At 50.1% G+C, this 69,772-nt stretch overlaps 2 protein-coding genes and 2 long non-coding RNA genes across 14 annotated transcripts in view; 2 read left to right on the top strand and 2 right to left on the bottom strand.

Moving 5' to 3' along the window:
• The window catches only part of FMNL2 (formin like 2), a 124,535-nt gene extending 106,482 nt beyond the window's left edge, over positions 1–18,053 (bottom strand). For all 6 annotated transcript variants that reach the window (XM_027733979.2, XM_027733983.2, XM_027733981.2 and 3 more), the window contains exon 1: positions 17,741–18,053. In XM_027733979.2, the coding sequence (XP_027589780.1) occupies positions 17,741–17,857 (117 nt within the window). In that variant the 5' untranslated portion in view covers positions 17,858–18,053. The remainder of the gene's footprint in view (positions 1–17,740) is intronic.
• Positions 15,636–16,549, top strand: LOC113994669. Its single transcript, XR_003543174.2, has 3 exons — positions 15,636–15,697; positions 15,826–16,004; positions 16,347–16,549. It is a non-coding gene; the product is annotated as an uncharacterized LOC113994669 (long non-coding RNA).
• Positions 18,054–34,870: 16,817 nt separating the features above from the next.
• On the bottom strand, positions 34,871–37,871 carry LOC113994672. 2 transcript variants are annotated; one of them, XR_003543177.2, is made up of 3 exons: positions 37,806–37,871; positions 35,244–35,372; positions 34,871–35,172 (listed from the first exon to the last, which is right to left on the bottom strand). It is a non-coding gene; the product is annotated as an uncharacterized LOC113994672 (long non-coding RNA). The 2 variants fall into 2 exon arrangements; XR_003543178.2 differs by lacking the exon at positions 37,806–37,871 and adding an exon at positions 36,333–36,521.
• Positions 37,872–38,468: 597 nt separating this feature from the next.
• On the top strand, positions 38,469–64,068 carry STAM2 (signal transducing adaptor molecule 2). 5 transcript variants are annotated; one of them, XM_039380502.1, is made up of 16 exons: positions 38,469–38,568; positions 45,671–45,755; positions 47,583–47,658; positions 47,871–47,966; positions 49,691–49,837; positions 51,095–51,164; positions 51,482–51,668; positions 52,266–52,360; positions 52,971–53,053; positions 53,219–53,306; positions 53,744–53,798; positions 54,716–54,869; positions 55,890–56,029; positions 56,759–56,892; positions 61,704–61,787; positions 62,415–64,068. In XM_039380502.1, exons 1-16 carry the CDS (start codon positions 38,529–38,531, stop codon positions 62,435–62,437), a joined length of 1,557 nt encoding a protein of 518 aa, XP_039236436.1. In that variant the 5' UTR covers positions 38,469–38,528; the 3' UTR covers positions 62,438–64,068. The 5 variants fall into 5 exon arrangements, with proteins under 5 accessions (XP_039236436.1, XP_039236435.1, XP_027589769.1 ...); XM_039380501.1 differs by having other exon boundaries at positions 38,470–38,568; positions 52,974–53,053; positions 62,415–64,067; XM_039380503.1 differs by lacking the exon at positions 38,469–38,568 and adding an exon at positions 39,444–39,487.
• The last annotated feature ends 5,704 nt before the right edge of the window (positions 64,069–69,772 follow it).

The raw sequence follows: 69,772 nt of genomic DNA, 5'->3' as shown, positions 1-69,772 counted from the left end.
GTTTTACCCCATATTAAAAACATTTGCTGGAATTATTTTTGTAGGGACACCCACTCGATTGTGTTAATTATCCTCATTTACCATGTTCTCAACTCCTGCCATAATAAAAGTATTATTCAATCCACTCTGGATTAAATATGCTTATATTTATGCATCTATTCCTGCATCAGTCAAGGACAAAGGCCTGACTTAAAGACCTGCCTAGTCCTTAAAGGGTAGGTGAGACTCAAAAGTATCAGGGAAATGTGAGCACTGACAGAGCCTGGAAACATCCCAGATTTTAGGATTCCTAAGCTTTTCCAATCCTAAATCACTGACCAGAAAAAAATATCATTACTCCTTTTGACTGTCCTGTGTCATTAATGCTCCCTAAAGAAATTTAGGGAGATTCTTCCTAAATTCCAAGCAGGGAAATTAGGAAATCAGAAAACCGGGGAGATTTCCAAGCAGGGAAAAGCAGTGCCGGGAGTGTTTCTACTCGTTCCTGCACATTTGAATCTTCTGGAAATGCTGGAGAAGACAAGCCCTGCTCAGAACTAGCTGAAAAAACCCCACAAAGCTGTGTTTCTGTGCTGGTGATTCAGGCTCCTCCCCGTGCAGACTGTGCTGCTCTCCCAGGCAGCTGTTGGGTGCTCCAGCTCTCATCCCACTGCATCCATGGCTCCGGCTCAACTCCGAGGCAATAAAGAGCCCCGTTGGATTTTCCACAGCCCGGGATTTAACCCCAGCTGAGACAGACAGACGAGCAGCACGATTCATCCCAAACATCTGTGGGCCAGAGCTTCCCTACGTTAGGCTGGGTTTAACTTGGTTTCCAACCAGGTCTCTTGGCAAAAGGGAATGAGAGCCAGTCCCGGGAATGGCACAGGGGAGAGCAGCTTTCCCTGCTCATTCCTGTTCCCAGCTAATTCCCAACACACTGCCAGCCCACCCTGAAAATACAGGCTGAGGCTTTGCTGTAAATGGGGAAAATATATTGGATTTTGTGCCCGTTCGCCCAGATGCACTTGGAAGAAGCAAATCCCTTGGAGAGGGACTTTGGACAAGGGCATGGAGTGATAGAAGGGGGAATGGTCTGAAGCTGAAGGAGGGTTGATTTAGATGGGATACTGGGAAGGAATTCTTGGCAGGGAGGGTGGCGAGGCCCTGTCACAGGTTGCCCAGAGAAGCTGTGGCTGCCCCTGGATCCCTGGAAGTGTCCAAGGCCAGGCTGGAACAACCTGGGCTGGTGGAAGGTGTCCCTGCCCAGGGCAGGGGGTGGCACTGGATGATCCTTAATGTCCCTTCCCACTCAAACTACTCTTTAATTCAATGAATCAAGTCACAACTGTCCCTTCATTCCTGCCAGGAACGTGTGGTTGCTCCTTCCCATCCATGGAGCCAAGAGAGCTGGAGCTCTCCAGGTTCCTCCGAGACTCCACAGCTGATTGTGCTATAAATAACCCCACAGTGAATTACTGGAACAACTAAAACTTAATTGAGTAACCCAGGAAATTACTAGAAAATGATCCTCATTTTTATCCCTAAGCTACTTAAGGGACGGGCAAGTAAACCTGAGGAATATTGAACAGGGACAACCAGGGGATAATAAAAAACCTGGACTGATTTAAGCAGAGGAGGATTAAGTTATGGAAAAGTAGCTCTCCAGACAAAAGGAGGCAGCTACAGGATACAAAGCTGCTGAAGGAATCACAAAAGAGGGAGAGGAAAGGACCTCTGGAAGGCAGGTGGCCAAGGGAGGAGAATATACAGAATATACCCAAAAAAGGAGCATTTGCAGGATCCACACAGGGCTCACCAACCACCTTGGCTCCAATGGGACTGAGACTGCATGAATTCAACTCCTCAGTCTTCAGGTTCAGGTTTGAGCAAAGCCTGAAGGAAGAACAAAAGTCTGTGCTTCCCCGGCTCCCATTAATTCCCTGGATCAAGGAAACTCTCCCAGCTCCTTCCCCAGCCCTGGACCCCTTTTCCTGCATCACCTCCCAGAAAACAGATTGCAGAACTCTCCCCTAAATACCAACATTTAATATAAAGCCTTTTCATTTAATACCCATTCCAGGCATCTGTCCCTCATGAATCTTAACAACTTTGGTGGAATTCCAGCTCTAATATTCACGTGCTAAGACAAAAATAACACTCTGTTGAAAAGCTGGAAGTCAGTCTTTAAATTACACATTTCCAGGGTCAGAATCTCTTTGGTCTGGTGTGAAACACGACTGAGCTGGGGCAGTATAATTTCTGACCACCCCAAATGCCTCACGTGTTACTGTCAAACTACCCAAACCTACACAATTCCTGCATTTTTTAGCACTCCAGAGCTATATTTGAATGGGATCGTGCTTTGTTTCTCCCTGGATTTCAACTCCAGATGATTCAATTGCAGTTAGCAGAACATAAGGCTGCCTGTTCTCCATCTTTATTTGGAAAATAGCTGATCCATTAGCTGTCAATTAGCATAAATTCTCCTGTTGGAAGCACTGTCTCCATCACACTCCAGTCTCCAAACCCATTTCCTAAGAAGAAAGGGGATACAGGAACAAAGCTCTGCTTTTTCTGTTATTCAATTCATCTCATGCACAAATACTGGCAATGGAGTTTATTAAATCTCATTTGAGGTTTTCCTGCCTTCCTGGTGCACAAATGAACAGAAATGACCTGATGTTTGAAAGGGAATCTTTTGAGGATTCGAGGTATGGAACTGGATAACATCCTACCTTTGCCTGTGATGCTGCTGTAAGGAAAGGGAAGTTCTCACACAAAAGGATAAAGTGCATTTAATCACCACATTGACAGCCAAATCCAAGCTATTGCCCTGATTACAGCAAACTTGGTGCCATAGAATCATGGAATCACAGGTTTGGGAGGGAAGGGAACTTTAGGATCATCCAGTGCCACCCCCTGCCATGGGCAGGGACACCTTCCACCAGCCCAGGCTGCTCCAACCTGGCCTTGGACACTTCCAGGGATCCAGGGGCAGCCACAGCTTCAATGATGCAAAAATGAACAGAATTGACTTGATGTTTGAAAGGGAATCTTTTGAGGACTCGAGGTATGGAATTGGATAACATCCTACCTTTGCCCGTGATGTTGTAAGGAAAGGGAAGTTCTCACACAGAGGGATAAAGTGCATTTAATCACCACATTGGCAGCCAAACCCAAGTTATTGCCCTGATTACACCAAACTTGATGCCATAGAATTATGGAATCACAGGTTTGGGTGGGAAGGGAACTTAAGGATCTAAAGTAATTCCATGTAATTCCCTGCCTGCTCCCAGGGAAGCACAGGGAAGGCAGGGCCCAGCCTTGCCATGATCCACGAGCAGGAGGCAGAGCCAGTGCCAGGGGACGTGTCAGGCTGAAGCAGAGCTGCTGTATTTTCCTGTAAGATCACAATTCCCTGGCACACCAGCTGTAAAATAAAAGGCTGGGATTTTTTTATCGCCCTGCCCCCGAAACAACATCTGCTCCTACCTGTTCTCAGTTACAGTATCTGTTCAGAAAGCAAGGAAAACCTGTGCTGGGGGCTCATTCTTTGGATTGTTAGAACGTGATAGCCCTTAGAAAGGAAGCTCAGGGCAGCTGAACTCGGGCAGGGCAGTCTGAGCTCACCAGGTAAAGAGAATTTCTCATCATCTGGAAACTGGGCACGAGATTTTCAAAACTGCTTCTGACGTATCCCACGCTGGGGTGGGACATCATTCCAGGCCTGCACGCTGAGGAGAACTGCTGCTGACTCTCAGACTGGTTTTACATCAGGAAAGACACACCACGTAAAAACTTAAAATATGTTTTCCAGATGATTTAACTATTAAGTGAAAGAACAGTAAAAAACTCCATAGACCTTAAATCGTGTATGACTGAGTGAAATGGTTATTCCTGTAACACAAGCCCTGCTCAATATGGTGCTACCACAATCCAGGGGCTCTGGGAAATCTTTGGAAAAGATGTTGCCTGTTAAAAGGAAAGTTTTATATTTTCATGTAAGCTGAGGGTTTCAGCACTTAACAGAGAGAAGGGAGGAAAGAATCCAGTGTAAAACACTCCCAAAGAAGTCTAACCAGAGAGGTTTGTAAGTGCAGTTATTGTTTTATCTGAAGTAAAATAAAACCTTTTTGATCTACAGGAGCTCCTACATTGCATGGGAGCTGATTTTAACACCTGTACAGGCCTGTGGGTTACAATCCTGCACTGGGAAGAGTCCACAGTCATCCCTGGGGATGATGAATCCTGAGGGAACAGCAACGGCAGGCAAGCAGCCTAAACACAAGGGCCTTGTCTTTTCATATCTTGTTCAGCTGAAACACTTGGTGACATTTTCTAGAGATCCTAATGTGACATAGGAGTACAAAAAAAAGCATCAGAGTTGTGTAAAATTTCCAAACACACACGGTAGGAAGGCAATGTGCAAACACCACCAGGCTCTCCCGACGGAAACAGGGAGACAGTGCTCAGAAATCCCAGCTCTTGGATCAGCCACAGGCTGCTCCAGACAAAAATCAGGATGAAGAGTGTAAAAACAATCCCAACATGATAAAAAGGTGGCCTAACAGACCCCATGGCTTATCACAGGACAGGCATCCTCAGCTGACAGGCAAGTGCAGCAGTGAAGGCACCATTTCCTCAAATCCCAACATCCCCTGAAGAGGAATCACAGAATTCCAGGATGCCTTGGGTTGGAAGGGACATTAAAGCTCATCCAGTTCCAACTCTGACACCTTCCACTATCCCAGGTTGCTCTAACCTGGCCTTGGACACTCCCAGGGATGGGGCAACCTGTGCCGGGGCCTCCCCACCCTCACAGCAGGAATTTCTCCCCAATATCCCATCCCTTGTCCCTGGCATCCCTTCCCACAGCCACACCAGCCTCTTGTGCATCCCAGCACAGATCCCAGGAAGGGACAGTTGCTCCAGCAAGTCAGGGGCTGTTGTGGGACAGCAAACCCCACCTCTGGGGTTTTTTTCTTTGTTTTTTCCCCTTTTCCCTCAGCTTTCCCATTCTGATGGATTGTTGTCACACATTGTCCAACTGCTCCCCGCTGCTCAGACACACAAGATCCATCCCTCCCTCCCTCCCTCCACCACCAAGTGCACAAACACCATAGCTCAGCCTCCTACTAATGCCAAAAATGTTAAACCCTGCTCCCTAATGAAGTGTATTTGCTCCTGGCATGTTGATACTTCTCCAGCCACATTCCCTCCCACGAAGGCCGAAATGCCTCTGAGATAACCGAGGGGAGACGGAGCAGGCCGGGCTCCACTGTGCTTCCACAGCTGGATTGAAGTGCCCTGGGAATGTCCAGTCCCTGCCTGGATTGGAGTGTCCTGTTCATGTGCAATCCCTGCCTGCCATGGAGCCAGGAACGGGGCAGTGACAGGGGCACAAACACCAAATCCCACTCCTGGCTGAGCACAGCTCCTGAGAAGTCCCTGAGGGAAAAACCAGCACAGACATCTCCAGGGATGGAGTCTGGCCAGAAAAACCCATAAATCTACTGACCTGCTCCCTCCTAACCACTGCCTAAAGCCTTTATCATCACTACTGTTATCACAGTGCACTGCAAGAGCTGCTGCTTCCAGCTCCTGTCAGGAAAGGGAAAGTTTCGACACAAAAATTGCCGATCGAGGGAACAAGGAGAAAATTAAAACTAGAAAACTAAAAATCTCTGCTAATTTAAACAGGAGGAAACAGCCAGAATTCGGCACCTTGAGTAGCAGTAACTTGGACACAACCAAAATTAGGTCATTACTGAGCACTGGAGAGTCAGAGTAAGGAGCTTCCACAGAGGTGGAAGTGTCCATGGATGTGGGATCACCCAGCACAGGGTCAGCCAGGCTGGAAGCTCAGGGGGGCAAGAACAGCCCCATTCAAGGCCTCAGTCAGTGTTTTGGCTACAAAGCTTTGCTTATCACGGCTGTCTTTGGGAGAAAGGTCCTCACTGCAGAAAGTTGTGGTGCTCAGGGTCCATCAAAGCATCAAAACGCGACCGTCCCATGAGCCACCAGATATAACACACACCAGCACAGAGCTGTCCCACAAAGAAATTACTAAACACACCGTTTCTGAAGGCAGAATAAACCCCAACAGGAATTTTCCCAGTGTTAAAGAGGTGGTTCGCTCCCTTCTCACCTTTCCTGTGAAATGTTTTGGCACAGCAGCAGCTGGGAAAATGTACCCAAACAAGCCTGTAGGTTAAACCTGAAATATTACAACAGGTATTACTGTTGATGTTCCGATGTATCTACACATCCATATATTTATTTATGTGCTGTCTGGGTTGTTCTAACACAAGAGCTGTGCTTCACACTGGAAGTACAAGTAACACCCTGCTCTACACGGGTTATTGCACCTCGAGGATCACCGACCACTTCCTCCGAGCACCTACAACAATCCCAACAATTCTAACCATTTACTGAATGCCTCACAAGTGCATCTGGGCTGTTTTCACTCCACTTGCTGAACAGAAGGGATAATTCACCTTTAGCAAAGATTTGCCACCAGACAGAAAATAAACACGAGCAAAACCAAACAAACAATAGCTTTGAGCTTTCCAAGTAAAATTCCTTTTCCTTTTCAGTTGTGCAACCTTTTGTCTCTGAGCCAACCACGAATTCACTGCCAGAAAAGAATTTCATGCTTAATCAATTTTTGTTTGTAGGTATCTGAGTTCTTCCTTTTCCCTGCAAAACCAGCTCGGGACACACCGGATCTGCTTCATCCAAGGATGCAGGAGCACTATCAGCACCTGAAAACTGAGCTGGTTTTCCTGCCCTGCTCTGTGAAACAAGGAATTCATTTGCATCCCCCTCGCTGCTGCTAAACAGGGAAGGACTCAGCTCATGTAAACTCTTGCACAATTTATTTTATGTTCTAATCGAAGCACTTAAATCTGTCAAAATCCTTCCCTAGCACGGAGAAAGCCCACCTGCCTTCTGCTCCGAACAACAGCCTGGATTTGCAGGAATATGCACAGATTTATTCCTGGAAAACACCTCCTGCTCACATACCAAGAGATGGTCAACAAAGGGAGGGCTGGATGTTGTGGGAATGATACCAAAGCTTTGCCTCTCCCAGAGATGCCCCACGCTGGAGGAAAGGTCACCAGTCACATCCCTGAGCCTGTAAACCTGATCCGAAAGGTCACTTCACTTTAATCCGTGCAAAGGCTGAGACTCAGCTTCCTAAATTCCTCTTCTCCTACTCTTTTGCCACTTGATCCGAGTCAGCTGAACCTCTCCCTTCTCATGCACAAGGAAAACACTGTTGACCACCCCAGGTATTACAGGCTCTCACATAAAAGGACTTAAAACCCAAAATTTTAAAAGAAAAACACCTTCCTGCAGTGTTTTGTGCAAAACATTCATCTGCTCAGGCAAAAAATCATAGAGTCACAGAATCATGGAATTGTTTGGGTTGGAAGAGACCTTAAAGATCATCTTATTCCCTGGGGACAGGGACACCTTCCCTAGAGCAGGTTGCTCCAAGCCCATCCCACCCCTCTCCTTCCTCCACCGCACCACGAGGCTCGTAAAAAATTCATGGATAAAAAACGTAAAGCACAAAAGTTCTTGTTTTATTTACCAGAGAGAACAGCGTGCATTTGCCACGCTCAGATATTTCATTTACGTGATCAAGAGAACGGGATTTGTACCTGGAGCCGTGACAGGAGCAGAGCTGTGCTCACACACACGCACATCCCTGGGAAGACACGACAGCTCCCACACTATTTTAGGAAGCTGCAATTTTTAGACGAGACAGCTCACAATTCATTCCAGCCACCTGTAAACAGATGTTATCACCCAAGGATTAAACCCAAACACTTCCTGGCTCAATCCATGGTGCACTCTCATCATTATCACCGTGTCAAATTGACCCCTGGAGAGTCGATGGCCACCAAGCAACACTTACACCACGCGAGGAAAAAATCACCTGTGAGGCAAAGCTTTTTGGAGGGATGGCACATCCGAGCCCACAGTTCCCCAAGGTGTGACCACTCTCTGCCATCTGCTTTCCATCAGCTGCCCAGTAAAACTCCGTGTGCCCCGTTTCCAACCAACCCCATATTTCAACCTGCTGCCCCCGGGGGTGGAACGTAATTATTTAGATTTCCAGTTTCAGGCTTCTTATGTCTGAGAGAAGAGACAAATTCACCCAACGTGTGAGAGTGTACAGACGCACAGAGGCTTCCCCCCCACACACGTGAAACATCAAAGCTCTTATTTGACCAGGCTTTAAGTTAAATATTTGTGATGGTTAATTTATTTGACCGTCCGTGCTTGCAGGGCTCAGAGCTGGGCAGAAAGCCCTTTGAAGCACTCCCAAACACGCTAAATTATGGGAAATCTTTGGGAAAAGCTGCTGTACGAACTCAGCCAAGTCACCTCCATCACTCCCCAGACCTTTCCTTTCCCCTGCCTGCAGATCCAGCCCAGGTAGATCCGTGTCATTTGTGTGCCCTTTGGAAAGCAGGACAAGAGGGATCACAGAGGGACGTGCCAGAGTGTTAGAGGGACGAACAACCAGAGTTCCTGCACTGAACAATTTGCTTCTTCATTGTAATTACTGGCTTCTGAAAGACTTCAGCAACTTTGCCAACTTGTACAACCCTCTATTCTCTGCTTTTGGCCTCAACTGTACAGTCATTTTGCAGACAAACAAGTAACAGATGTACAATCTATAGTCGCCCCAAGTCCTTTTATAGTAAATGATTTCTGGCCAAATAATGTATATTTAAAAAAAAAAAAAAAAGGCAAACCACGAACGAACACAAATTCTTGTATTTTTTAAGGTATCTCCCACAACACCCCAACATACACTGAAAAACCTAAACTTTCTTCATATGCTTCTGGAATATTCTGTGTGGGAGGAACTTCTGCCCTCGACCAACACCCACGTAGGGGAGAGTGGCCAGAGGTGTCCACCAATTCTGGAGACACCAAGGGCAGCCCTGTGGGCTCCTACTGCCATCACCAACCACTTCTGCCCCTGGACCACAGGGATACAACTTCTGAGAGGGCAGGAGGCCATAGTTACAGAATCCCAGACTGGTTTGGGTGGGAAGGGACCTTAAAGCCCATCCAGTCCCACCCCTGCCATGGGCAGGGACACCTTCCACCAGCCCAGGTTGCTCCAAGCCCCGTCCAACCTGGCCTTGGACACTCCCAGGGATGCAGGGGCAGCCACAGCTTCTCTGGGAAATCCATTCCATCACCTCACCATCCTCACAGCCAAGAATCCCTTCCCAATATCCCATCTAACCCTGCCCTCCTCCAGCTCAAAGCCATTCCCCCTTGTCCCACCCCTCCATGGTTCACCCTGCTCCGTGCCAACGTGACGAGAGAAGTCACAACTTCCAGGAGTTTTCCTGTGGACCTTTCTGACCTGGGCTTTTCCCTGGGACCCAGAGCAGGCTGTCCCCAGAGCAGCCCAGCCCCTGGCAGGACCGTTCCCAGGGTGGCAGTGCCGAGGTGTCCCCACTTGCCTCTCCGACGCTGCCGTCGGGAAGCGCCGGGCACGTTTCCAGCTCATGATCCAGGACACTCCGTCGCTCTCAAGAGCAGCAGTGCAGAGTCCTGGAGGTCCTCACAGCGCCCAGCACTCATGAGAAGACCATTCATCTCCAACACAATGCCACCATTATGTTGCTTTATGAATATCCTCCCCAAATATATGTTTAACGCTGCGCAGTCACGGCACACAAACGCTTGGTTTGTTGAGAGATCCCCCACTAAATTGAAAACCAACACATGTTGAGTTTCTGCAGCATGTTATAGCACAGTATACACAAGTTATACATTCTCCAAGTCTTTAAGCAATGAAACACTTGTGAAAGGCACTATTTTAGGAAGAGACAAAGCCTGGGACAAATTAGTGCTTTTGTTTTCCAATATATCCATATATAACGTTGTGCATCTCGAGTTATTAAAGTTAAAAAGCAGAGGATCGTGGGCAAAACAATCAGTGCAAGTGAAACAACACTCAGTTAAAACAGGGGTGCAAATCATACCTGCAGATCATACAATCCTGGAATATCCTGGGTGGGAAGGGACCCACAGGGATCATCAGTCCAACCCCAGGTCCTGCACAGACACCCCAGTGATCCTCCCCTGTCCCTCAGAGCGTTGTCTAAACCCTCCTGGAGCTCTGGCAGCCTTGGGGCTGTGCCCACTGCCCTGGGGAGCCTGGTCAGTGCCCACCATCCTCTGGGGGAAGAACCTTTCCCTGAGATCCAGCCTAAACTGGAGCCCTTGGCAGGAGTAACTGGGAACACGGCATTTCCCAGTGACAGTTCTGTGTGGGCAAGAATTGTCCCTTCCACGGTCAACTGGTGTCAGGGTGTGAAGGCCAAGGGATGAAAATCTGCTTGTTTGACAACACTGATCCTTCAGAACTGCAATCAGCAGGACGTGATAAAAGGGAAATGACTCTTTTCAAGCCCCAGCAGCTGCAGGTGCTGTTACCTGACCAGCCTGAGCCCTTTGGCTCCATGATGCTGCAGCTCCTCACTGCTGGAGGCTCACACCAGAGACCTCCTTCTAACCCAATTATAAATCAAATGGAGGGAGTTGGTGTCGCTTATTTCCCACAGCAAATTCCCAAACGGGCTCTTCCAAACAGAAAACAAACAATAATTCAGCTCAGTTTGTCTCAAATGTGGCTGCTGCACGCTGCTGGCCATGGAAACCTTCCAGCAGCTGGATCAGCTGGTCCCACCACTGCCCGGGAGCACACTTCCAACTGGCCTGCTAATTCTAAGGTCCAACCTTCTGATTACCAAAGAAAAATCATATTTACATCTCCCAGCGGTAAGAAAACCCTGTGGAGCAGGGCACGTTCCACCCACAGCTCCATCCTCCTGCTGCCACCTCACCTTCCCAGGACACGGCACCCAAAGGGCACCAGGCAAACCAGCCACGTCCCTTCCGTGGCCTCCTGCACCGGGAAGTGTTTTGATCCTGATCATCCAGAGCTTAATTCAAACTCAAGAGGCAGCCCAGATGCTTAAAAATAAACTGGTGCTGAAGTGTTGCTGCATTAGCATGTTTTGCATAATTCATGTCCTCGTGCTGAGCAGAGCCCTTCGCTTCCCGCCCCACGAGGTCACGGTGGCAGCGCGGGCACCTCCACGTGCAGCTCCACAGCCTGCTCCGGGCACAGAATGGTCGGGGTTGCCTGGAGATCCCCTGGATCCCTGAGGTGTCCAAGGTCAGGTTGGACAGGGCTTGGACCAACCTGGGCTGGTGGAGGGGTAGAATGAGATGATCCTCAGTGTCCCTTCCAAACCAAACCAGCCTGGGATTCTAGGAAATCCATCCATGGGGTTTACCACTGTAAAACCTGAGTCCCAAGGGCATTCCCTGCTCTGTTCCGGTTCTAAATGTACAGCTGGAACATGGGAACCCTTCTTCCATGAGCAGGTCATGGAGCTCTGAGTGATGGCCCTAAACATGGGATCAGAATCAGTCCCTCTGGAGAGTGACTCTGGACAAGGGATGAAGGGACAGGACAGAGGGAACGGCTTCCTACTGCCAGAGGGCAGGGAGAGATGGGATATTGGGAAGGAATTCCTGGCTGGGAGGGTGGGGAGGCCCTGGTCCAGGTTGCCCAGAGAAGCTGTGGCTGCCCCTGGATCCCTGGAAGTGTCCAAGGCCAGGCTGGAGCAACCTGGGCTAGTGGAAGGTGTCCCTGCCCGTGGCAGGGGGTTGGAATGAGATGGGCTTTGAGTTCCCTTCCAAACCATTCCATGACCAGTGTAAGTGGCACCAAACTCCCCTGATGGACGTCACCAACTCCTGACAACAATCAGTGCAGCAGAACCTGCAGCAAAACCAAAGAGGTTTTACCTTCCCTGTGCTACAAATCCACACTGGGCACCAATGCCAACGTAGGATCATCCCACCTGGACACTGGTGCCACTGGAGCTCAAATCTGCCCCGGGAGACCCTTCCTTGGCCACCTCCTCACACCCACTGAGGGAGCTGCTGCCCAGAGCAAGCATCACACTGACCAGGGGCTGGGGAAAAGCAAAAGCAAAACTGCAATCAATCCCAGGGATTTTCCACTCCTGACCAGAACAGTGGGCACCATTCATCCTCACTTCCCAGTCACTGAGCTGGGAGCACAGCAACAGCCTGGAAAATGAACAGAAATGCTGAAAGCTCGAAACTAAAAACGTATTTGGGGGGAAAGGTTTGGCTCTCAGTAACCTCCCAACAAGAGATCAGAAAGGAAAATGTCAGAGCTTGGTTTCACTTTAGGAGGGATTCCAAGGCAGAAATAATGAGGCAAATAAACCCAGTTCCTCCTGCAGGGTCACTCACTCCCCTGGCTATGAAGTGCCAGACCAAGGTGACAGATTTAAACCACCTTTTCCAACAGACTGGGAAGAGAAATTCTTTTATTCAGCAGGTGCTGACCTCAAAATGAGAACAAGTTCAAACCCTGCTAAAAACAGGGGCGGTGCTGATCTCAGATGAAGCACCAGATCAGTCCCTCTGGCAGCTTTAAGGAGCTCCCAAAATTCCAACAGGGAAAAAACACTCCCCTTCTCTTAAGCAGCCCCATAAGCACAGGTTGATAATTACCCTGCACACCTTCAGAGGGATGTTTTATTTTAAAAGGGACTTGGAGTCTTTAAAAAGTTCCCTAAATAATTTATAATCTTTGTGGAATGATGCCAAAAAATATAATAAAAATAACAAGAAGTCCTTTCAAAACAAATCAAAACGACAAATCAAACATTTCAGTTTGGGTTTGTTTCTGCTGAGTTTTGCTATTTGAGGGGGAGACGTTCTTGTGGATTTTAACACCTTTTCATGCAGATTTTGTTTTTAAATTAAAGACTACAGGCTGACTCCAGTCACTCCAAGTCATTCAGTCACCAACTGAAAACTACCCAACAGCTACTGTTTTACTTCAGACCATCTTGTAAACTCTGAATTTCATTTTGCACCTCTCAAATTCTTTCCCAACATCACCAACATCCCGCGGCACAGAAGAAGAGAACATTTCACACCTCAGGGCCAAGTTTTGCGTGACCTTGCTTGTGAAGACAAAATAAAAATAATAAAAACCCCTTTTATCTTGCACACAAGGTTAAGGGAGTCGATAAAGATGTTTGATAAAGGTTCAGTGCACTGGTGGTGCAGGTTCAGGGTAAAGGCAGGGGGGGTTCCACCTCAATAAGTTGTTTGAGCTGTTGTTGTTCACCTCAGACCTCGCGTTCCAGACACTCAAATTAAAAATTAGTTTAATAAAAATAATTCTCCTGTGATGTCTGGGTGGAAAAACTCACAAATGCCACCTCCTGGCTGCCGCAGCAGCTGGGCACAAGTGTCACCACCCAGTGCTCCCTCCCTCTGAAATACATGTATTTAACAGTGGGATTTATTGGACTGTTTCCTCATTAAAAGCTGTCAATGCCCAAATCATTGCAATGAGACCTTAAGGAAGAGCCCAGTGGCTCTGTCAGAGCTGGGGCCTGAACAAGGAAACCCAACAGGGCTGAATTTTAGAAATCTCCTTTTCCTGAAGATTCCTAAACGTAGTTCAGTGTCTCTCAGTTTCCACAGTATTGCCTTCAAATTCCACCAAACCAACACAAATCACACCTGATATGGGAGTCTCAGGTATTTCAGGATCTCCACTGAAATCCATCCCAAGTTCTGCTAAATTTAGGAATCACAACAAGGAATCCAGTGCCCCACCAGCTCCACCAAAGGAAGGGAACTCATCCTACCCCACAGACATCCCCTGCAGCCACGTCCTGCTCTGTAATGATTTGCAGACCCTAAACCATCTATATTATAAAACAAAGCCTAATATACTTGATGGACCAGGAAGGGGAATGGAAAACAGCTGGGAAACATTAGAGTTTTCACACTGAGCCTTCGAATTCTTCAGCAGGAGACACTCAAACTGCCCTCACCGGTGCGGAAAACGATGCTGGGACAAAATCCACCGTGAGAAGGGAAATTCTAGTGGAAGGAGGAAGTTCTTATGGGCAAAGCCTTGAGTGTCCCGAGCAGAACCAGAGTGGCTGCCCTGCCCTCACGTTACACTGAGGATGGCAAACACCTCCCCTCAGCCTTCAGCCCCGTCCCTCCAGCCCACAGCAGCGGGCACAGAAGCCTCCTTTGTACATGAAATCCCACTTGGAGGGGGTAAGAGGATATTTCCTGTTAACCTCACCGCAGATTTGTAATCCAGCAGTCAAATTATGTCAATCACAGCTCATTAGGCACCGATTTCCCCTGCCAACTCCGGCCTGGCTGCCTCCTCCAAACCACGTGGCGTTTGCAAACGTGCAACCCCGTTATGGGATCAGGGAGAGACCACCCTGCTGCAGGAGCTGGGAGCCTGGAATTCACCCCCACGGATCCCAGCTTCCCACAGGGAACAGTGGTGCCATCATGTCTAGGGATGCTCCTGGCACACTTGGTTTGCTGAGCGATGGTTTTCTCGGCAGCAAAGCAGGGTTGGACACTAGAATCCAGGGTTTATGCCCCACGTGTCCGTAGGATAAAGCCAGGAAAACATCCCACAAGGCTGAGGAGGAAAAGGGAGCATCTTGGGGAAGGCAGGTCCCTGCAGGCACATGCCAGTGCTGGAAAGCTCAGAGTCAGCTCTGGGATCCAGATCCCAGTTTATCCATCAGCCCTCACGGGAACATCGGGACACGTGGTGGCAATGACACACTCCGGGGTAAACCTGAGACTGAGGGAATTATTTCACAAGAAAGGGGGACAATTCACATCAGCAGCTTACAGACAGAAAGCTGGATCTCTCTTGGGTTATCCTTCACGTTTCCCTCCTCCAAGTACATCCCATCAAACACAACACACACCCCTGGGCCTCACACTGGAGACTCAAGGCAGTACACAAGCCATGGAAGCACATTTACCACAGCAGTGCCAAAAACAGCACCAGGAGACCCAGATCCACAGGAAACCCCTCTCGTGTTATTTGTCCAGCAGGCCAAGAGGTGTGGCACAGCCAGGCCTGGCACCACCGTCCCTCACACAGGCTCAGCACACCCTCGGGAACGCCGTGGGAGCACAGGGAGATTTGAGAGCTTCACCCAAAAAGTGTGACCTGGGGCACTGCCCATCACCTCCTGCAGTGGATACACCTCAAAGAGCGAGGCTACCCAGAGGTGACTCTGCATGTTTGAGGTGACAAACCACCTCACCAGAGCCCTTCCTCAAGACCAGCTCCTCTAACAACGCACGCTGGCACGCTCATCCATCACCTCCAGGCACATCATCCCCTGGCTGCAGGGACCACAGAGATCCTGGAGAAGCTCAGGAGAGCATGTTCAAAGTGGGGAAAATAAAAGTTGCTATCACAGCATTCGTGGCCATGGACATGTTTTGGAGGGTGATGGCTCATTGTCCTGCATGAGGGGGGGAAGAATAAAACTTCCAAACACACTTGTGAGGCTGCACAGGAGGAACCTTTCCTGCACAACCCTGGCACACAGAACTGGAAACAAACCCCTCAGCACGATGACTCCAGACCTGCACGAGCCACTCAGCTGAGCCTCGTGTTCATCAACGTCACAATCAGTCCTGGAAATTTCGTTAGTGACACGAGAATTGCCACTGTCAGCAAAGCCCTCCAGGACCTCACCAGGGCTCCCCAGTGTGCCAGCAACGCCGGTGCCAGGCTAATTTCTTAAGACAGCCTGTAAAGAAGGTGAGATTTAGTCCTATAACCCTCAGCTTCTTCTTCATACTCACATCCCCTGACTAATCCACCATCCCCACAGAAAATATCCCTCGTCCTTTCTCCCCTCACCATTCCTTTCTCATCAATCCTTGCAGCCCTCCTGCCTGCCCCGCTCTGGGGTTTGACTGGTGGCACAGCCATCCTTCCCTCAGAGCCACAGAGAAAGCAAAACAGTAACAGCCGGAGAGTTTATTCCTTCAGGAACTGCTCAGAGATTTCCTGGAAGCTGCAACACCACCAGCCATCCCTGGCTGGCTTCCAGGATGGGATGAAGGTGATTTTTGGAGCCCCACCTTGCAGCTTCTCCCAGTGGGAGAAGGAATCAATGGGAGCAAACCATCCAACACCCCATTTGTACAGACTGTGCCTCTGCATGGCCTCTCCCTCCAGCAAGGCTATAGCACTCACCCTCTGAGCCTTTATTTAAGTCCATCTTTAGAACCAGAGGCCATCTCCTCCTTTCAAGTACCTCAGGAAATCACAGGCACGGCCCTGTTATCTCCCATATTTACATTACACATCTCTAACGCTCTCCCAGACGATGTCTCTGCCTCTGACTGATCTAATCAATCAGTCCCAACTCGAACCCACCAATTTTCTCCCCCGGACCATGCAGGCAAACCAAGCCAGACACTCTTGCGGCAGGTTAGGATGAATCCAGACCCGATTCTGAGCCCTGTGCTGCCTGCAGGAGCATCTCCCATCCGCAGAACCACCACGGCTTTCCCGACAAGAGCAACACGACATCAAGGTTTTTCCACTGTGCCTAATAATCGTAACATCTCACTCGCCATTTGGCTCGTCAGTGGGGGTTCCTGACTGAATAGGCTTATTCTTTTCTTAGACATGATAATCTAATTGGGTCTAACCAGAAATAATCCCCAGCGCACACCAGTCCGCGAATCCTCGCCCAGCGCCGGGAGCGTTTCGCGGACCGGGGGGGCTGCCCCGGGATGTGCGACGGGAATTACTCCGGCAGCAGCTCTCCCGGCCGGGCTTCCCCTGGCATTGCAGGGAGCGCGGGGCATGGCACGCACATGGGGCCGCTCGCCCTCCTCCCCCGGCTCTGCTCCGCACGGAAACGGGGCTCCGAGCAGGGAGGGCATGGCAGAGGGAGACGGGTCGCCACAACCGAGTCGCGATACCCGGGGTCGCGATACCCGGGTCGCGCTGCTCGGGCGCCTGAGAGCGAGCGGCAGGTTTGCGCGATGCGGCGCCCGGGGAGCGCCCAGGGGAGCGCCCAGGGTTGCACAGCCCTGCTGATCCCAAACACCCAGCCCGTCCCGCTGATCCCAAACACCCAGCCCGTCCCGCTGACCCCAAACACCCAGCCCGTCCCGCTGATCCCAAAAGCCCAGCCCGTCCCGCTGACACGAACCCCCAGCCCAGCACCGGCCCCGGTGCCCCGCGTACACCGGAGGGGCAGCGCCGGGGTGTCCCCAGGGGGAAACGGGACCGAGGTGTCCCCAGGGGGGACAGGACCGGGGTGTCCCCGTTGGTGGGGGGACAGGAGCGAGAGGTACCCTCGAGGGAGCAGGACAGGGGTGTCCCCGGGGAGGATGGAGGGGGGTGGGGGGACAGGACCGAGGTGTCTCCGGGGGGCAGGACAGGGGGCTCCCCGGGAGGGGGAGGGCAGGACGGCGGCGTCCTCGAGGGGTCACAGGACCGGGGTGTCCCCGGGTGGGGGAACAGGACCGGGGTGTCCCGGGGGGCTCCGCCGGGCCGGGCCGATCCCTGCCCGCAGCTCCAGCCCCGCCGGGGCCGCCCCCGCCCGCGGGCTGCGCTCCGCCGGCGCCGGGCGAACCGGCCGGGGCTCCGCCTGGGCTCGGCCAGGGGCGGCTCTCGGGGGGCTCCCGAGACAAAGAGCCGCGGCCCCGTCCCGCGGGCGGGGGGCCGAGCCCACCCCACCTGTGCCCGGCCGCCGCTCCCGCTCCAACTTTTCGGCGCTGCCTCCCCCCCCCCCGCCCCGCTCCGCGCCGCCCGCAGACAATGGGGCCGGCGCCGGCTCACCAGGACCACGGCGAAGCGCTCCTCCAGCTCGCCGGGCTCGGGCATGGGCAGCTTGAGGGGCACGGGGTGCGCCCGCAGCTCGGTGTGCTGCGCGTCCACGCTGCCCGCGTTGCCCATGGCGGCCCCTCGGCGCTGCCCCGCGGGCTCCGCGCTCGGGGCTCCCTCTTCTCTTCTCTTCTCTCTCTCTCTCTTCTCTCTTCTCTTCTCTCTCTCTCTACCACCGCCGGCGCTTCGCGGCGCCGCCGCCCGTCATGGCTCGCCGCCCTCGCCCTCCTCCCCCCGGGGCGGGCTCGCTCCGGCTCCGGCTCCGGCTGCGGCTGCGACTCCTGCTCCGGCTCCAGCCCAGGCTGCGGCTCCCCCGCATGCCGCCCGCACAAAGCCCCGCTCCGCCCCCGGCCCGCGGCGCCATGGGACTCGTAGTCCCGCCGCCCGCCGGGGGAGGGACGCGGGGAAGGAGTGGGAAAGGGATAGGGAAGGGGTGGGAAGGGGATGGGGAAGGGTGGGCAGCGGTGGGGGCGACCCCGCCGCCTCCATTTTGGCCGAGCGGCCGCGCTGGGCAGGGATGGGGGGGCAGGACGCGGGGAATGGCTTCGTGCGGCCAAGGCCCCCCCTGCCTTGGGGATTAGGAAGGAATTCCTGGCTGGGAGAGTGGGGAGGCCCTGGCACAGGTTGCCCAGAGAAGCTGTGGCTGCCCCTGGATCCCTGGGAGTGTCCAAGGCCAGGGGGCTTGGAGCAACCTGGGCTGGTGGAAGGTTGGGGTTGGAACTGGATGATCCTTGATGTCCCTTCCAACCCAAACCATCCTGGGACTCCACGATCTCTGTGCACCCACCGTGGTGCCAGCATGGGGCTGACACTGCAGCCACAGGGGCCTGTTGGCTTGCAGCAGCAGGGCCTTCTGCCCCACCGAGGGGCTTTCCAGGGTGCCCCCAGAGCCCACATCCCTTTGGCTGAGACTGGGACAATGGGGGAATCAATCTCCATAGGTTCACCACCCCAACGTATCCGTAACCAAGCCAGTGATGCTGCCTGGGTGTAATCAGGGGATCATCCTCCAAAGCATATCAAACCTGCCCACTCTTCAGGTGCTGTTCCCCATTTCTTCATCATTCCCTGCAGATCCTCTCCAACACTATGTCAGTGTCCTGGTGGCCAAACGCAGCCCCTGGGAATGGTCCCTGGGTGTGCAGGGGCCGTGCAGGAAACACGAGCCTGGCCCCCAGCACTCCCCTCCAGTTTGGAGAAAATCCCAGGAGATGGCATTGACCCGTTTGGTGATTGTGCTGTCCTGCTCTTACATCTCTGTTAGTCCCCACTCCAAGACCTAATTCCCTCCTGTCACCCTCACCAATCCGTATCCCACTGTCTTCTATTAACATTCCATTATCCTTCCAGGGAAGAACGATTTTCACTCAGCTGTCACCTTCACCACAACACTCTTACTGCTGTCTCTCCTCAACCCGAAGATTAATTTTTTGGGGGGGAAAGCAAGAAGATAAGCATCATTGTTTAGAAAATGACCATTCCTGAATTTATTTCCTCTGGGATGGCAGTCGTACCAGAGGCACAGCTCGCTGGGAATCCTGTGTGGCAGCACACGCAACCCTGCAGTGGAAATCCAGGGAAGTGACAGGAAGCTTTTCTCTGTGTGTGCTCTAAACCCACCACTAATTAAATGTGCTCATTCTAATTAGAAAAAAAAAAAGACATAATACATCCATGACTGGGGTGGGAAGTCCTGGATTAGACCCCACCTTGCCCATGGAGTATCAGGGCCCCCGAGCGATGCCAAAGGTGTGGATTCCTGCTCCACAGGCACTGGGGAAGGTGTTACCCCAGGAACAGCCCAGAATTCCATACAACTGCTCTGTCAAAAGCCTAAAATTCTTGCAATATCCTTAATAAACCAAGGTTTAAACCCCAGAGAGCCCTTGGGAGTCAATAACAACGTTATTGTCGCTAGCGAAGGGACCGGTAATAAATACTTTGCTCAGAGTCTTTAATCTAAAACTATCACAATTCTTTGAGAGATTAATTAGTTAATTAAGCTTCACAACACTGCTGTGAGATAAGGGAGCAGTGAAGTGTCACTGATAACAGAGGAGGGTCAGGATACAGTGAGCTGGAGACAGTTTCCAGCCCGGGATCCTTCTCTCTCCCAGCAGCAAATTGCCAGCTGGGAATTACCTGCGACAGAAACCTTCCTCCAAGAGGAGGAATCCCAGCATTTTCCCAGTCAGTAATTCCCACCATGGAAGCACTCAGGAGCCTCATTTTTCTGAATCAAGGGCAAATCCCCTCAGGATTTTTGCATCCCTCTGGACACAGGGACACGGTCGGGGCCCGGGAGCCGCTGCCAGCCACGAATACCTGGGACAGGTTGGGATAATTGCAGGGCAAACTGGATTCCTTGGCTTGGCTTTCGGCAGGAAGCCAAAGGCAGCTCCAAATCCTGCTATGAGGCATATTCAGGTCAAAACCAGCCTTGCAAAGTTTTTAATGAAATTAGCCATCCTTACGCACAGCAACTGTTTGACATCAATGCCAGAGTGCAAAGGGAGGAATTCTTTCAAGAGAATAAGAGGATTTTGAAGCAATTTGTTGTCTGTAACTGGGATGTCAATGTTTGCAAATGTCAGAACGAGCCTGGCAGCAGTGCTAAATAAAAAAGGGACTCAGCTGGCTCACACAAGGCTAAGAAATTATTCTGGGATAAAAATTCATGAACAAGAGCTTTGTTTTTACATTTATTTACTCAAACTAAATAAACAGCTACACAATGTGCAATTCCCAGAGCTCATCCCGGGCACCTGGACAATTCACACCAGGTGATGCCACCAGGAAAGACACCAGGATTAATGGCCATACCAGCTCTGCAAGGGCTCCGTGCCACGAGCACGTGTGGAATTTCCCTGGAGAATGAGACATCTCAGCCTTTCCTCAAGCTCATTGGTCTGTTTGTCACCAAAATCTCCACACTACAAGCTGGAAGTTTGGGGCTGAGTCATTCCTAAAATCTCCTGAACCAGTGTCTACTTATCTGCCTGTGGAAGAATCTCTGGAGGGAAAAGTTTGGTTTATGAACCCTCATTTTCCCCGATGCTCAGCACTTCCAGATGGATCCCGAGCTGCAATTCCAGGTGATATGATATAATGTTCCTAAAGCTGGAGAGGCTTCAATAAATAGCCAGCTCCTGGCTCAGCAGTGGCAGGGGAAGTTTCATTCATAATAAAGATGTAGAGCAACCATAACCCCCGTGTGAGAGCTGAGCAGGGCACTCTTAACGAGAGGTTATTGATTGCAGCACACCAGCACTGACCTTGCCTGGGAGACAGAGAGGGGGTTTGCTGTAATAAAGGGAAAAAAGAATAAAAAAACAACCCATAGGCTGCTCTCTGAGAACAGTTTTCTCAAGGAAAATAAGAAGCTGCAAGGTGATGAGACACTGGCCCAGGTTGCCCAGAGAAGCTGGGGCTGCCCCTGGATCCCTGGAAGTGTCCAAGGCCAGGTTGGACGGGGCTTGGAGCAAGCTGGGCTAGTGGAAGTTGTCCCTGCCCATGGCAGGGGGTGGAATGGGATGATCCCTAATGTCCCTTCCAACCAACCCATTCCATGATTCCATGATTGGATATTTTACAGTGCTACTTTTAATTCCTGTTAAGGAGCAAGTTCTCTATGTAACCAAATCCAGCTCTGCTGCTTTGGGGGTGAATTTTGCTGTAAGTCCTTTCCCCGATTTTCAGGGAATTCTCAGAACTTGAAGGCTGATCCCAAAGGTGGGATTTTCCGTCTTTTTTTTTTCCGAGCAACATTTCAGTTTCGTTTACAATCACTGCAGGTACCAAAGGAAAGGGAAGAACACACAAAATTAGTTGAGTACACAAAGGTTTGTAGGTCATTAAACACAGTAATAGGGATTGAAGGGACCTTAAGGATCATCCCATCCCACCCCCTGCCATGGGCAGAGACACCTTTCACCAGCCCAGGTTGCTCCAAGCCCTGTCCAGCCTGGCCTTGGACACTTCCAGGGATCCAGGGGCAGCCACAGCTTCTCTGCCCAACCTGGGCCAGGGCCTCCCCACCCTCCCAGCCAGGAATTCCTTCCCAGTATCCCATCTCTCCCTGCCCTCTGGCAGTGGGAAGCCATTCCCTGTGTCCTGTCCCTCCAGGCCCTTGTCCAAAGCCCCTCTCCAGCTCTCCTGGAGCCCCCTTAGGCACTGGTAGGGGCTTCAAGGTCTCCCAGGAGCCTTCTCTTCTCCAGGTGAACCCCCCTCCAGGTAAATTGAGTTTAAAACAAGGTGCAAAGGCTGGGATGGAGAATCCCCAGGGAGCACTGGGATGTGAAGAGGAACACCTGGAGCTGGAGGACACCCCACTTCCAGACTGGGGTGGTGACCCTCGGGGTCATCCATGGAATCTCCATGTTCCTGCTCATCTGCCTGTGATCAAACACAACCCGAGTGTTGTTTTCTGGTGGGATTCAGCCCGGCCGGGAGCTCGTCCATGATTTATTGGCAGGAAGGCAAGCAGACAAAACACAACTTCGGAATTCCCAGCAAGGCAAGGGATTGCAAATGCTAATGAAACTGAGATAATGGAGCAGAAAATAGCAGGAGGGAAGGAGTCAATATTTAATAAAGCTGCTGTGTGAGCGCCGAGCGGCGCGGTGAGATGGAGACCGAGCCTGGAGGAGATGCAATAACTGCCAGGAGATCCTTCTCTCCGCTTTTCCCGGCGATGGAGGGGCTGTAGCTCAGCCCTCAGCTGGCTCCTGGCTCCAAAGGCCACCCGTGGGACAATGCCAGCCATTGTCCCCGGGCAGGAGGACAGCTCCCTGTGCTTCCACGCAGGCTCCGCACACAAGCGCCGCACAAGTTCCCATTGTTTTCCCACCAAAGGCTCCTGACAAAGAGCTCCCGAGGATGCTTGGGCAAGAGGAATAAAACTAATTCAATTTTTTCAGCTGATAGAAGCTGTTTAGAGGCTTTAAATGGGTTTCAGAACTCCTGAGAAAAAAATATGGATTTCAATTTACGGGACTGATTAATAACATTTGTCTCCCAGCAAGGTGGGGGGGGAGGGGGGAGAATTTGCCAGAACAAGAGTTGTGCAGCCACTGGAAACACCTTTTCCAGACCTTTAAATCACGTTTTCCAGTGTCACCAGCTCCCCTCAATGATGTCTCACTGCAGCCAAAGCTCCCAGCAGTACTGAGCTCTCCTTGCCCCCTCTTCCCGTGTAGCCAGTGCCCCCGGGATGCTCCATGGACACAGGGTGGGTGGCACTGTGGCCTCTCCTGGCTGTTGTTTTAAATTTAGGGACTCCTCAGCATCTGCCAAGTGAAAGAGTTGCCGCTATCCATGTCTGCATCCCTGGCAGCTGGGGATGTGTGGAGTGGGAGCACTTCTGGCAATGCTCCCACTGCTCACTGAGCAGGCACATGGGGAGATGGGGTGGGAGGTGCTGAGTGTGAGGACCTGCTGGTCCCACAGGGTGTGCAGGGTCACTAGGGGGTACCTGGTGTCACAGGCTGATGTTCTCCAAGGTTTGGGACAGTTTGGGACTGTCCTCACCCCCCAGGGCCTGTTGTGGTGGGTCCTGGGTTGAGGGTCACCAGTCCCAGCTGACAGATTTTCAGGGGAGCAAAAGCTTTTCCATGGGAGCACAGGGACATCAGTCTGGAGTTCCTCAGCTTCCCAGGGAGCCTGCTGGGAGCTGGACACTGGGACAAGTCACTGCTTTGCTCCTGAGCTGTGCCAGGCTGGGACAGGCAGACTGGGATGGGGACAGGTCCCTTCCCTCTGGGTCCCACCATCATGGAATCCCAGAATGGTTTGGGTGGGAAGGGACCTTGAAGCTCACCCAGTCCCAACCTCTGCTATGAGCAGGGACACCTTCATCTATCCCAGATTGCTCCAAGCCCTGTCCAACCTGGCCTTGGACACTTTCAGGGATCCAAGGGCAGCCACAGCTTCTCTGGGCAAGCTCTGCCGGGGCCTCCCCAGCCTCCCAGCCAAGAACTCCTTCCCAATATCCCACCTAACCCTACTCTCTGTCAGTTTGAAGCCATTCCCCCTTGTCCTGTCCCTCCATCCCTTGTCCAAAGTCCCTCTCCATCTTCCCTGCAGGCTCCCTTCAGGCACTGCAAGGCCACAACAGGTCACCCCGGAGCCTTCCCTTCTCCAGGGGATCACCAGGCTCTGTTCCGCTGCTAAATTCAGCAAAAGGCCAGCAGTGCAGCTTTTCCCATAAAACAGAGATTTCCCCTTCCCAAACGACTCCAAACATCTCCACTCCTGTTACACGACAAGGAGAACAGAAGTTCACCCTGAATTATTTACTGCTCGTGGCGCTGGGGACCGACGGAGACCGGCTGAACCCAGACAGGAGGGGATGATGGATGCAGGGAGCGTGAAGAAGGCCTGCTGCATCTTTAATAGCTTCCTTGAGCAGCCAGCTGGGAGGGGTTGGAGATTCCGGTGGGTGAAACTTCCGAAGCTCCCGTCTCTTTCTGCCCCGCGGCACAAGGTCACGGTGGTGTGTGTGGTGGCACTGCCCGGGAAAGGCACGGCCCAGACCCTCCAAAATGCTGCAGGTGTTGGTTCGAGGAGGTTCATGGGCAGCTGCAGGGCATCCCATACCTTAGGGCACTTCTGGGGTGCAGGTGAACCTGGTGAGCTCCGAAAGGTGCGGGATGGAGCAGTGGGATGGAGTGGTGGGATAGAGCAGTGGGGATGGAGCAGTGGGATAGAGCAGTGGGGATGGAGCAGTGGGATGGAACAGTGGGGATGGAGCAGAGCTGATAGAGCAGAGCTGATGGAGCAGAGCTGATGGAGCAGTCCCATACCAGCTCACACCCAATTTGTTTCAGAATAAAGCAGGGAACAACCACTTTGGTGCCCAGTACAAGCTCTCCTTCACTTCCCAGCACCTCCTGCACAGCCAGAAGGGTTGTACCTCGTCCTTCACCGGGATCTGGGACCCCCAACATGAGAAAAATATTGACCTGCTGGAGAGAGTCCAGAGGAGGCCACGGAGGATCTCCCAGGGCTGGAGCCCCTCTGCTCTGGAGCCAGGCTGGGAGAGCTGGGGGGGTTCACCTGGACAAGAGAAGGCTCCGGGGAGAGCTGAGAGCCCCTTCCAGGGCCTAAAGGGGCTCCAGGAGAGCTGGAGAGGGACTGGGGACAAGGGATGGAGGGACAGGACACAGGGAATGGCTTCCCGCTGCCAGAGGGCAGGGTGAGATGGGATAGTGGGAAGGAATTCCTGGCTGGGAGGGTGGGGAGGCCCTGGCCCAGGTTGCCCAGAGAAGCTGTGGCTGCCCCTGGATCCCTGGAAGTGTCCAAGGCCAGGTTGGACGGGGCTTGGAGCAACCTGGGCTGGTGGAAGGTGTCCCTGCCCATGGCAGGGGGTGGGATGAGATGGGATTTAAGGTCCCTTCCCACCCAACCCATTCCAGGACTCCCTGCCTGCCTGTACCTTCCCCTAACAAGCAGAGGAACTCACAGCACCACCCTGCGACACAGAGCTCAGCTTTCCCAGTTGCTGGTGACATAATTAAAGCCCATTTCCCAGAAAACAGCACAGGGTGACAAACTGAGCCTCCTCCTTTCATGGCCCAAAACCCAGCCCAGCCTAAACCAAGAGTGTGTGTGTGTCTGTGCCTGGGGTGTGCTTTGAGCCACGTGCCCACTTTAGACCTGCCATCCTTTTAATGCTTCAAAGGAAACAGAGCTGCTGCTGGAGAAAATATTTACAGATGATTTACAGAGGGATGGCAGCCCCTGCATCCTTTGGGCCGGAGCCTGCACGCTTGCTTTGCAAATCCTATCAGCCAGCCACAAAACCAGGCCAAGCCCGTAATTATTGTTTGGGATGCGAGACAGGAATTGAGTGTGACCAGTGGCCATGCAAAGTGCTAAGATGTGCTCTCAGGGAAAATGCTTATTCAGAAGGATTTGCAGCAGTGTCCTGGAATGGACTGCCTGGCGTTTTCTGGGAGCCCTTTCACAGAGCCCTTCCCCATCCACGGAGCCCTTCCCCATCCACAGAGCCCTTTCCCATCCACGGAGCCCTTCCCCATCCACAGAGCCCTTCCCCATCCATGGAGCCCTTCCCCATCCACAGAGCCCTTCCCCATCCACAGAGCCCTTCCCCATCCACGGGACCGTCCCGCTCCTGCCGACTCAGCTCCTCTTTGTTTGGCTGCTCCTTGCTGGCTGGGCCAGAGATGCTGCAGCGCAGGGCTGGGTGGGTGACCTCAGCCCCAGAGCCCGATGGATGACTGAACTGCACACAGAGAGCACAATCCATTGTCTCCCCCCTGAAATGCCAGCTTTGTTCCACGTGGAGCCGCGGGCTTATCGCTCTAACCCCTTCCGTGCTGCACCCGCAGTTCAGCCCTGCTCTCCCTGCCTTCAGCCAGACATTTCAATAACAGTGGGGTCACAGAAAGGCTTATTTTGCACCTGGCAAATGGCAATGAACACCACATCCTCCCTGGGCAGAGTGTTCACACTTTGGTGCAAATCCACCCCGAATCGGGTGTTTTCGTCTCTGGTTGTGATTAAATCTGCAGGGGGTGGGCTGGAGAAATATTTTTGGCATGTACAAAATTATCACCTCCACAGTCTCCACGGTCAGTGGGCCTGGTCCCCTCCACAAAACAGCACCTGTGGGCTGGTTTTAAACAGAGCATGACATAGCACAGCCTGGTCCGTGCTGGGATGAGCAGCTCATCCTGGGATGATGAGCAGCTCATCCTGGGATGTCCTTGGCCAGAGCCCAGGGCAGTCACACTGTGCCTGCAGGGCAGGGAGGACCCTCAAGGGTACAAATCCCTCTCAGTGTCCACTTCTTTGTCAGGCATTGAAAAAAGCTGGGCTTTGCTAAGCAGAGCAGGTGGCACTTGTGTCCTCCTTGGGTTGAGATGATTTCCCGTTGGTTGGAAGCTCCTCCAGCTCCGTCACTTGGAGAAACACGTACCTCCTGCAGTCAGGTGCCACTTGTAGGGATGGAGCTGAGGGCTGAATCCCTTTCTGGCTGATCCAGCAGCTTGGGAATGCAATTGTCAGCTTGCTGTTGAATTTTCCAAGTGCTTTAACAGATGGCTCTCACTTACCAGGTACAGAGAGACACAGATAAGGGGAGACACGAGAGCCCCTTCCAGGGCCTAAAGAGGCTCCAGGAGAGCTGGAGAGGGACTTGGGACAAGGGCCTGCAGAGACAGGACATAGGGAATGGCTTCCCACTGCCAGAAGGCAGGGATAGATGGGACCTTGGGAAGATAAAAGGCCTGTGTCTTAGATAAGCCTTTGCTGTGTTGACAAGGACAAGCACAGGATTAAAAGCAAGGAAGATACGAACCCTACAGGAGCAGCACCACAGGGAATGCCAGTCCTGGAGTGGGTTTCCAGGGCACCACTGTCCAGGACAGACATCCCTGTGCCCATCCTGCCTGCTGACCCCTCAGCCCTGCAGTTCAGTCCTTCCCTTCCCGGGATTTACCCCCGAACGGGATGAAAGCAGCAGAGTTTTGTGCATCCCAACCCCGAGGGCCGGGCAGGGACTTTGCCTGTTCTCGCCCACCCGGCTGCTCCCGGCCAGAGCCATCCCTGCCCCCTGGCCATGCCACCCCATCAGGGCCTTGTTTGGGAAAAACAAGTAAATAAACACCCAACCCACAGCAGGATCCACCCCGGCCAACCCCTCTCACCCTCCCTGTGTGAGATGTGGGTTCAGAGGAGTCGATGGTTTTCACGATGTGGGTGTGATTAATGAACTTAATCACAGGATACTTTGATCCATCTCTTGTTTTTAAGGGATAGTCGAAAACAAGAAGAACTGCTACCCTTTGTGCTTTTGTAATTTTGTTAATCGTGGAAACCAGGGAGCCTTTTGCATAGTCAGCACTTGCATGCATTAGAAAATGTATTTGCAAAACACAACAACACTTGCTTTTCTATTCCGGAGCCAGGGAGCATATCCTAGTTGGCAGAGAGCTCAAAGGAAATTTATGGAGACCCAAAAATCTCGCAGGAATTTAATTAAACCTTAATCTTGGTAACACTCATTCATATCTCTGTCCTCTTCGGGCACAGCTGCTGAGCTGTTCATGGCTCTGGGTCTGCTCCATTCGGGTCACTGGTTGCTCATCCTCAAATAGACTGGGAATGACTCTGCTTGAGCAAGTCCCTCTGTCCCCCAAGTCCTTTAGTCCCTTCTCCCACACAAAGAGAACGGGCAGAAAGTGCCTTTTTGTGCCAAAAAGGGCCATTTCGTGGTGCTGTGGAAAGCGCTGCTGAACAGGGAAACCAGTGGCTGGAAAAGAGCCATTTTTAGTTCATTTGTGCTTTGGTGGTGGAGCAGGGGCTGCCTGGGCTGGGTTGGGCACAGAGGGGCCACATCTGCCACCTCTCACATGGCAGAGTCGTTTGTCACAGCCCTGTCAGTGTCACCCCCCAGGGGTGTGTGGCACGTGCTCTGCTGGTCCCCAAAATGCAGATCCATCACTTCCCCTTGGCCTCACCTTTGCCTCCCAACTGCAGCATTGCTTTCAAATAGGAAAAAAAAACCCAAAACCTTTAGCATCCCCCATGACAATTCCAATCCCTGCTGTCCCTGCCCCATGTCCCAGATCCCTCCAGCCCAGGGTTTCACCCCTTGAGAGAAGGAAAAACATTTGGGTGACTCCAACCCCCAGCAATGCCCTCAGAAAGCAGACAGAACATTATGTAAAGGGAGGAAATTTAGACTGAGTTTCAAGCTGAAACTTTTCTAATTAGCAAACTCTTCGCCCGGGAATGATTTCCATTGGTGAGGACATGATTCCTCATTGCTTGGGGGATTTCAAACCAGACTGCTCTCTGCTCCAAAAAAGTGCTACAAGCAACAGTTCTGTGCTTATAATGAGCTGGAAATACTGGCACGTCTCCATCTCCTTCACATATTTTCCCTTGTATCTTCAGAGGTTAAAATAAATTATTCTGAGATGGAACAGATGTAGAGTGTAGCCAGTGATGACATTGCTCCAGCTTTTTCGACCGAGTTTTCTCTCCTCGTGGAAACTGGGAGGGCCATGGCACTGTTGTCCTCCTGGGCTTTGGGAGAGAGAGCTCTGTCCTGTCCTGAACACACCCAGCCCCACGCTGGAACAAGGGAACCTCCACTGCCTGAACTGCCAGTCACTCAAATCATTAGCACTGGTGTTAACGAAGCTGCTGGAAAACCCCTCTGGAGAGGTGGAGTCCTTCCAGCAGATTGGGGATCCATAATCTGGTATCACAGGGATTAAAGGAATACAGTTGACAGACCCAGGGCTGTGTCCCAGGAGTTAATCAGAGTGGGAAGCAGGAGGGATGGAGCTCTGCAATCCACTGGGGCGTTTTCTCATGGATTCAGGGGCCACGTCCCAACACCAGCGTGGTTTGGTGAGCCAGGTCCTGCCCACAGAGTAACCCTGGAGCGGCTCATCCGCAGCCCACAGCGGGACTGGGGAGCAGTGGGGTGCAAAGGGAACAGGACTTGTGGTGCTTCAACCACAGAGGTATCCTACAGGGGACAAGATGCTGCTCATTTTTGGGTAGTTCCATCTTGGATCCCGCTGGATCCACCACGGGCCCCTCCGCCCCTCTCCAGCCAAACTGGCCAAACCCACTCTGTGTCCCAAGAGAAATGTCACACCAGCCTATTCCTAGAAGAGCAAGGAAATAACACCTTAAACATGAAAACTGACGGAACACAGGATTTCACCTCCCATGCTCAGCTACTCCTTCCAGGCATTTGTTACCCAGAGTGGCTGTGGCTGCCCCTGCATCCCTGGAAGTGTCCAAGGCCAGGCTGGACGAGGCTTGGAGCAACCTGGGCTGGTGGAAGGTGTCCCTGCCCATGGCAGGGGGTGGAATTGATGGTCTTTAAGGTCCCTCCCAACCCAAACCAGTCTGGGATTCCGTGAGTTTTCCAGGAGCAGTTTGGGTTTCCACAGGAATCCCAGCCGGGGAGGTGCGAGCGCAGGTATTCAAATGACCCATCCGGTGTTTGATGGGGAAATGCAGCGACTCAGAAGTGGTTAAACAGGAATGATCCCACAATCCCAACATGTCTAGATCAGGCTTTTACACATCCACGTGTTTCTCTGGTGAAGAGGGCACAGGGAAACCTTCTCCCCCTCTCCCCGGGCCGGCTTCATCAGCGGTGGGACGGCAGCAGGGAAAGCTCCGGCATGACTATTCTACACACGTTTATCCTGGCTGTGGAATCCAGCTTGGATTTATTTGGAACCAAAGGTAAAGCAGAAGATGGACTGCACGACTGCATTCTCTGGGAATTGCTCACTGGCTGGAGATGGGCTGAGGGAGAACGGAGGACGGCTCAGGAAACAGAAAATTAGGTCTATTGTAAGAAAATATTTGTGATTTATGGAATTATAACAGAATTGCTCAGGGTTTAATGTTACAGAACGCAGTGAAATGTTTTTAAGAATCAGTTTACTAGTCCTGGTACCTGGAGGAGGTCTCAGAGCAGGAGGATGTGGTTTGGTGGTTTGGTGACAGCCAGGAGAGGTGACACTCCTCCCTGGTTTGTCCTTGATTGGAATTCCAGTGGCATTTCACAATTTAAGCTGTAGCCCAACAAATGGTTTGGGGGAGGAAAATGTTATGATTCTTTCCCTCTTTCTCTACGTTAATAATGAAAAATAATCAGCTCGTTCTGAGGTCAGACACGGGGGTTTTGGATACAGTGACCCCACGGATGCTCCACTCCAGAAAGGTGCAAACCCAGCAGCATCCCAGCTCTCCTTTTTAAGCCAACATTGTGGCTGCTCATGGGGAACTTCAAAGCTGTGCCCTTTTTTGATGACATAAACAAAACAGGCAGCAGCAGCCTTCCCATTATTTAAACAAGTCCTCAAATCCCTTGGCTCTCTTCCTGTTGCTTTTTCTTTTTGTTTTTTTTTGCTGTTTTTAACAAATGCCAGAAGCCTTTTCTGTAGCAAAACGAAAACCGCCGGTGGCCAAACCACCAGATTTGTGCTTTTGGGCCGCGGCCTAATGGGGTGTCAGGGCTGGCTGCAGCTCAGGGGGGTGGCAGATGGTTGTCCACGCTGTTTATTTGGCATCCTGTGGCTGCAGCATCCGTGTCTCTGCCTCGGCCGTGGCCGTGGGTGGCCGGGGCCGTGCTGCCGGCTCCTCGCTCCACACGGAGCATCCAACGCCAAGGACTGGACAGGGAACGTGACAGTGGCTCTTATCAGGGTTCATTCATTAGATTGAGCTCTAATTGTGTTGCCTTCTGTTCAGATATTAAGCAGCACAACCTCCACGGCTTGGAGAGCAGCTTGTTCCCGGGAGGGAGCTCTGCTGCCACCAGGAGCACCGTGGATTACGTGGAGACTTCCCAGCCTTTGGCCCTGGTGAGGAGCATCCATGGGCAGGTGCCTCCTCATAGGGGTGTTGGAATCCTGCTCAGTGAACAAGTTTTCCTGGAAGGAGCCTCTGAAGTGCTCCACAAGAGATTTGCTCCGCTCGGGGCTGGGGGAGCTCCTGCCTTTGGAAAACTCAGAGAGCACCAGCCCAGGGTGGGGATATGAATCCTTGAAGGAATCAGGGGGCTGAGGTTGAGCATTTCCCAGGATGGGAAAGCTCAGGGCAGGGACATGAATCCTTGGAGGAATTAGGGGGCTGAGGTTGAGCATTTCCCAGGATGGGGGAGCTCAGGGTGGCTGGGAGAGCAGCTTGTGGCCACCAAGCCATGGATGGCTCCAGCCCAGGCACCCACTGCTGGCCCTGGCTCTGGAATCCCAGACTGGTTTGGGTTGGAAGGGACATTAAAGCCCATCCAGTGCCACCCCCTGCCATGGGCAGGGACACCTTCCACCAGCCCAGGTTGCTCCAAGCCCCGTCCAACCTGGCCTTGGACACTTCCAGGGATCCAGGGGCAGCCACAGCTTCTCTGGGCAGGCTCTGTCAGTGCACAAAAATTAATTATTATCAATGAATTATTGATCATCCCACTCTGTTTGCAAAGTGGCCCATGACTAAGTCCTAAACCTCTGTCTCTCAGGCTGCCAGTTCCTGCTTTCCCACTGCAGGCCCACAAGCAGGAGGAGCCCCAGGATCCCAGCTCAGCTGCACAATTGTTGGGATAATGTTCCAGTGAATGGCTCCACAACAAACACGTTTGCTGCAGTTTGTGTGAAATAAAGGAACAAAGTCACCCCGAGCTGAATTGATTCCCACATTTCAGCCCAGATTTCCAGGAAGCTTTGTCCTAACGCTGCACAAAGAGAGAGAAACAAAAGGAGGAGGAGGGCAGCGAAAAAAACAAATGAGTTTCCAATTTTAGAATGCAGAAAATATCTTTTAAAATGGTTTTTTTTCCGATTCATGATTGAAATGGTTTGCAGAAATGGAGGAGGGAATTCTGCAGTTGGAGCTCCCCGGACGGATCCCACTTGTGTGATCTTGCCCTGCTTGGTGTCTCCTCGCATTTAAAATGATGTGTTTATGAGGCTGGAAACACTTTGGCAACTTAGTATTTTGCCCTCGTAAATGTTTTCTCTCAGATCTCGGGGTAGTTTATAAACATGACTGAAGCCACAAAGCACCGGGGCAGGGCCTCCCCGATCCTACTGGTCCGACAGGTGTGGGAGCAGGAATGGGGCCTGCCCAGCTTTGCTTGGGAGAGAGGGCAGTTCCTGGGGATTTGGGGAATTTCCTTGAACTCACACCGTGGCAGGTTTGGAATATGTAAAAAAAAAAAGAAAAAAAAAAAAGGGCAGGACAAGGAAACTGGAGGAAACATTTGCATAAAGGTGTTGTTAAAATGGGAAACTCAGGGAAAATGTGGCTTTAATGGCAAATTGTACTGACACAGGATCACGGATCCTAGGGCAGGAGAATCCTGGCATTGCTCATCCTGGGAGAGGGACAGCCTGGCATTGCTGATCCTGGGACAGGGGAATCCTGGCATCCCATCTGGATACCACAACAGTCCTCTGTCCTTACACTCGAAGGACAACAGGATCCTGCTGTGAGTGGGCCACAGTCCTGGGAGCCAAGGATATTTCTTCTCCTCATCCCTTCCAAAAGCTCCATTAACCCCTTTGGAAGTGGATTCCAGAACTCTCCAGAACACCCCCCAAAACACAAGATGCCAGAGGGGATGGGGAGCAGGACAGAGGCTCCCCTGGCATCCTGCTGGGGATGAGGTCAGGACTACCCTGGTCCTTGCCAATGCCATGGGATGGGAGAAGGCATGGAGGTGTATCCCAGGAGCAGCTCTTCCCTTTGAGCCTTCCTCTCCCGAGATTCCTCTGGATCCACCCCCAAGCCTTGCAGCCCAGCTGTGGATCTTCATATGACTCCACTTTTAGACACCAGAGGTGCTGGGATTGGGGTGAGGACCATGCAAGTCCTTATTTGAGTATCTCCCCCTTTAACTATCAGGAAATTAAATTTTAATTGGCAGGAAAAATCTGCTTTTTGACGCCATTTAGGCGAGGATTCAATCCATGGATTCCTTTCACTCCCCACTCCATGCAGTCCTGACACTTTAACCTGTTTGCTCCTCACCTGTGGGGGGGTTAATTCTGACACATCTCACGACCTCCCTGGTCTCTTCCCGGCACGGTTCTGGTTTGATTTAGCCCGGGTTTGGTCTGTTTTCCTGGGAGAAGCCTGGCAGCACAGACTGGACACCCTGTAACTGGGAATCAGCTGATGCTGAGCTTCATTCTCTGCCCCCACCAGTGTCTGGGCTGTGCTGCCCTGTCCTCTCCCCTCCCTGCTCACCCTGCACGTGGTTGGGCGCCTCCGAGGCTAATTAAAAAAGCACATTTGCATATTCTAGACCGTGCGTTAATTATGTGCTTCAAGGCTCTGCATGTCTGGATGCTCGGTTGGGATGAGTATCCCGAAAGAACGCGGGGTGCCGTCACAGCTCTGAAAAGCGGGAGCCGCTCTCCAGGGAGAAGGAGGGATTTGGGGATATATTTGGAGGTGGATAAAGGCAGCGGTGCCCCAGAGGCACAGACAGATCCAAATCTGTCCCAGAGAGAATCGCTTACACGCTGTCTGGGCGCGATAACGAGATGCAAAGCACCGTCCCGGCACTTTCCATTCAGGGATAAACTCTCCCGCTGAAAGGACATTGAACTCCGGGGCTCAGGAGAGGAAACATCTGATCCCGAATTTGGCCTGTGCTGTGCGACAATCGGGATTGCCCGGCAGCCACATTCCGGCCCGGCGGGCGGGCACCCAGACAGGGCACGGGGCCAGGCGGTGCCGGGGGGGGACAGTCGGTGGGAAAACAACAGTTCGGGATCCGCTGCCATGCGGGATGGGCACCCGACCGCCCCACACGGCCCAGCGCTGAACAAAACCCCTCCTCTGAGGCAAAGGGACTGGGGATGGGAGCACCTACCCCGCGTGCCAGCAGCTTGGAAGAGCATCTCCCGAGATTTGGGGATGGAGAGCTCAGGCGGCGCCAGAGATTAAAGTGTCAGAGGGCAGGGATGGATGGGATATCGGGAAAGAATTCCTGGCTGGGAGGGTGGGGAGGCCTTGGCACAGGTTGCCCAGAGAAGCTGTGGCTGCCCCTGGATCCCTGGGAGTGTCCAAGGCCAGGTTGGAGCAACCTGGGATAGAGGAAGGTGTCCCTGCCCGTGGCAGGGCATGGGACAGGATGATCCCTGATGTCCCTTCCAACCCAAACCACTCTGTGATTCCATAACTCTTTGTAGAGTTCCCTGCTGGAAACAGGGACTCGAGAGCCACGGCTCAAGGAGCTGCAGCATTCCCAGAAAAAAGCCAGGGCCAAGCATGGAAACATTGGATCCTCTGGCTGCTCCAGAAGGAGCTCTCCATCCTGTTGGCACAACCCTGCCCTGGCTGAGGCCAGTTTTTGGAAGGGCACAACAAGACCCCAGGGCAACATCATCCATGGACCAGGTCTTTTACCATTGGAATCGTCTCCCTGCATTCAGGGACTGCTGGATGCAGACACTGGGTGGGAGCTGTGCATGAAAGTGGGGAAAATGTGGGATTCATCTCCCCTGTGGCAGCTGGTGTGAGGAAGAGGAGTCCCACCGTGTAACAAGAAAATAAAGTGTGATTAGAAAAAGAAATGCATTCCAGTTAAAACAAATGTATTCCAAAGGTGCTACAACGGCCACGCTTGGAAAAGTGTCAGAGACGTTTTTATGAGGGAACTCGGGCGCCTGAGCTGAGCAACAAAAGCCAAATAATGAACAATAATGAATGAAAGCCTTTAACCAGCCAGGGGATGTTCCATGTAAGTGGCATCAGACCATGTGTACAGTGAAATCAGGTATTAAAAACACCCCAGTGTTTCCATACTTGGCTCAGGCAGCGTCGTTTTCCAGGCAGGAATATCGTGACGGATACAAAGCGTGTCCAGCTGCTGAGCAGAGCTGTAAAAACACAGAACTTTTAACACTTTAAAGAGTGGTTTTCTCACCCAGGCATGTGTCTGGAGCCTCACCTGGAGTTCCAAGAGTTCCAGCACATCCCAAGAGCTCCTCGCTCACATCTTGGAATGCTTTACATGGAATTACTGCCAGCGTTTCTCTGTTCCATCGGTTTTCTGTCGGCGTGACTCCCACACAGAGCACTGAGGAGAGAGACCAGAAAGAGGAAACAGATATTTCAATAAACCACAAAGTAAACGAGGGGGCAGCTGGAGAAATCCAGAGGATCCAGCCAGCCTCAAAACAAAGCTGGAAGCTGGAGCAAGCGGCTTCTGTGCACCGGGAAAAAGCTTCCTGGGAGCTCCCCCAGGGCTCCCAAAACACTCTGGGGAATACAAGTTGTCCTTTAAAACATCTGTTGCCAAAGTAAAAGGCTGGAGATTAAATATTATGACAACTGGGAAAGCCGAGTTGGCCCCTGGATGTGGGACAGGGAGGTGAGGAGGGGGAAGCACCGACTTCCCATGGACCCCACAGATCCATAGGGATACGGACACCAAATCTGCAGGTGGCTGTTCCTGGTGATGGCAGAACAGCTGGGATGTGGGGGCACAGCCTGCTCAGGGATAAACAGATTCCCAGATCCGGAGTCTGGAAAAACAGGTTTGGAAATAACTGATTTTTTAAGAGCGTTTTTCCGTCCTCCTCTCAAGTGCTTCCTGCTTTTCCTTAATGAATGGTTTGCTCCTGGATAACTGTCAGTGCCCCGAGATTTTCCTCTTCCCAGGTCTTATTATTACCGGGGATTTTAGAATTTGCTGTGGGATCTTCCCACTGGGAATCGTCCTGTGGCTTTGGCTGTGGTGTCACCCGGAGCAGAAGTTGTGGAGATGCTTCTGGACTGGAAATTCTACTGCTTGAACCTGGGAAGCTCAGACCCAGTGGACGATCCTTCCCAGTCTTTCATTCCCAGGAGGAACAGCAGGTCCTGGATGCGTTATCCCACCACGACCAGGCAAAAAACAGAGCAAAAGTCCATGAAAATGTGATTGAAGGTGACAAAACCAATGGATATGGAAGAGCCATCCATTCATTTCCATGTGCAGCTGCTGCGATTGTTGCACCACGTGGGATCCATGGAGTCAATAAAGGACAAAACTCACCATCTGGAATGACACGGGATCCATTACAATTCCCTCCTTCAGCCAGACAACATCAGTGTTCGGTGCTTTTCTGCACAAATGGCTTCATCCTCGCTTTTTTTTTAGGCAATTAAACAAATTAGTGCCATTCTCGGCGCGATTCATTAAGCGAAATTAGAAGTTTCGATGTAATTAGGGAATTACAGCTGGAAAGACGCTCCATTTTGCCTTAAAAACCTGACCGAGTTCATTCCCAGCAGTTAGTTCGGGATGGACGAGGATGGCCGGGAATGTGGTGCAACGGCGACACCTGCAGACAGTCTAAATCCATGGAAAACGGGAATTAAAGGGAACAGCCGGGCAAGAGAGCCACTAACTGGATCTCCACCATCTCCCCAGCAATTTGGGCTTGATGAACTTAAAGGTCTCTTATAACACAACTTCCGACTCAAAAAGCACATTTGATAACCCCCCCCAAAATAAACGTTTTGATGTAAAAATCACTCGAAAAATACGAACTCTGCTAAATTTTCGGAGCAACATTGGTGTGTTCTTCAAATAAAATTTTCGTTTCTAATACGTAAACTAAAATTCCTCGCAAAATATAGTAAATTTTTTTTTTCACGTGTTTAGGTGAAACTTCAGTATCTTTAAGTGTTATACTTTCACATCTATTTCAATACTTTCGTATTGCAGAGGAAAGGAATGTAGCCTCTTAAATTTGAGGTGAGTGGGCAGGAAAACATCACTGAATCACAGAGGAAGCTTTCAGGAATCTTGGAATGGTTTGGAAGGGACATTAAAGATCATCTAATTCCAGTTACTCCCACATTCCTGCCCTTTTCACAGAACCAGCCCCTTTGCTGCTGCTCTGCCTCACTTTTCAGGAGTTCTCAGGGAAGAACTCAGGCTGTGACTAATGTGGTGACTCGGCAGGATGGTGACTCAGGATCACGATGACTCCCAGAGGGATGATGGTGCAAATTCCAGAGGAATGGTGCTGGGCACAAATTCCTGACTCGCCCCTGCTCTGAGCTCATGTGGAGGCTCATCATTCCCGGGAAGAAAGAGGGACACCAGGATTGGGGCCCCTGGGTCCTTGCCAGGCCCTGGTGATGCCACAGCGGGGACGGGGACAGGGGGCCCTCAGGTGTGCCCAGGAAGGGGCTTTTTGGGGGCTGTCCCCTCCTTCGTTCCCCCAAGATGGGCCACATCCCCCTCAGCCACGCACCCCAAAAAGCTGGGCCCTCGCTGAGACACCTCCCCTTCCCAGAGCCACATCCCCACAGGGAAACACCACCACCACGGACCCACCTGCCACCATCGCCTCGGCCACAGCCCCACCTCCTCAGCCATGACCCACCTCCATCTCCTCACCCACAGCCCCCCATCTCACCATCTCCGACCATAACACCCCTCGGCCCCTCAGCCCCATCTCCCCAGCCATTACCCACCTCCATTTCCTCACCCACAGCCCCCCCATCATCTCCTCACCCACAGCCTCCCCTCAGCCGCACTCTCCCCGCCGGGAACCACTTCCCCGCCCTCCTCCCTCCCCACGCGCACTGACACGACACAGTTTGTGCCCTCAGACAACTTTTATTTCGGTTTTGGCCCCGCGGAGGAGGGAAACCGCCAAGCGACAGTGCCCGGCGAAGAAACGGCGAAGGCGAAACCCGCCCTGCCCTCTGCCACCGCCTCAACATGGCGGCGCGTGACGTCACGAGACCCTCAGCACCGCCTCCGTCCTCCCCGTGACCTCACGGGCACCCACAGCGTTCCCTCTCCGCCTCGTGACGTCACATGCACACGCACAGCACCCATCCCGTGACGTCACGAGGACACACAGCGACCCAGTGACGTCACTAGCACGCACAGCCCCCTCCAGTGACGTCAGAGCACCCCCCCGCGCCCCCGCCCCGTCCCCGCCTTCCCGCCAGGCCCCCGCCCCGCGAGGCCCCCGCCCGGCCGGGCTGCCCCAGCCCGTGCCTGTCTCCGCCGCCGCGCTTTCGCGGCTGCCGCCCGCCCCGTCTCGCCTCGTCCCGCCGGGCCGCTCCGCCCGTGTCCCGCCCGTCCCATTATCCCGGCGGTTGGCGGCGGCGCGGGCCCGGCGCTCGGTGCGGCGGGCGGTGCGGCGCGGGGGGCAGCCCGCGGGCGGGCCGGGCCGGGCCGGGCCGTGGGTGCCGTGGGTGCCGGAGCGGCGGCGGAGCGGCCGCGATGCCGCTGTTCGCACCCAACCCCTTCGAGCAGGACGTGGGTGAGCGACAGGGCCGGGGGGCGGCGGCGGGCACCGCGCCGGGCCGGGGGCGGCGGCTTCTCCGCTCCTTCCTCCGCTCCTTCCTCTTCCTCCTCTCGCTCCTTTCCCGGTGCCCCCCCGGGATCAGTGTGGGGTCCAGCGCTGTTACTGACGGTCTGGATGAGGGGCTGAGGGGCTGGAAAGCTGGAAAACGACTTAGGAAATACAGGACAGGAGCCCAGGTGTGCCCAGGTGGGCAGGAGGCCAATGTCACCTGGGCTGTGCCAGCCCTGGTGTGTCCCAGCCCCAGGGCAGTGCCCGTCCCACCTCCAGTGCTGGGGCAGTTCTGGGACCTCAGACAGGACACGGAGGGGCTGGAGCGTGTGCAGGGAAGGGAAGGGAGCTGGGAAGGGGCTGGAGCAGCAGGAGGGGCTGAGGGAGCTGGGGGGGCTCAGCCTGGAGCAAAGGAGGCTCAGGGGGGACCTTCTGGCTCTGCAACCCCCTGACAGGAGGGGGGAGCCGGGGGGGGTCGGGCTCTGCTCCCAGGGAACAAGGGACAGGAGGAGAGGGAACGGCCTCAGGCTGTGCCAGGGGAGGCTCAGGATGGACATCAGGAAGAATTTCCCCATGGAAAGGGTGGTCAGGCCTTGGCAGGGGCTGCCCAGGGAGGTTTGGAGTGCCCAGCCCTGGAGGTGTCCCAGGAAGGCCTGGCCGTGGCACTCAGTGCTCTGGGCTGGGGGACAAGGGGGGCATCGGGCACAGGGGGGACTCCATGGGCTGGGAGGGCTTTTCCAGCCTCAGTGATTCCATGATTCTTCCTCACACCGTGATGCGTTCCCGAGGGGGAGCAGCCACTCCGTTCCTCAGCAGCATCAGGAAGCGTGCTGTGGTTTTCCTGCTCTAACTCCTGAAGTTTTCCAGCTCTTCCAGCATGTCTCAGGTGCTTTGGTGCCCCCTGCCCTCCCCTGACATTGCTGGGTTTTCAGGGATTCAGGGACTGAAGTGGCTGGTGTAAGTTCTGGTTTTCATCCTTTTCTTGATGGAATTTATTACATTATCCTTCCAACTTCCCGCGAGCTTCCCTGTAGGACCCTGTACTGACAGGTGGGGGGATTTTGGGGTGTCCTGTGCAGGAGACGATCCCTCTGGGTCCCTCCCAGCTCAGGACACTCTGACATCCCGTGGTTACAAAACCCGTGGCCGGGGTGACACAATGACTCAGTTGTTTTGGGTCGAGTTCCTGCCCTGACTTGTGCTTTCTGGAGCAGCAAACTCGTGCTGAGTACAAATTGTTCTTTTATTTTATTTTTTTTTCATTTATTTTGGTTCCTTATTTCAAATTCTTGCTGCAGTTTGATGAGTTTTTGACTCACCTTTCACGTGGCTCAGACTGAAGAATTTGTACAAGTGCATTTTGTTTTTGAACTCTCAGCTGTGCAGGATTCTTTAACAAACTTATAATTCAAGGGCTTCCAGGCTGCAGAACTTAAAAAATGGGAGTCTGTTCACTTGCAATTTCTTAATTTTTCTTGAGTGTAAAATTTATTTTTTATTTAACACTCGAATATTGATTATTTAGAATTTATCCTTATCACTTATTACAAGTAAGCAAAATTGTTTAGAATTTATTCTGATCACTTATTACAACTAAACAAAGTTTTTTAGAATTGATTCCTATCACTTATTACAATTAAACAAAATTATTTATAACTTATAATTGCTACTTATTACATTTAAACAAGTGCAGCAGAGTAGGAACTTGAATTGCTGAGGCCAAATCTTGCACTGCTTTGCCGGGAAAAATTTGTCATTAGAAGCTTTTAAAAATAATTATTACTCTGCTGTAAATGAGACCATCCAGAATTATCACATGTGGACAGTCTGTACTTTAATTTTCAGTATTTATGTGATTGGTTTTTTACTCTTTTAATGTGTATCAGGATTTAACTTTCTTTATAGTTTTTTCTTGTAAAAAAAGACACACTCCAAGGAAATAGTTGATTCCAGCTGCTGATGGCACTGGAGGGATCCTCCTCTTCCATGGCCACATCCAGGTTTTGGGGGGTTTTTTTGATTCATTGAGCTGATTTTTGGTGGAAAAGCAATTTGCCAGAGGAAAATGTGTGGCTGGTGAGTTGGATCGTCTCTGGAAGGGCAGAGCTGGGAAGTTTGGGGCCTTTTGCAGGAGCAGCAAGGAGGCAGATCCAGCTCTCCCTTCAGGCCACACGTCCCATGGGACACCTGTGGGAAATGTGCTTTTCCTGGGCCACAGCCGGATGTGCTCCCGTGGTTCCAAACATTCCAGCGGGGCCTGAATTCCTTGGATCTGCTTTGGCTGCTCTGCAGTATCACAGGATAAACCTCGGCAAGAGGATTTCAGTGGAACGTGGGTTCTTTTACCTGCTTTTCCTATTGAGGGGAACCCCCACAACCCTGAGAAGCTTTAAACTTCCTGCCTGGATCTATTCCCAGTCCATGTGCACTTGCTGTTTTCCCGGTGTTGTCCTTCCCCCCCTTCCTGGAACAACCCCCTTCCCTTTGATCCCGTGTTTACTTGCCCTCCTTTCCCAGGATGGTTGGCAGGCCCAGGGGAGCAGGAAGTGTTTTCCCTGTTTTCCCTGGGCTTTGACTGCCAGCCAGAATTCCCCAGCGGATCAGGGCTTGCTGAGCAGCTGTGGGATAACATTCCAGGTGTCCCTGTGTGCTGCTGAGGGGTTTCATTCCAGGATTGGATTTGCCTTTACCTTTGCCTGTGTCCTCTTGTCCTGGAGCTGAGTGTCCTCCTTGTTCTCCTCCTCTTTCCAGCTGCTGAGCACTTGTTTTCCAAGAGAATCTTTTCCTGACTATGGGAATTTACATTTTGTCCTGCTGGCTGTTTCTTTTCCCACTTAATCCAGCCCTCAAAGGTTTACATTTCCCTTATGTTTAATTTCCTTTAAAATTTTCTAATGTTTTATTATTTATTCATTTATTATTATTTATTTTTAATTTATTTTTATTTTATTTTATGTTCCTTTTATTCCCTTACATTTTATTCCCTTTTTTAATTTTTTGTAATTTTTAAATTTTATTTTATGTTCCTTTCCTTTTATTCCCTTGCATTTGATTTCCTTTTTCAATTTTTTAATTATTTTTATTATTTATTTAATTTCATGCTCCTTTCCTTTTATTCCCTTACATTTGATTTCCTTTTTTAATTTTTTTGGTATTATTTTTTATTATTCATTTTTATTATTTATTATTATTTATTTGATTTCATGTTCCTTTCCTTTTACTCCTTTCCATTTTGATTTCCTTTTTTAATTTTTTTTGGTTTTATTTTTTATTGTATTTTGTGTTCGTTTCCTTTTATTCCCTTATGTTTTATTTCCTTTTTAATTTTTTTGTGTTACTTTTTATTGTTTATTATTTATTTAATGCTCCTTTCCTTTTATTCCCTTACATTTTGATTTCCTTTTTTAATTTTTTTGTATTATTTTTTATTATTTATTTTTATTATTTATTTTTTTATTTTATTTTATATTCCTTCCCTTTTATTCCCTTATGTTTTATTTCCTTTTTAATTTTTTGTGTTATTTTTTATTTTTTATTATTTATTTCATGCTCCTTTCCTTTTATTCCCTTACATTTTGATTTCCTTTTTTATTTTTTGTATTATTTTTTATTATTTATTTTTTATTTTATTTTATATTCCTTTCCTTTTATTCCCTTATGTTTTATTTCCTCTTAAATTTTTTTGTGTTATTTTTTAATTTTTATTATTTATTTCATGCTCCTTTCCTTTTATTCCTTTACATTTTGATTTCCCTTTTTATTTTTTGTATTATTTTTATTATTTCTTTTATTATTTTTATTTTATTTTATGCTTATTTCCTTTTATTCCCTTATGTTTTATTTCCTTTTTAATTTTTTGTTTTATTTTTTATTATTTATTTTTCATTTCTTTTATACTTTATTTTCTATTTAACTTTCTGTTCCTTTCCTTTTACCTTCCAGCTTTCCCATGAACCCTCACCCTGCTCTCAGTGTCAGCCAGGATATATTAATCCTGATTTTTTGGGGCATTCAGGGCACAAAAAACTTTTGGGCTAAAAGTGACTTGGTAGTGACTTTTTGGTGCTAAATCAGGGCTTGTTTTCTCTGTTTCTTGCATAAAAAGTGACACAGGCGGAGAAAAAAATGTTATTTTCTAGTATATAAATTTTTTTTTTGACCTAGATGGTATTTGGGAAGCCTGGCCCAAGGGAATTGAGGACTGAAATAACAAAATATTTGGGAATTTGAAGGTGCTGGAGCTGTCAGAGTGAGGACCTGGTGCTGGAAAAGATGGAAATGGGCAGGATTTGGGGATTTGCCACGTGTTGGCTGGTTCCAATCCTGAGGATTTCTCTTCCCCTCTTCTTGGGTTTTATTTCTGTGTGTTATCCATCCCTTTCTTGGGAAAAAAGGGAAAGGAAATAGTGCAATGAGCTGGGATAGAGGCTGGAGCACCTTCCCAGGAGGAAAGGGTGGGAGGATTGGGATTGTTCAGCCTGGAAGAGAAAGGTCCAGGGAGATCTTGGAGCCCCTTCCAGGGCCTAAAGGGGCTCCAGGAGAGCTGGAGAGGGACTGGGAACAAGGGATGGAGGGACAGGACCCAGGGAATGGCTTTAAGCTGAATAAGGGTTGGTTTAGGTGGGATATTGGGAAGGAATTCTTGGCTGGGAGGGTGGGGAGGTGCTGGAATGGATTTCCCAGAGAAGCTGTGGCTGCCCCTGGATCCCTGGAAGTGTCCAAGGCCAGACTGGAGCAACCTGGGCTGGTGGAAGGTGTCCCTGCCCGTGGCAGGGGGTGGCACTGGATGAGCCTTGATGTCCCTTCCCACCCAACCCATTCCATGATTCCGTGACACTCAGCTTGGGTTTGGCTGTTGTGCGGTACAGCGACGATCCCGAAAACCTTCCCACAGTGGCAAAGCATTCCCTCTTTTCCTGTGACAGCGTTTGGAGGCAGGAGCTCCACAAGCTTTTCTCCTTTGGGCAGGAATAGCAGCAAACAACTCCCAGCCCCTTCCCAGCTGCTCATTCCAGTCCTCTCCTGGGCTGGCACAGCTCCTGCTGCAGCTGCACATCAGCTCGGGGGACTCACCCACTCCAAAATCACTCACTGGGCCTTCGCTCTTCCTGCTTTTTAAAAATCCACCAGGCAGCAGAGTGGGATTTGAGTGTTCCCTCTCTCAAAGCAAACTCGGCTCCGGCGTTCCCGCGGGAATCGGAGGGATGCAGAGGATCAGGCAGAGCACGGGTTTGGAGTTTGTGCTCTCTTAGCACTGAAAAAAAAACCTTGGAAAATGTGTCCTCCCCCAGCTGTTCCTTCTGATCAAAGGCCAAGTCTGAGCATCTGGGAAGGAGTTATCCTGCAAAATCCTCTGTGGGAAGGAGGGAAGCAGGTGGTGTTTCCTTTGGTGTGCTGGGAGGGAGAGGAGTCTCCAGAGCTGGGAGGGTTTGGAGTAGGGCAGTGCTGGGATTGGGATCCTCCCTGGGCAGCGTTTGGATCCTCCCAAAACAGGCTGTGTGGGTGCAGGAGGAGGGATTTGCCTCTGACATTCCTCCAGGTAGGGATGTGCTGGCTGGGGGAGAGGGAAAAGGCCCAGGAATGGAGAGTAGGGAGCACTGAGTGGGAGCTGTGCTGTGGTTTGGGATGTGGAAGGTGTGGAGTGAGGGATGAGCCTGGAGAAAAGGGGGCTCAGGGGGGACCTTCTGGCTCTGCAACTCCCTCAGGGATCCAGGTGGGGGTCGGGCTCTGCTCCCAGGGAACAAGGGACAGGAGGAGAGGGAACGGCCTCAGGCTGTGCCAGGGGAGGCTCAGGTTGGACATCGGGAGGAATTTCTCATGGAAAGGGTGGTCAGGCACTGGCAGGGGCTGCCCAGGGAGGTTTGGAGTGCCCACCCTGGAGGTGTCCCAGGAAGGCCTGGCCGTGGCACTCAGTGACAAGGGGGGCATCGGGCACAGGGGGGATCCATGACTCTGGAAGTCTCATCCAACCTCAGGGATTCCAGGATTCACTTCCTGGTGAAACCTGTAATCCTCAAACCCTCCTGTAGCCACGGGCAGAGTTGGGATTGTTTCACCCATGGCAGGCAAAGCTGGGCTTGACTTCCACTGAGGGTCCAGGAAAACTTCAGGACACCCTTGGGAAGCGCTTCCAAGTCTTTTGTGGAGGATAAAAGTGCCACTTGTGCCATCCTGACAAGCACCACGAGGGCAGGGAAGCTGCCCTTGGAAGGATCCAGAGCCCACGGAGTTTTCTTGTTGACCTGCCACCATTTCTCCCTGTTTCCTGTTTGCTGCTCCTGGAAAAAGAGGCACCTCTCAGAAATCCCAGGAATTCCAGAGTGGTGACCCCAGGCAGTGCTATGGAATCACGTGCCCAGGCTCTTTTCCAGGCCTTGGTGCTCTTTGCCCTTGGCTTTCCGGGCACAGCTGGTGGCTGCTGGAATTTGAGGAGCTGGATTCCTGTGGATAACGGGGTTGGATGGGAGGATTTACCCCTTGGGGATGGAGGTGTGCTTTCAAAAAGCCATTTTCCCTGGCAGAACTTCCCAGGAAACCCCAAGCTTTGTGCACCAAACACTTCAGGATAACCTTCCATGATTGTCCAGCGCTGGGGGTTGGTATATCCAGGGAATCTCCAACCTCCAGGGGCTGATTTGATTCGATTTTAATTTGATTTTTAAAAATAAATTGAGTATTAATAATAATAATAATTCACACTTCTCTTTGAATTCAGTGAAAATATCGAGTCGGTGGATTAAAATTAAACCTTAAGGCAGCAAATTCAATGTATAAAATACTTGATTTGCCGTTTTTAAAATTGATCTGCAATATTTACATGGGATTAAAATAATAAAAGCACAAATAAATAACATGAAGCCTTATCAGTTTATCCCTAAAAATGAGTGTCCTGCCCATGGCAGGGGGGGGGAACAAGAGGAGCTTTGAGGTCCCTTCCAGCCCAACCCATTCCCTGATTCCATGAAATATTAATTATTGGTGAATATCAGTATGAAGGAATTTGATAGGATGTGTTGTCTGGAATCTGAACAGCGTCTGACACTTCATAAATCTGATTTTTTCCTTCCAGAGAAAGCCACAAATGAATACAACACCAGTGAGGATTGGGGGCTTATCATGGATATATGTGACAAAGTCGGGAGCACTCCCAATGGGTGAGTTGGACCCCGGAATTCCATGGAATTCCATGTTGGTGTGAAGGATATTTCAGAGGGAAAACCCTCAAACTGCTCAAACTCCACAAATATGTGGCGTTGGCTCTGAAATTCTTTAAAAGAAATATTCCAGCGGGATTATTCCAGCACAAAACCGAGGGCATTCCAGGGTTTTTTCTGGAATTTTGCACAGCAGCCTGAGTTATTTAATGATCCGGCCTAAATTTTGGGAGGCGACTGTGCCAGGAGGAGAAAGGGGAATAGTTCCTTTGCAGGAAAATACCGATTTATGATGAGAAATTTGGGGTTGATTAGGAGGAAAAATGGGAGTGAGGGAGGAGAAAAGGGGAAAAATAGGGATGAAAACACAGATCACTTGGAATCAGTTGAAGCTGAGTGGTAATACTGGGATATAAGGGGAATTTCAGGGATCTTGGAATGGCCAAAAGATGTGGGATTTTAAGGTAAAGTGCTGAATTTTAAGGCAATTTTTTTGAGTGATAACACGTTTTAAATTTTTAATTAAACCTCAATTAGTGCACAGGCAGAATTCTGAAGGAATTTAGAATTTACAGAATTGAATTTACAGAAATTCAAATTGTAAATTCAGTTTACAGAATTGAATTTAGCAGTTGTATTTAACATATAAGATTATGACACTGAGAAAATTGAGCGTTTTTTTGGTTGTTTTGTTGTTTTCTTTGTTTGTTCTTAATTAATTACCTCCCACAAGGAATAATAGCAAATCTCTTCAATCTTTTGTTAAAAACCAAGGGGTTTAGTGCCATTTCTGTCGAGTTTTAAATCTGGTTTTGGGGGAGAGGAGATGGTAGAAAATGCAGTGGTTTGTTTTTCAAGGATACATTCAAAAATATAACTGTATAAAAATACACAATTAAATCTTATCCAGATAAGTTTTTTCCATGAGATCAAATCCTAAATTCTGAATGTTAAAATCGCTTCAGTTTTGGGTACTTTTCATCCCTCCTGCCCATCACTGAGATAATAATAAATAATTATATTATGAAAACAAATAAATATATAACTTAAATAAATATGTAACTGAAAATCAACTAAGTTGACTTTGTTTGTACCTGAAATTATGCTAAAAAATATTAAGAATAAAAGTATATTTCTGTGGCACAGAGACTTTTCTGTGCTTTGCTAATACAGCAGCTGAAGGGATATTAGTTTTCAAAATGCAGCATCAGCTTTTTCAGGGGGATTTCATGTTTTTAGGAGCTCAAAATAATAATGTTAATGAAGCTTTTCATCTGCCTGAGCCCATGTAGCTCCTGCTGCCATTAATGCTCATTTAGAGTGTGGAAAAACTCCTCAGCTGGAACATTTAAAATGCTATTTATTATTCTCTACCCACCTCAGATTGTGCTGAAAGAAATCATGAAATCCTTGTGTCCTCAGGCTCTGGAAAAGGGGATCCAAGAGCTGGAGCAGCACAAGGTGGAAACTAAATCCTTTGCAGTGGCCTCTAAAGGAACCATTTATTTAATCATTTCTTTTATAGTGATGTTTCTTCCGTTGTCTAATTCAACTTAATATCATTTTATCCCTTTGTGACCCATCAGCAGTGTTTGGAAATGGATCCAGGGGGAAAATGGAGCCTTTTCCAAGCCAATGCACAGATAGGAGCAAACAGGTGGTTAAATCTCTTTTTGAGCCCAGCCCTGGGAGAGGTTTTCAGGTTTGGGGACATTTTTTGTTCAGAAATGTTTTGGCATTTGCTGCTCATCCAGTTGGAGTGTCTGCTCTGCATTTCTCTCTGATTATTCCTGATTATTCCCGATTATTTCTCTGTTCCTTTGGCAGAGCAAAGGATTGCCTTAAAGCCATCATGAAGAGGGTAAACCATAAAGTTCCCCACGTGGCTTTGCAAGCACTGACAGTGAGTAAATCCCCCCTGCTCCCCCCAAAATCACTATTCTTGATGCAACACAGCCATTATTTGAACAATTAACCCCTTTATTAACTTCAGTTAACAACTTCATTAACACACAGTGCATGTACTAAACACAGGGTTGAATTGAACTCTTTTATTTTGGATTATTTTCACTGTTTTCACTCTTTTTCACAGTTGTATCTCTGCTTTTTTTGCAGCTTTTAGGAGCCTGTGTCTCAAACTGTGGGAAGATATTTCACCTGGAAGTGTGTTCTCGGGATTTTGCCACCGAAGCTCGAGGGATAATAAATAAGGTAAAGCTTTTCTAACCTTAAGTGCTGGGGGAGGATTATTTTGGTAATTTCTCTGCTTTGTCTCAGCATAACAAAACTAATGTTGTGGTTAATACACTTTTTCTAGTTTTGGTGCAGTTGCAGGAACTTCTCTTTGTGTTTTCACTGAAATTTGTGATTTTTACTGTCAAAAATAGTGGATTAAAGAAGCAACAGCTGCTAATCCCCCAAACGACCTGAGCAGTTTTAATTGAAATTCAAACCTGTGACTCTTCCCAAACCTGATTAATTTGATAATGGTAAATGCAGCTTTTCTTGAGGAGGGTTTTATTGGCCTTGAAGGAAACTCTGAAGTGAGAACTGTCAGAAAGTTAAATCACATTTTTACAAGGAAAAAGGTAAAATCTGCAGACAATTTTCTAGGGATTCTGAGGGTGTTGAAAGAGAAAATAGCCAAGAAAGGAAGACTGAAAGGTTGGGGTCCAGCAGCTGATGGGATTTAATCTGGATGTGATGAATTGAAAAGCACAACCAGCTTTTCCCAAATTGCTTCTCCAGCCAGAGCCAAACCTGGTTAATGGGTTAAAAAGGAGTTTTCAGCTGCATGGGAGCCCTGGAACCATCAGAGGTTGAGCAAAGCAATTAAGGGAACTTAATAAAATTGCTGGGAAGCAAAATGAGTTCACAGCTCTCCTGCTTCTTGCTTTCTGTGGAAAAATAGGTCTGCAAGTGCTCCCCTTTTCTCATTACCCACGGTCCAGGCTGAACCAGGACTCGACCTTCATGGTCTGACAGCTCCTGGAATGCCAGGGAAACCTGGAATCCCACGGGAGGATGGGCTGCTGGGGAGAATTTATCGTGGTTTTGGGAAATTATTGATGTTTTACCCTCGTCCCTGGCCCATTTTGGGGGAATAATGTGCAGAGGGCAAATAAAATCGGGAGGAAATTCAGTGGAGTGTAACAAATGTCTTTGTGCTGATCCTGAGCCCATCAAACCACGGCTTTCCTTGGAATTAAAGGCACGTTTGAGCCCAAACCTGTCAATGTTCTCACTGCTCAGAACATGTTTGCAGCCTTCCAGTGGGAGCTGATTCCTTGGCTCAGGAATCTTGGCCAGCACTGCTCTTGTGCAGAGGCTGGAGGAGAAGGTGGGAGCAGAGGAGCTGCAGGCAGAGCACGGACCTGAGCTTGCTTTGCCCCCACTCCAGGCAAACATCTCAGCCCATCCCTGCCCCTCAGCTCCCAGTTTGGGATTAGAAACTGTGCCATGAGAGGGGTGGCTCTGTGGATAATTCCTTTTTGTGGGAGAAGCTGATTCAAGGAGACACAGGGATGGTTCAGGGAGCAGGGCTTTGTGAGATTCTCTCAGCTGGCAGAAATGTGTTCTGGCATCTGAGGTCAGGAAAGGCAGGGAAGGGGGATTGTCTTCCAGGGAAAGGCAGTGTCTTGTATTAGACCAACTTTTGTGGTTGGGAGTGGAATAACAAAAGGAATGGAGAGGAAATTGAGGTAAAATATGGGGTAACTTAACACAGAAGGGCAGAAATTTGGGATAAGTGTGGTAGGTGGCCTGAATTTCTCCAAAACTAGTGAGGTGGAAACGTGGCTAACATTTGAAAAGTCAAACAGTTTGTCTTTTAACCCTTCCTTAACCACCTTAAAAGTGAATTTAAAATACCAGCACTCTTCCTGTTCGTTCTGAGGTTCAAGCACATCCCTTCCTGGGCAATTTTTGTCTTCCAGGCTCATCCCAAAGTGTGTGAGAAGCTCAAAACCCTCATGGTGGAGTGGGCAGAGGAATTCCAGAAAGACCCCCAGTGCAGCTTAATATCTGCAACTATCAAATCTTTAAAAGAAGAAGGGGTCACTTTTCCTGCAGCTGGATCACAGGTAAAAGCTGGTTTGGGATACTGTTGGATTCAGTGATCCTGGGAACAAGGGAAAATATGTCTGGGTGTGGTGACTGGAGCTTTGGATCCGAGGAGAGCAGGATCCTGGTTCCTGTTGGGCTCCTCCTTAGGCTGAGCTTCACTTCTGGCCATTCTGCTTTTTTTATGAATAAAAAAAATGGGAAAATTAGACAAAGAAGACCAGACTGAAGGCCATCCCATGATGCCCCTGTGAGTTGTTTCATTTTCTCCCAAAGATTTTTTAGAGCTTCATTTTTCTGTCACCACCTGAAGCTGAAACAATTCTGCACCCACACTTGGAATTTGGTGTTTCCTGGCTCTCATTTTGCTGCCATGAAGCACACACCCCTTCACTCTCCCTCCCAGAGCCTCCCAAAGCAGAGGGCAGTGGAATAGAGACATTTGGGAAGAGGATCTGTGCTGTGGTTTCCTTTTCCAAGTCCCCATTCCCTGTTTGGGCAGTTCCCTGTCCATGGCAGGGGTTGTCGTGGGTTTTGCAGTGGTTTCTTCTTTATTTTTTATGGTTTATTGTACATTCTCTGACTGGCAGATATGATGCCAGGTGGTTTCTTTCTAACCTTTATTCTTGATGCTTCTTAATATTTTCATGTTAATGATGAGTCAGGTGCAGATCAGCCCTGAAAATTCCAATGACAGCTCCTATTCCATATTCCTTACCCCAAGTTTACTTTGCTCCACATTAAACACCGAGGGGTTTTTTAACTTCTACAATCTTTCCTTCCTCCACAAAGATGTTTTCACTTCTAAATCCAGGCTATGTGTTAAAACATATGGTGGAAACATGGAAGGTTTGAGCACTGGCACCCAATTCCACTTCCCTGGGGGAATGAAAACTCTAGGAATGATTTCACTGTGCTGGTGTGGAGACTCAGAGTGTTTCAGTCAGCAGCTCCCATTGGGAAGGAGGGGTGAAGGACAAAGGTGCAAAGAGTCATTTCTCACTTTAATAAGTATGACTAAATATAATAAATACGAGTAAAATAATTATTTAAATGTTACTTATATTAAATCTCAATATTTATTTTACTTCTTCCCCTGCTGAAAACAAAACCTGGCTGATGTTCTGAAGACTGGTGATTTTTCCTTCTTGAAAGTCATCTTGATTCCTTAAGGCAGCTGACCAGGAACAACTTGGTGCTAATTTTTTAAATATATAATTATAGAGGTTTGTTTTTTTGTTTGTAACCTGAATTTTCTGTTGTTCCTACCTTTGCAGGCTTCCACCAATGCTGCTAAGAATGGTTCATCAGCCAGCAAAACCAAAGAAGATGAAGATATAGCTAAAGGTAAGTTAGATTTGTGCTCCAGGGAAATGGGAATTTGGGCTCTTTTCTGCCTCATAGAATTGAAATCAAATTCCCAGCAGGCTGGGAGTTGGAATACTGTGCCACTCATGGTGTTTTCCTCACCCATGAGGATCTGGGGTAAGATATATTCTTCCCCATCAGAGCCATTTGCACTCGAAATTTTAAATCTTAGAGAAGCAGACCATGTTTAAATAACACAATAAATACTATTTTTATTACATTAAGAAATCAAGCCACCTTTGTATACAGGGCTAAGCACACAAGACATCTGATTTTTCTTTCTCCCTTAACTGTAGCCATCGAATTGTCTCTGCAAGAGCAGAAGCAGCAGCAAACAGAGACCAAATCCTTGTACCCAAGTGCAGAAATGCCCCAGAACACCCAGAGCCTGAGGAAGGTGCGAGCCCTGTATGACTTTGAAGCTGTGGAGGACAATGAGCTCACCTTTAAAAGTGGAGAGATTATTTTTGTTTTGGATGACAGGTATAACACGCTCACAGGGAGGGGGGGACTTTATCCCACCGTTATTTATCCCACAAAATAATGTTTTCTTAGGATGGTAGACTTTTCCTGGTAGAAACATCCTGTCACTCTGGCCTCCCTCACACCCCTTTATCTTCCTTTTGTCTTTCCATCCTCCTCTTTTTGACCTCTAGTGCAGACAAACTCAAGGATTTCATGCAATTTGTAGTTTTTTAAGATAAGTGTTAGTTGGTTGTGTGCCATCACAGAGCTGAATTCCAGCTGCTTCCAGCATTTGTTCAATCTCTGGCTATCAAGGAGCACATTTGGTAGGGATAAAAGTGATCATAAATAGCTGGAGTGATTCTTGTTGTTACCACCTGTAGATATACAGAGAGTTATAAAGGAATCAATATAAAGAATTGATGAATTGTGTTAAGTTTGGAGTGATTCCTGGTCCCCTTATTCCTCTTCCTCCCTTCCCTCCCCTTTGCCCCAGCTCCTGGCTGTGGCTTGGTGTTAATCTCTGTACTCAGAATCACAGGTTTCCTGTAAAAAGCCCCAAATGTGTCTCTGTTTTAATACCCAGGGGTTTTTAATCCATCTTTATTCCCCCAGTGACGCCAACTGGTGGAAAGGTGAAAACCACAGAGGAGTGGGGCTGTTCCCATCCAATTTTGTGACCTCTGACCTGACTGTGGAACCCGAGGCAGGTGAGTCACCTGCCCAAAACTCAGGAGTTATTTTAGAAAGGCAGGTTTATGCTGCAGCTAATTAGCCCCTCAGCAAAATAATTCCCTGATAATCAGCCTGGGGAAAGAACTGAGAGACATCCTGCCCTTGTTTCAAACCAGCAACCACAGATCACAGCTCGCTGTAATCTCTGTTTTCTCCTCTTAAGTTTTCCATTTCTTCCTCCTCTTACAGAAATTTGGTTCAGCTCACCAGAGCTGTTTGTCACTGACATATTACACACATGAATCCAGTAAATTTTAAAGTGTCACATTCTCTCTTCAGACCCAAGAACAACATCCCCACCCGTGGCAGGGGGTTGTCAGAGTCACATTGTTGGCTCCATCCAAGCCCAGGAGACCAAAATAAACCTCAGCACTCAGGACTTGGCTGGAAGGGAATGTGTTGGAGGTGGTTTTTAGCTTTTAGGTTTTCCAGGCAAACCCATTTGCCTTTCACTGGGTGCATCACTGCTTGAAGCACTTATTCAAACATCTCTGCCCTTTAAAGAACTGATGGATTACAGGGAGGAAATGTGTGTTTTAAGTTAACCTAGAGCTGCAGAAAAGAAACTCATCTTTGTTCTTCCAGCAGCTGTGGATAAAATCTCTGCTCCTGAGGATACTGCAGAAGAAATTAAGAAAGCAGAGCCTGAGCCAGTTTATATAGATGAGGTATGGAGCCACTTTAAATGTAAAATATTGCTGAGCTTTTGCATCCTTTTGCTGCTGAATGCTGGCAGATAATTCTTTTTGCATAAAGAACTTTTACTTGAAAATTCAAACGGTCTCTGCGTCGGTTGGGAAATAAAAGTTCTTAATCTTCTCTTCACCTTCCAGGATAAGATGGATAAAACACTGCAGGTGCTCCAGAGCATAGATCCTACAGATTTAAAGCTTGATTCTCCAGATCTTCTCGACTCAGAAGGTACTTGGAGCACTAAGCTATTTTTCTAATATTATTTCTGCTCACACAATTACCTTTTGTGGCTCGAGCTGGTGGTTCTTTTGTGTTTATTTTAAGCTTAGAGGAACCGTGGTCTGTACCAAGAGAGTGCTGCAGAACAGTTTCTCTCCCAGTGGGAGTGTGGGGCTCTGTGTATAATTTGAATTTCTTTAATAGTTCCAAGCCAGCTCCATGTTTAGCAGAGCAATTTGCATAGCTTCCAGCTCCCAGAAAATGCCTGATCTTTGCAAGATCCAAATCCCAGCTCTCAGCTCAGCAGTTATCAAAATAACATAAAAAAATTGGATTTTTACCCGGCTACACAAAAATCAATTGCTTGTTTCAATAAATGCTTTTGGCTGCATTTAAGCTCTTAATTTGTGCAGGATATTAACTACCTCAACACTTTGTGCTCACAGATATCTGCCAGCAGATGGGTCCAATGATAGATGAAAAACTAGAAGAGATAGACAGGTGAGCCTAATGAAGCTTCTCCTGTTTACTGATTTACTTCAAATTCTGCAGTTAGAATAATATTATTTTTTTGTGCTACTTTCATCTCCCAAGCTGGAAAACCTTGCAAGGAAACTGTGACAACCCTCCCTTTATTTTTTTTTAATGCTGAAGTATTGAGTTCCCAGGGGGTGCACTCAGGTTTGGTTGCTGCTCTCCAAAATTTCCTGCAGGAGTCAATGGGTGCATTTTATTTTGGCATTTTTTTTTTTTGGCTGGAGCCTTTTGCAGCCTGGCCAGAGGTTGGAATTTTCAGTGTCCTGCTCAGCATCCATGACAGGAAAATCTGTTCAGTGTTATCTTCACCTCTCCCTCCCCAGATTTGGGCTTCCAAGACCTGAAGGAGCCAGGAAAGATGGAGAGAGACTTTTTACAAGGGGTGGAGGGACAGGACACAGGGAATGGCTTCCCACTGCCAGAGGGCAGGGAGAGATGGGATATTGGGAAGGAATTGCTGGCTGGGAGGGTGGGGAGGCCCTGGCCCAGGTTGGGCAGAGAAGCTGTGGCTGCCCCTGGATCCCTGGAAGTGTCCAAGGCCAGGTTGGACGGGGCTTGGAGCAACCTGGGCTAGTGATGACCCTTATTTCCCTCCAACCCAACCCATCCCATGATTCTGTGATTTCTGGGGATATTTGGGGGTGACAATACCCCTGGGAGTTGCTTGTCTCATGGCAGCCTTGGGGAGGGATAGTTTTGCACCACTTGGGCTCTCCCTCCAGTCCCAGAACAGCAATTTTCCAATATAAATGGGTAAAAACTTGACCATTTACGTTTTAAGGCTTAATTTTTCTTGCACATTCCAGGCTGTTTAAGGAACCACTTCCCTTTTTGCCCCCTCTAAAGGAGCTCAGTGTCTTTATTCCTTTGTTTTGAACCAGGAAACATTCCGAGTTGTCGGAGCTGAACGTGAAGGTTCTGGAAGCTCTGGAGCTCTACAACAAGCTGATGAATGAGAGCCCCATGTACTCAGCCTACTCCAAACTCCACCACCCTGCACAGTTCCCACCCACGTCCTCGGGGGTCTCTGTGCAGGTCAGTATCCCTGGATCTGGGAATAGAACTCGGGATTTCTGTTTGGAAGGACGACAGCAAACACGAAGCGAGCCCACGAGCGACCTGACACTGCCTGGGGGGGCTTTTTACAGCCTTGCCAGGAGAACCCGAGGGATGCACTGATGGCTCTGCTTGGCCAGTGTTGAAAATTCCACAAGATTCCTCCCGTGGTTCCTTTTTTACACTTGGAATTGTGTGTCTCAGCTCCTGCTGTGAGTCATGTCAGTCCCCGAGTGGAACGTTCCCTTCTTCTCTAATGGAGGGGACGGGGGTGAACTGCAATATAATATTAATCCCAAGTGTGGTTTTTTTTTCTAAATATGGAAACACCCCCCTTTTAGGTCTTTTTAAAGGAATGAACATGTTCCATCAGTTATAATGCCTGGATAATAACATATTTATTAGTTACAAGCACATATTCAGGCTCAGGAGCGTTTTACGGTGTCCCCAATGTGCCTATTGAGGGCTCGAGGAAAAAAAAACCAGAGGAGAAGGAGAGGTTTTAAAGCACAGAATGAGGGTTTTTACTTGAAGTGAATTTTACTTTAATGTTAATTGTTCAGTGGGAAAAGAATAGTTGCCATAGCAACTGCCAGATCTGAAAATATGTCAGTTAAAAGTAATTCCGTGTCCTTAACTCCCGGTGACGATGGAAAATTCATTATATCTGGAGGTTAGAAAGTAATTTAAGCCAAAAGGCAACTGGAGTTTGCTGCTCCTTCCAAGATTCCTGCTTCCAGTGGTCAGAAATGCGGGATAATGCTGGCCATGCTGGGCTTTGGGAGTGGTTATTTGGGACAAACCGTTCCTTCAGTGCCCATAAATCATCCCAAATCCAAACCCAGTGAGCTCCTTAGTCCTGTGATACCCGAATTTTGAGGAAATCTCGTATTATTTAAGCCAGAAATGCAAGAAGTTAAAAGGGTTTTATCTTTCTGATGGTTTGATTTCCAAAATGTGCTGAAGAAATCTCAGGTTCCTGCTGGATTTTCTTTGCAGTCGTATCCCGTGCAGCCTCCCAGTGGGAATTACATGCTCCAGGGGGTCCAGCAGGTCTCCATGTCCCCAGGGTACAGCCTGGCACCTCAAAGCCTCAATTCCTCGGGAGCCACTCAGCCCCCTCAAGCTGCTTATTTAAGGTATGGATCCACCAAATTCCTCTCCCAGGGGGGAATTCTGCTGCTTTGCCTGGAAGTGCCACGTTCTTGTCATATTTATATTTACAGTGACACGGAATTTTGAAAGGAAAACACCAATTTTACTGAACTGGGTATGAGTGGGAACTTTATTAGGGATATAAAATTGGATGTTTCCCAGGAAGTTTTTAAGGGATGAAGCTTGAAAAGGAACCTCAGACTTCAGGTTTAACCACCCAGCCCCAGAGAGTAAAAATTAAAGAGATTCCACAGAGATTCAGTATATTAATTCAGTATATTTCACAGAATATTCTGAGTGGGGAGGGACCCACAAGGATCATCGAGTAGCAAAATTGTTGAAGAATTTTGGGGGTGAAAACATTTTTCCTGCAAAAGCCTTAAAAACCTGCCAAGTTACAGGCATGAAAATTATGGAAAGGGAGTATTCCTGGGAAATTCTCTGTTCATTAACATGGGAGAGTAACAGGAGGGAAACCTGGGGCTGCAGCTGGTTTGGGTTGTGAGGGTGTGTGTGTAAAAAATGTGGGTTTGTAGCCAGAAAGCCACTGAATACCTTGAAAAACGACCGTTTGGTTCACGTTACGTTTAAATTTCTGTGTTCTTAAAGCCCCCAGCTTGCTCTTGGAGCAGCCACTGGTGTTGTTTGTGAAGCTGGTTGTGGGGTGGATGGCCATGAGTGGTGAGAGTGAGCCCTGTGTTGTCTCCCTGCAGCCCAGGCCCCGAGCCCGCTCTGCCGCAGCCCTTCCCGAGTGCCGGCACGGCCGCCTTCCCCCAGCACCAGATGGGAATGCCCGTGGACATGGCAGCATTCCAGAGCAGCACAGCCACTCTGCCTCAAGGACCAGGTTATCCCGTGGCACTTCCCGCTCACTCCCTTCTCCAGCAACAAACAAATTACCATCAGCAGCCTCTGCTTTAAAACCACCAGCTCCCATTCCTGAATTAGGGAATGACCACCCGACCTAATGATCTTTCTGAATCCCTGCCATGGATATCAAAGTACATCTTCCTTTTCCAATAACCCAGCTCGCTGCAGAGTAAAAATAGGCACCAGCTCTGATGGTGATTTGCATATTTGCATCTTGAACTAGATTAGGGGATGGTTTAAAATAATTCCAGATTCCTTCGAGCCCTTCTTTTCCTGCGCTTTCAGGAAACGCCACTTTGTGAGTCTTTGAAAGATGGTCCCAAAATAATTCCCTTTTTAATGTGTTTCTGGAAGCTGGAGGAAGCTGAGACGTCGCTCGGTGTTGCTTTTGCCTCCTCTGGTGTCTCCTGTAATCCTTCTGTCCCGGTGGCTTTAGGGAATCTCTGCAGTTTGGAGACCTGGAATGGGAGCGATCCGTGAGTCCAGCGGGAAGAGGGTTTGATACGGTGACAGGGAGGACGTGACGTGATCCTGTGGGAACAGGAGGTTTTTACAGTGCTGCCTCGGGATGTTTTGGAAGATCCAGAGAACTGGAGCGTTCTTCTTGAAGGAAACAAGTTTTACCAGAATTCCCTTGTCTTTTGGCAGAGGTGGCACTGCAAGCACAAGTCTCCTTGGGAAGAGCTGGCAAGGGATGCTCCCAGCCAGATCCAAGGTGCTGAGCCAGGAACTTGCACAGAATCTCTTTTTCTTTTCCTTTTTGGATGTATTTAGAAGTGAAGGAGCATTGTACTTCCTTGTGGGAAAGGAGGGGGCTCGAGGATGTTTGGAGCTCCTTCAGACTGTGAGGATCTGCCTTGTTCCCCTCCCAGGGGGGAGCTGAGTGGAACAGGAATCGCCTCGATGGGACCAGGGGGTTCTTCCTCTCTTGGATTTCCTTTCTCTGCCGCCGTGTCCGTGTCTAAACGACCATGGATCACAGAGGAACTCTTGGGAAAGGTGGATTTAAGGCAGAATCCACGTGCTGGTGGGTGGGAATGTGCTCCCCACACAAGGAGTGGCAAACAACAGCCGTGTCCCTGAAGCTGGGAAGTGTGGCTGAGAAAAGAAATCCAAGGATTTCTTCCCTGATGCACTTTTTAAAGGGGTGGGGTTTGTACCAGGGAGCAGATGAGCTGGATTATCCTTATCCATATCCTGGGAATGTGGGATTTCTTTCTTTTTTTCTGTTTCAACACTGAAAAAATCATTCTGTTCCTTTTCCCTCCTCACTGTAGCAAGGTCACATCCATGCCTGCTCTAACAACCTGTGGGGAGTAATAACCCTTAGATTGGGCAAATAATGGAAGCAATTCACTGATACAAACATCTGGATTCGATCCATGGAGCTCCCAGATGTCTCCATAAGTATTTTTGGTGTCTGAATTCTGTCCCCAGTTGGAATTCCCAGATTCTGGGCTGTTGAGTGACCCAACCCCCCCCTTCACTCAGCACCTCCTCCCCTGGTTTCACCTTTTATTTAATGATCATGACCTTCTGTTCACTTGCAGCCTCGTGCTCATGCAATAAGGTGTTGAGAACCTGCTCTTTAAATCACTTTTTATTTAAATTTGTGCAATTGGGAGGGAGATTTTTTTTGTCTTTCCTTTTGACAGGCCTTTAATTTGTCTTGATCCTTCCCCTGGAAGTAGCTCAGTACAAACAGCACCCGTGGCAATACTGAAGTGTTTTGATAACTTGTTCCTTGTGTCTTTTAAGGAAATTAATTGATTTCAATGCTGCTCTTCCAAATTCTTGTTGTTTGGAGCTTTTGTTGTAAGAGTTGACTTTGTTCCGAGTTGGTTTGTGGTCAAATTAAACTTTGCTCTTGTTGGTGTAAATCCTCCATGTTTGTTAGGAATTTGGGATTGGTGTTTTCCGAGCTTTGGCCCAAGAGAAATCTTGAATGGAGCCAGCCAAATGTGATTTGATTATGTTCAGTTCCTTGTTAAATATAAATAATGTATATACTCATTTGTCTGAGGTTTTCTACGCAGCTCCACACACGCCTGGACTTTTCTAAAAGCAGGATTTGTCCTCCTCTCATCTCTTCTCTTCCTAACTCTGTGATATGCAACTTGTAGATAGTGTAAAATAATTTAATTATTATTAAACCAGTGTATTTAGAGGGGGGGTTGCTGTTTCTCTTCACACTTGTAGACACGATCATATTTATTTTTAAGGCCTGATTGTAACTGAACATGCTGCCAAAGGATTTCTCTAACTCCAGATTTCTACCTTAGGTTTGTACCTGCTGTTTTCTATTGGGAATTCACATTGGGAATTCTATTGGAGAACTCCTGCTTTTTCATATAAACCCTTAACATAGGAACCCGGGCGACTTTGTAACGAGAACTTTATCGGGATATATTTGTTTCATGGGTGTTCAGTACCAATAATAGATTCATTTTCTCCTGCTGTGAGTTGGTGACCTGTTCTGTCCGTTCAGCTTGTCCTTGTCACCCCACCCAGGGTGGGCTGAGGGGTCGTGCTGTCACCTGATGTGACCAAGGCTTTGTCTGTTCGATTGGCTGCAGAAATAATGTTAAAAAATCAGATTGTTCCAACCTTCCAAAGGATGCTGCGTGTTCATTGTGCTGGTGGTGGGACAGCGGGCTGGAGCTGTGGCCTCTCTCAGGAACTATTTCCTGAGAGGAAGAGGATTTTTTTTGCCTTGTTTTTATCTTTTCTAAGAACTTCTTGGTTACACTGAGCACTGCGAGGTGTCTGGAGTGAGTCATGGTTGTTAACAAACACACCTGAGGAGGAGTCTCTTGGCTGTGCACTTAATTCCCTGTCAAAGGAGGAATTCTCTTTGCTAAGTGATTAATTCCATGTTAAAAGAGGAATTCTTTTTGCCACAGGGTTTAATTCCCTGTTAAAAGAGGCAAAATCTGAGTTGTCTGAATGAGACTGAGATTTCTGGCTCATCCCAAATACAAATGAATCCTTCAATCCTGCTGCTAAAGCTGTGCATGGGCAACAAAAACGTGGGCAAGGAGCCTGATGTAGCAACCCCAGAAATTGTTTTTACACATAAATCTCCTGGTTCTCATCATTTATTTCCAGCCCCTTGGAGTTGCTGACCCCGGTGGGTTGATTTTGGGTCACTTCAGGCTGAAAATATAAACTTTACCAGCCCTTATAAAGCCAAATCATATCCTGAATTACTGGGAAATGCTGGGTTGCTTTTCCTTTTGCATCCCAATCTTGCCTTGCTGGAGTGAGCCCTCATCCATTGGGTTTTCTGGACAGAACCTTTCCTTGGGAAATCAGCCTCCCCACCATTAATGTGTGAAGAAAAATGCCTTCCCAGGACCAATTTAATGATGCAACTGAAAGTAAAAATAATCTCATTTCAACTCCAGCCTTCGTGACCCACATTCGTCTTGGACAAAGAAACCAGGCTGCTCCTGCCAGGCAGGAATTAAAGGATTTGGAGTCTGGAGCGAGGGAGGGGGACGTTGGACCCTCCCCAGGATCCATGTGTGTGCTCAGAGTGCAGGTGTGAGATCACTCCAGAGCCAGGCACGTTCCTCCTCCTGCTCATCCCGGTGGGAGGTGTGATGTGTGATGTGCCTGTAGGTGAAGCTCAGCACTGGGAAGCAGGAAATCCAGGTCCTGCTTCCAGCGCTTCCGCAGATTTCAGCTTCAAACAAATCACTTCGTTTCCTGCTTTAGCTTTTTTTCCTCCACGCCCTGGACTTTGGAGCACCCTCCCTGCCTGGGAGTTGATGCCAGTTCGTGCTGATGGGGCTGGGAAGGGCTGGGCAGTGCCCTGCCGGTCCTGGCTCAGCTTGAGGGGTTAAACCAGGCTCCGAGGGTGGAGCTTGTCCCGAGCACCCCTGTCACATCTCCCTTTGCCAGTAATTCGGGTTGGAAGGGAAATTAAGGATCACCCAGTGCCACCCTCTGCCATGGGCAGGGACACCTTCCACCAGCCCAGGTTGCTCCAAGCCCCGTCCAACCTGGCCTTGGACACTTCCAGGGATCCAGGGGCAGCCACAGCTTCTCTGGGCAACCTGGGCCAGGGCCTCCCCACCCTCACAGGGAAGGATTCCTAATCTCCAATCTAAACCTTTTCCTGATGGATGTAGGATAATTTGACAGCTGAGAGTCGGGGTAACAAGGTGTCTCTCCCCTGTTGTGTTAATTGGTGGCTGCTGGTAGCGAGGTCTCCAGGTGTCCTGAGGGATGGGGAATAGCAAGGACTCACCTGCCAACAATTCCTTCCCAACATCCCATCTCTCCCTGCCCTCTGGCAGCGGGAAGCCATTCCCTGTGTCCTGTCCCTCCATCCCTTGTCCCCAGTCCCTCTCCAGCTCTCCTGGAGCCCCTTTAGGCCCTGGAAGGGGCTCTCAGCTCTCCCTGGAGCCTTCTCTTGTCCAGGTGAACCCCCCCAGCTCTCCCAGCCTGGCTCCAGAGCAGAGGGGCTCCAGCCCTGGATCCTGCGGCCGCAGCGCTGCGGGACGGGGCTGTGGGAATGGGGACGGGGCTGTGGGAATGTTCTCCTGGGGTTCTCGTTCCCAGCCCCGCCCCGGGGCCGCCCCCGCCCGCCGCCCCCTCCCCAGCGGCTCCGCCCCGGCGGCGGAGGAGCCGGGCCGGGATCCGGGAGATCCGGGATAAGCGGGATAAGCGGGAGAGCCGGGCAGCGGCGATCGGGGCGCCATGGCCGCGGTGGGTGCGGGGTTCGGGGGGCGGCAGCGGGGGGGTGGCGGTGCCGCGACCTTGACGCTTTGTCCCCCGCAGGTGACCAGGGGCACCGCGACGCGCCGCAGCCGCCTCAAGCGCTCGGACGGCAGCACCACCTCCACCAGCTTCATCCTGCGCCAGGTCAGCGCCCGGGGGGCTCGGCGGGGGCTCGGCGGGCCGGGGGGGCTCCGGCCCGGCCGGCCCGGGGGAGCGGGACCCGCCGGTCGCGGTGCCGCAGCCCGGGGATGCTCCGGGTCCGCCTCAGCCGGGGATGCTCCGGGTCCGCCTCAGCCGGGGATGCTCCGCGTCCTGCTCCGGGTGCGGGGCAGTTCGGGCTCGGGGCAGAGCTGGGATATCCCCGGGAGCTGCGGAGCGCGGCCCCGAATCCCGGCTGGAGTGGCGGTTTGACGGGATGAACTCGTGGGTCGTCCTCGCCTTCCCTTCCCCGGCTGCGACTGAGCCCTCGGGCTGGTTCTCTGGTTATTCCCCGTGACGCCCTGGGCGAGAGGGGCACTTGTCGCAGGGAATGGAAGCTGAGGTTTTAGCGAGCTCCTGACTTTAGGATTTCTGGGAAGAAAATGTTTTAAAGGTGTCAAGAGCATCAGCAGCTCAGCTGGGGCTCCTCAGGGCTAATTATACAGCCCCCTGTGCTCCCCTTGGCACTGCAGGAGCAGTGGTACCATCATGGAACCCCCTGGTAATAGTTCCCCTTTCCCTTCCCTGTCTCCCTTTCCCTTCCCTGTTCCCCTTTTCCGTCTCTAATCCCAGTCTCCCACTCCTGCCTGCCCTGAGTAAAAGACAGACTGACATCCCGAGCCTCCCTGAAGCATCACTCTCACCTGGAAGACGCATCTCAGAGGAAATGTTATTAATTTGATTTAAAAGGAGAGGAGGTGGAACATTTCCCAGAGCACAGACCTGTATCCCAGATTCCTCGGTGACTTTAGCAGAAATTTAAGGAAGCTCAGGGAAAGCTGAACTGGGCCCTGGATGGATTTGGGGACACTTGTCATGTGTGTCGTGCCCAGGCCGTGGCAGCTGCGAGGTCGGTCTGTCAGGGAGAGGGATTTTAATGACCCGGGGAAGTTTGATTTTGCTTTGTGGCATCTCCTTGTCAGCTCCAGCCCGGAGCAGAGCCAGAGAGTCCTCGTTCCCAGGGTGACATGTGAGAGCCTCAGCAAGAATCTGCTGCTCAGTGTGATCTCAGCCGTGGAAATGGGAGCTGAAACAAGGATAAGGGAATAGAAAGGCAGTTTTAGGATGTGTTGGGATGTCGAGGAGGTGTTGCCGTGGGCCCTCCTGGGGGGTGTCCCGGAGAAGCTCGGTAGGAATGTTGTTTCCAGAGGTGGATTTTGTGCCCTGTGGAAATTGAGGGTTTGTGATTTAGGCGGAGGGTCATCAGCGTCACTTGGTGTCTGAGGGAGCAGGACATGACGTGGGATTTTGGGAGCCTGGCCTCTGCCAGTCGGATTTGGGAGGACAGGGGGATCCACTTCTCTCCTGACCCCTCCTGAGGGGGTTGATTTACACACTGGAAGGGCATTGCCAAATTCTAACAGGAAAATCAGGTGCTGGGATGTTTTCCCTGTCCTTCCCTCTCACTGGGAAGCTTTCCCTAATAGCAACCAGGCTCCACCAGCCACAGTGGGAGGTAAAGTCCCACCAGCAGGGATTAAGTCCAGGGAACAACTGTGCTGGTTGTAGGGCTCATTTAAAAACAAACAGGAATTCTGTCAGTGAGATCTGCAATAAATGTCCCAAAGGACTTTAAACCTTTCACAGAGCTCGTATGTGCTAAAAATTGAGCACCAGCTTCTCGTCCAAGTCCGAGATACCCATGGAAATTGTATCCTTGGTTTCCTTCTGTGTCAGGAGAGACACAGCTCCCCGGGATTTGAACTCGTTATTTGACTTTTCATTGTGTTACATTTAATTTCTGGCCTCTCAATCTAATTTAGGAAGGGGATAACGTTTGGGCAACTTTTGGGTTTGCCTTTTCGCCCACCCCACGTGGTGAGAAAGCAAAGAGGGTCCTTGGGGCCGAGTCCTGTGTGTGGCCACAAGGACAGAGCTCCCGACTCCATGTGGGAAGCTGGGGGTGCCCCTCGTGTCACACGTGCTGGAAATCGAGGGGATGATGTTTCAAAACCCCAAAGAGCTGCCCAGGGAGGGAGATCCTCGTGTCCTGGGGTGACCTGGGGTGCAGGATGTCCCCAGGGGGTTGGTGACACAGCCGAGGCTGCGACCAAACCCGGTGCTGGAGGAGTTAAGTGTGGCCTTGGAGCAAGGAATGGGTGCACCAAAGTGTCCCTCTGACGTGGCAGGTGCTGCTCAATTATAGTTAAGAACCCCCTTAAGGGACAGAAGTCAATTATAAGACACTAAGTAGGGCAGCTGAAAACATGTGCTTGTAATTCCACGGGATGCTGCCGGAAGAATTCCTGGTTGTGCTTTCTGGAAGGTTTCGTCTTTCTGCCCCTTGTTGTGTGACCTGTGACCACACACAAGTTGTTTTTTCCCTTGGAATTCTGGTAGCATCGCTTTTACTCCCTGGGATTTTTTTTTTTAGGGAATTTATTTCACTGAGGAAAGTGAAGTGACCTGTGGAGAACAACAAGTGACAGCGGGAGAGGAAAGGGCCTCAGAATGCACCAGGGGAGGTTTAGGTTGGATATTAGGGAAAATTCCTCCATGGAAAGGGCTGTCCAGCCCAGGGCACCGATGAAGTCACCTTTCCTGGAGGGATTTAAAATCCACGTGGATGTGGCACTTGGGGACGTGGGTTTGTGGTGGCCTTGGCAGTGCTGAGGGTTGGACTTGGTGGTCTTGGAGGTCTTTTCAGTGTCAGCCTTGTAATGAAATCTTCTTGATTCCAAAGAACCAGTGGAAATCCTTCCCAAATCGTGGCAGAGATTTCAAGTGAAGACACTGAGTGTCCCTGTGCAGTCCAAGGACACTTAACTTCATGTAAAACTATATTTAGACACGCAGTTTATTTCTGGAAGGGGTTTTTTTTTGCTGCTTATTTAGAGATATTTGAAGTTAAAGCCAATTTTCTTTTAAGACTTAGTTACACCTGGTGCTGCATCTCTGGCAGTGCTTGTGCTTCCCCTTTTCAAATGGCATTTTTCCTGTGTAGTCCTGAGAGGAAAAGGGAAAGAGCATTTTCTATTCTTAGAGCAGCTCTGAGGCTGTAAGAACACTTTAAAAGGTTGGTGACACTCGGATAAAAAGGTTTGGAATCTTTATGAAGAGTTTGGTGGCCTTGTTTCCAGCTGAGTTTGTGTGTGGGAGGGGGTTTGGGGTTGTGGTGTCCTGGGCAGGACCAACTTTGGCATCTCAGTCCCACATCTTTTTGCTTAATCAAGCACAGGTAGTTCTGGCTCAGGTTTGGGAGGGTTTCGGGGTGTCTGAGCTCTGTTTGTCCTTTCTCAAGTGTGAAAACCTTGCCCTTGACATGGGAAAGTCTGAGGTGTGGCTTCACCTGAGGGCTGGGAGAGATGGGATATTGGGAAGGAATTCCTGGCTGGGAGGGTGGGGAGGCCCTGGCCCAGGTTGCCCAGAGAAGCTGTGGCTGCCCCTGGATCCCTGGGAGTGTCCAAGGCCAGGTTGGAGCAACCTGGGCTAGTGGAAGGTGTCCCTGACCCAGGGAGACCCAGCACTTGGTCCCTGCTCACGAGTGATGTGTGGGGGCAGCTTCAGGGACCATTTCTTACTGAAGTTTTCAATGTGCATCTGATTTATTCCTCCAATTTTGCTATTTTTTTGTCTTAAAACCATTTTGCTCGGCGTGAAATGAGACCTCAGTGTGTGACCTTGGCACTCTGGTCTTCGTTACGGTTTTCTGGGATGCAGGAGGTGGCTGTAGCTGGCAGTGTGAGATCCATTCCAGGGGGGACATGCAGTGATCCAGGCATTCCTCAAAATCCAGCTCTGACTAGGGGGATAAAACACAACGTGCAGAGGAGCAGCTCTGAGTTTCAGTCATTCCCCAGGCTGAGCTCAATTCTGCGATGAGTCATTAATTTCTAAAATACAGCTTTACTGTCATGGAATGTGATTATTCCATAAGGCTGTTATTTTTCTCTGTGCAGCATTTAGAAGCTCTTTAAGCATTTGACAGGTGAATAAAAGATTGAGCCCTCTCTCCAGAGAACAGGAGCCTCGCTGGCACAGAGGTGACGTCGCCCTGAGTCGTCTCTCTGCTCGACTCGGGGTGCTGAGCTCACCCAGCAGCTGCAGCTCCCAACTCAAACCATCTTACAAAGTAAAGCAGAGTAGATTTACTTCGTAAAAGTACAGATTTTACTTGGCAAGTGTACATTATTTAGGTTAAATCAAAAAGGGAGGTTGAGGCTCGAGCTGAGCTGAATGTCCCCGGGGTGTCTCGCTGTGGTGCCCCAGCAGCCAGGGGAGTTCCCCACGGTTTGCAGGTCTCTCTTGCACCACAAAGTGAGCTTACAGAAGGTCCTGTGAGCTGTGGGGGGAAGCAGGGTTTTCCACCTTGTCACAGAATCATCAAATCATGGAATGGTTTGGGTTGGAAGGGACCTTAAAATCATCCAGTTCCATGGGCAGGGACAACTTCCACTATCCCAGGTGGCTCCAATGCCCATCCAACCTGGCCTGGGACACTTGATCCTATTGCTCTGCCAGTCATGACAATCAGGATTTAACTCCCAAATCCCAGAGGTGGCCTGTGAAGCTGGTTTTGTTCTCAGGGCAGGGCTGAGCCCCATCCCTCGTGTCCCTTGTGCAGGGGCTGTGCCAGGTGCTGGCACTGGGATTGTGCCACCACAGCAGGATTTCCCTGGGTCAGCTTGGAGAGCTTCCATGTCTCCTGCCAGCTGGAGAGAGCCCATCCCACCACTGGGCCCAGCTGGGTTTGGACCCTCGGTGAGGCTCCCAGGGTGAGGAGAAATGAGGAATTCCCTCCTGGAATGAGGAGGGTCAGGCAGAGCCTTCCCTCCGGCTGCGTGTTCCCGTGGTGGGAGGTGCTGCACCTGGGCAGCTCCAGGTGAGCCCAAGGGTTGGATCATGTCTAGATGACACCTCTCCATAATTTCCTGTGTGGATGAGGTCAGAGTGATGGGATACACAACTCTTTTCCCCAGTTGTCTTCCGGTGTGGCTTGAGGGGCTGGTGGACTTGGAGCATGTCCCCCCTTCCTGGGTGTCTCTGCAGGGCCAGGAGCTGGACTCTGATCCTTGTGGGTCCCTTCCAGCTCAGGATATTCCATGATTCCATGAACCTTTACAAGGCTGAAATAACAGCAGGAGGAAACTTAAATGGATTGTTTTAATCAAAAAACAAAGAGGAGGAAACTTGGCTTCTCTCCTCAGTTCTGCCCTTACCTCACCTGACCACGATGAAGCCACCAAGGCTTCTGCACATTCCCTTCTCCCTCTGGAAGGCCGTGTGTCTGGGAATCTCTGTGTCACCAGGAGGCTTAACTGAATGTTTCTCCATGTACTCATCGACCCTCCAGTTCAGTTCCCACTTTGTGTTCCCTCAGAAAAGGGGAAGGATGTTGTCTGAGGGGGTGTTTGCAAGCAAACAACGACCCCCACCGTGCTCTCCAAAACAAACTCCCCCAAATGATGGTTTGGGGTTGTGTCTGGAGCCTCTGCAGCCTTTGGTTCACTCAGTTCTGTCTGTGGGGAGCCCTTGCCTGTCCTTGGTGCTCCCTGAGCGTGGCCGGTGCTGCCCATGGAACTGGAACAGGATCCATGTCCTGCCCGTGGAATTGGAACATGATCCGTGTCCTCATGGATCCCAGTGCTTGTGATTGGATTCCTCGTGGATCCTGGTGTTTGTGGTGGGCACCAGAGCACAACAACAGCCCCCTGGGATTGTAGAAAGGCCGGGAGGCGACGGCAAACGGAATGAACGGGATCCTCTTTGTGGATTTGACGGAGCCGCTGCCGTGGATGCGCGGAAGTCCGAGCCTTTGGAATTCTCCCTTTAAAAATCCCGTGTCCTGCTCTCCTGGCAGATGTGCTGACCGGCTTATTGTCTCCATGGCAACAAGGTTTGGGTTTTAAGATAGCCTGAAGTCACAGAAGAGAACCGGGGTATTAACAGAGTGGGCAGTGTGGGTATGGAGGGAAAACGGGATCGGGCTGCTCCTCACCCCAAATCCGGGTGTTTGGGATCGCCTGTCTCCCTGCTCCGACTGGGGGTGTTTGTTTACATGTGCTTTTGGAGCATGACCTATAAAATGAACGCTCCTCAGTCGTGCAGGGTTGGTACCATGAGGCATTTGCATGACTGGAGTGAAAAAATGCCGGAGCGGTGCCGAGCGTGTGACACGGAGCAGGGAAGAGTTAAAAACCAGCTCCAGCAACGTGCAGGGCATAAATATGTGTAAATTTATAGATCATTATAAATATATAGGCTATGAATGCACAGTGTTCTTGCTGTAATGAGGAGATTGGATTCCGAATTCCTACGTGACCCGATCAGCCCCGGGGCAGCTCCATCCCCACCTCCCAGCACCTCCTTCCAGTCCCACCAGTTTGCTTTGTACCCCCAGTGTGGTGTGATTCCAGGTGGAGCCCTGGGAGGAGATCTGGGAGCTCTGGGATGTGCCGTGGTTTCTATGGACACCAACGGCTCGTGTCAAACACGATCCGATGGGATTGTGCTGAATGTGGAGGAAGCAGAGTTGATCACGTGGGGCTCCAGACCCAGGGCTGCTAAAATATGTTCTGTTGCCTTGAAAGGAGTGTGGTAGAGACAGAAATAGGGTTGTTGTTTTTTTTTTCCTAAATTCCTTAGGTTTTGGGTGACGCACAGACTCGGGAAAAAGAGCTTCTGACCAGGGTGAGGTGGGAAAGCCTGGTGTGGGTAACCTCCAAAATTCTGCTTTAATAAAGCAGAGCCCCAGGAAATACAACTGCCATGTTAAAAAATATCCCGTTGGAGGAGTTTTTGGCTGATACTCCAATGTAATAAACACAGTCATGGAATCACAGGATGGTTTGGGTTGGAAAGGATCTGAAAGATCATCTCATTCCAACCCCATTGCCATGGGCAGGGACACCTTCCACCAGCCCAGGTTGCTCCAGCCAGGCCTTGGACACTTCCAGGGATCCAGGGGCAGCCACAGCTTCTCTGGGCAACCTGGGCCAGGGCCTCCCCACCCTCCCAGCCAGGAATTCCTCCCTAATCTCCAATTTGAACCTTTTGGAAATCAGTGTTGGACAACCTGAGAGTTGGAGTGACAATGTGTCTCTCCTGCTGTAATAATTTTTGGCTGCTGGTAACGAGGTCTCCAAGTTTCCCAAGGAGTGGAGTGGTATGAGGAATAGCAAGGACTCTCCTGCCTCCTCCTATCCCTCTAAAAAAAATGGGAATCTTCCTTAAAACACATGGAGGAAGGTTGGAGATCCCTCCCTGCCCTGATTCCCTGCCCCGGACACAAATAAAGTGGATTTTTGTGCCGAGGGCCCCCGTGACCTTCCACAGCTCCTACAGCGTGTCAGAGGTGCTGTTCCCGCCCAGCTGTTGGGAATTTCGGTGTCAGCATTCCCATGGAAGTGTTCCCACCCAAACCCCTCTGCTCTGAGCTGTTTGCAGAGCACCTCAGGGGTGGTTTTGGGTGAGATCTGGGCTGGAGGGTGTTAAACACTGCAAGGAACCAGGGTAAAAGTACATCCTGGTAGTTCCACTCCACTCCCAGGGAACAAGAAACCCTCCGTGCTCCGTTTCCGTGGCACTTCTGATGAGGAATGTCACGCTTTTAGGGAAAACCTTTTTTTGTTCTAAAGCAAAGATTTAATGTCCTTAAATAAGAATCTCTTCAACACTGGATCCTGGTGGCTTTGCAGTGCTTGGCTCTGGGCTGGGACTCCTTTTCCTGCAAGGAATAAGCTGTAACCTGCCTTTGGTTTGCCTCGTATCCCATTTTTCCTGTCATTTGTGGGTTTTTTGATGGTCGTTCTCCGGGCTGGTGGTTTCAGTGCTTGACCAGCAGCTCTTTCCCAGCTTATATAACACATCACATTCCCAGTTACACGTTTGGACAGTGGGAACTGCCCCCGTGTCCTGATATTTCCGTAGGTTATTGCACTTAATGCATTTTGATATCCCTGGAAAAATTTGAGATCCCGAACCAGCCAAAC

This window comes from Pipra filicauda, unplaced genomic scaffold (assembly GCF_003945595.2).
Source record: "Pipra filicauda isolate LSUMZ 115617 unplaced genomic scaffold, ASM394559v2 scaffold196_size3971931_pilon, whole genome shotgun sequence".
NCBI classification, from domain to species: domain Eukaryota; kingdom Metazoa; phylum Chordata; class Aves; order Passeriformes; family Pipridae; genus Pipra; species Pipra filicauda.
The sequence above is the reverse complement of the archived record's forward strand: the minus strand, read 5'-3'. Positions and strand labels throughout refer to the sequence as shown.

Excerpts from the sequence above, each read along its gene's own strand:
- STAM2 (XM_039380502.1), top strand. The coding sequence starts at position 38,529 with ATGCCGCTGTTCGCACCCAACCCCTTCGAGCAGGACGTGG. Across the intron at positions 51,165-51,481 it reads AGATGAAGATATAGCTAAAG|CCATCGAATTGTCTCTGCAA; the intron begins GTAAGTTAGATT and ends CCTTAACTGTAG. Across the intron at positions 56,893-61,703 it reads CACTCTGCCTCAAGGACCAG|GTGACCAGGGGCACCGCGAC; the intron begins GTTATCCCGTGG and ends TGTCCCCCGCAG.